Source organism: Psammomys obesus, unplaced genomic scaffold, assembly GCF_907164565.1.
Source record: "Psammomys obesus unplaced genomic scaffold, mPsaObe1.curated_primary_1811, whole genome shotgun sequence".
NCBI lineage: Eukaryota > Metazoa > Chordata > Mammalia > Rodentia > Muridae > Psammomys > Psammomys obesus.
The window spans coordinates 24,190,597-24,252,107 of NW_026593286.1; the positions used below are offsets into that span (position 1 = coordinate 24,190,597).

The window sequence follows — 61,511 nt, forward strand, 5'->3', positions numbered from 1 at the left end:
TTGTGGATTACAGCATGGTTATCCTGTATTTTACGGCTAATGTCCACTTATAAGTGAGTACATACCATGTGTGTCCTTCTGGACCTAGATTACCTCCCTCAGGATATTTTCTAGTTCCATTCACTTGCCTACAAATTGCATGTTGTCTTTGTTTTTAATAGCTGGGTAGTATTCCATTGTGCAAGTGTACCACATTTTCTTTATCCATTCTTTGGTTGAGGGGCATCTAGGTTGTTCGCAGTTTCCGGCCATTACAAATAAAGCTGCTACGAACATAGATGGAGAAAGTGCCCTTGCGGTATGGTAGAGAATCTTTTGGGTATCTGCCCAGGAATGGTATAGCTGAGTCTTGAGGTAGATCTATTCCAATTTTTCTGAGAAACCTCCAAATTGATTTTCACAGTGGCCGTCCAAGCTTGCTCTGTCACCAGCAATAAAGGAGCATTCTCCCCTTTTTCCACATCCTCAAGAGCATTTGTTGTTACTTAAGTTTAAGCCATTCTGAGATGTATAAGATAGAATCTCAGGACCAATTTGATTTGCATTTCCCTAATGACTAAGAATGTTGAGCATTTCTATAACTGCTTCTCATCCATTAGAGATTTCTCTGTTGAAAAATCTTGGTTTAGCTATGAACCTCAATTTTTAATTGGGTTATTTGGTTTGTTGGTGTTTAATTTCTTATGTTCTTTATATATTTTGGATGTTAGCCCTCTGTTGGGTGTAGGGTTGGTGAAGATCTTTTTCCATCCTGTAGGCTGACATTTTGTCCTATTGACATTGTCTTTTGCCTTGAAGAAGCTTTTCAGTTTCATGAGGTCCCATTTATTAATTGTTGATCTTTTGTGCAAAAGTTGTCTTTTGTACAAATGTAATGAGTCCAAACATATTCCTCACTTTCTCTTCAGTTAGGTTTATGTTGAGGTCTTTGATGTATTGGACTTGAGTTTTGTGCAAGGTGATAAATATGGATCTATTTGCATTTTTTTCTACCTGTAGACATCCAGTTAGACATGCACCATTTGTTAAAGATGCTGTCTTTTTTCCATCCAAAGAGTCATTAGGTCTTACTTCAAAGAACCTGTACCCCACAAAACTGAAAAAAGAAATCTGAACAAAATGAACAATTTTCTTTGATAGATACTACTTACCAATGTTAAATCAAGATCAGGTAAACAATTTAAATAGACCTATAACCCCTAAGAAAATAGAAGCAGTCATTAAAATCTCCCAATCCCAAAAATCTCAGGGCAGGATGGTTTCAGCACAAAATTCTACCAGACTTCCAAAGAAGAGCTAATACCAAAACTCCTCAAACTGTTCCACAACATAGAAACAGAAGGAGCATTACTCATTCTATGAGGCGATAGTCACCCTAATACCTAAACTACACAAAGACTCAACAAAGAAAAAGAATTTCTGACCAATCTTTCTTATGAACTTTGATTTAAAAAAAAAAAAAACTCAAAAAAAAAATACTCACAAACGGAATCCAAGAAGATATCAAAAATATCATCCACCAAGGTCAAGTAAGCTTCATTCCAGGAATGCAGAGGTGGTTCAATATGTGAAAATCCATCAATGCAATCTAACAAACGGAAAGAAAAAAGAAACACATGATCATCTCATTAGATGCCAAACAAGCATTTTAAAAAATCAAACACCCTTTTGTGGTAAAAAAAAAAAAAAAAAAAAAAAAAAAACTGGGACAAATCAGGAATACAAGGTGCATACCTAAACACAATAAAGGCAATATACAGAAAGCCAATAGCCAACATCAAATTAAAACAATCTACAGATTCAATGAAATTCCCATTAAAATTCCAACACAATTCTTTACAGACCTTGAACAAGCAATCCTCAACTTCACATAGAAAAATGAAATATCCAGGATAGCTAAAACAATTCTGTGCAATAAAAGTATTTCTGGGAGTATCACCATCACCATTCCCAATTGCAAGTTGTACTATAGAGCAACAGTTAAAAAAAAAAAAAAAGTATAGTACTGGCATAAAAATAGACAGGTTGCGCAATGGAAGCAAATTGATAGCACAGAAATAAATCTACACACTTATGGACACTTGATTTGTGACGACGAAGCCAAACCTTACAATGGAAAAAAAAAAAAAAAGTATTCATTCTTGAGCCATTTCTAGGAAGAACCAAGTACCAACATGAATCAAAACAAACTTTACCCAACAAGACCTTTGCTGTGCCCTCCAAAATGTTCTGTAGGCATAAATATAAAGCAAAGTTCGTAGTAGTTGTTGATAATTCTTTCCATCTTTTGCCTCTTTTATTTCCAAGATTTGTATTACAGTAAATGTTAGAAGGATATGTGGGAAAGTATGAATCTGTAGTCCACAAAGATTTCTAAACTTGATGAGGAGATTTCAGTAAGACCAACTGGTAAAGCTTCTCCACATTTTTATTGTTGCCTAATTTATTGTTACTAATTTCTCTGGATTTGCGATTCAATTAGAAATGAAGAGTTACAAGGATAAGGGTCTGTGAGAAGAGAAAGATGGGCATAGGTGGGCATAGCTACAAACATGACTGTTTTTTTGTTTTTTTTTTTTAAGCTACCATTCCCAGAGAAAAACATTTTTTTCCCAAAAGGTCATCCCATTATTGTCCAAGAGATGGGTGGAAATTGCACAGTCAATGAAGAATACATTGGACTATTTCTGCTCATAATGTGTCCCTGGTCTCTGAAGGCAATGGTTCCCATACACACAGAGCAATCATGGTCACAGTAGGTGCAACTAAGGTAGATAGGAGAGGGAGGAGACTGTTAATAAGGACACTGTTGACAAACGGCCATCTTTGATGAAGGAATGTGATCACGTGCATGCTAAGCCAACACTCAGAGGCAGAGCTTCTACAGTATGGGTCTGATGGCAGTGAGGACCCAGGGTATATTATCTTGCCCACTTTTGGAATATGAGACGCATTGGCTTTGGCTACGATGCCGGTGATGTAATAATAATTTGAACTGACAACTGGAAATTCTCCCCTCTGCGACAGAGGCGTGTTCTTACCTCCAACACCAAAGTAAAATCATTTCCATAACCTGAAAAGTATGAGTCACTCCCATTTTCTTCTCTTTTAACCTTGGAAAATATAGCCAGCCTGTGTTGCTAAATAAATAAATAAATAAATAAATAAATAATAACAATAAAAGAATACTGCAAGCAAGCCAAAGAAAACGGTTGTCAGGAAAACCAGATATTTAATAAAGTAAAAAAGAAGAAGAAAGAAAAAAAGAAAAAGAAAAAGGTCATTTCAATGCAGATTCAATTAGTTCCACATCCAAAGGTTTCCCATAGGTCCCCAACACAGACTTGTGAATAGTATTGAGTGTGATGAAGATGCCCTTTTTCTGAAGAACTGGGACAGGTCCCTGTGGTCCACAACACAGGCAGGAAAACTGATTTAGTGGCCTAATTCCATTCTCAAAATTTGAAACTCAAGTATTGCATGGGTGCCTTCTGGGTATTTTTCTGACATTTCACTGAGGCTAAATTGTTCTCTCTTTCACTTTCTGCAAATTGATATGTATGGCTGGGAGCACAAACACGTGTAAAGGTAATTTCACTACCCAAACTCTTAAACGAGTAGAGCCAAACTGAGGAGACAATTTGTAAGAAAGAGAAGTCAGATGTGGGTATAAACTAAAAGGAGATGTATCATGGCGTGACAAACAACCCAAAAAAAGTACCAAAGACAAATTAACAATCAACTGATGTCAGCAGACAACTTGGAGGGACAGGGCTATGATTTTCATTCATCATCACCTGCCCTCCTTCCTTAATAAATACCTAAAGGCTTTTTTATCTTAGTAAAATCTATTGCAAATACCGGTTCAGGGAACCCTGTTGTGTATTTCATCCCAAAACAGCTGCCTGGGCCACTCCTACTTATAAATGACTAAGCTGTCATGAAATTCAGAAGACTTAGATTGTGTCTGCTGTGTATCAGGGCCCATCAATCACTTATACTATCCAGCAAAGCAGTTCTTCCTACTTGCCCTAGCTAGTTTCAACTATTAATTTACCCATGGGGGGTCTCCACTGAGAGACGGCCCAGATCAGACTGGACTATGGCCACGTCTGTGAGAGACTCTCTTGATTGATGACTGATGCGAGGAGACCCGGTTCACTGTAGGCAATACCACGTGGAGTGGTTTGAAAGAAAATGGGTCCCCATTGGCGCATGGGTAGTAGCACTGTTACTAGGTATGACACTTGCTGGAGGAAGTGTCACTGAGGGCAGGCTTTGAGGTATCAGAAGCTCAAGCCAAGCCTGGTGGCTCACAGCCTCTTCCAGCCTACAAATCCAGGTGTGGAACTCTCAGCTCCCTTTCCAGTATGCTGCCATGCTTCCTGGCCACGATGATAACTGGCTAAACCTCTGAACTGTAAGGCAGCCACAAGTAAATGTTTTTCTTTATAAGAGTTTCCGTAGTCATGCTGTCTCTACAGCAACAGAATTCTAACGAAGACATTATGCCTATGTAGGTACATCTGCACTGTGTGAGAAAGCTAGCTGAGTGATCCAGAGAATGAGCTAGCATGAAGCCTTTCTCCGAGGTCTCTGTTACTCTTCTGCCTTAAGTTCTTCCCCTGACTTTCCTCAATAATGGACTGTGATCTGGAAGTGTAAGCCAAAATAAACCCTTGCAGGTTGTTTTTGGTCAGTGTTGTGTGTGAGGGCACAGTAACGAAACCACCAAAATGTCCACTTCATGATTTAGGGGAAGGTTTTTATTGTGGGGAAAGAGAGAGAAGCCAGAAGTATCTCGAAGTTCCCAGAGCAAAGGAGTGAAGGGGGGAGGGGATCAGACTGGTGGACATAGCCATGGCTGCAGAAACAAGAGTAGCAGAGAATAGCAAGCAAGAGAATAGTGAGATAGCAGGGGCAGGAGGGAAACATTGTCAGTATATAGAGAATGAAGTGGTATCTGGGAGCAGAGAATTATATCAACAGCCTGGGAACAAGCATAGTGGAGGAGAAGGTAAGAAGGGCCAGGATGCTAGCTAGGGTTTGAGATGTACAACAAGTATCAAGTATATGTGAATAGGGGGTGAAGAATCCTGGAGGCCAGCATGGGTTTTGATATGATGTTATGATGACAGATATATGTCAATATAAGCTTATATGTCCCTTCTCCCAGAGACAAGGGAAATAACTCCTTTTGGTGGGTGGGAACAGGGATCACAAGTTCCTGAGGGGTGCTGGCTTTTACCTGACCACCAGAAATCCTCCTACAGTCCAGCTGGATCTGAGGCTAAGACTCAACTTTGGACCAGGTCAGTGGGCCTGCCATTTTTTGGGGAGGAGTAAAGAACAGGGTACCCTTCAGACACGGCAAGTGTTTTATGACAGTTACAGCAAAGGAGACTAGAACACTACTGAACATCTCAATGGCTGAGGGCACAGGACAGGAGAGTGTGCCTTGCCTAGGCTAGCAAGGAACAGGTAGTGAGGAGCTCCATAGCTAAAGTCCTAAAATGAGAAAAACGTGGCATGCGATTTCATAGACCTGAGAAATTTACACAGCGGCCTCTAGGTAAAGGTGAGATTAGAAGGTTGGGAACCATTCTTGAGCCGTCCTTCATTTCCAGAAACGGTAACTAGGGCCAAATAAAGAATTTCTCTGTGCCTCTTGCATAAAAGGGAAGGATTCAAAGCAAGCAAGAAGAACTGCGGCTCTGGTATGGTTTTGTAACTGGGGCCTCACTCTGTATCCTCTTCAGATCCTCTGTCTTTATTGTCTCTGCAGAAAAAGTTCAGATTACGCACAGAGACTACAGTGCAGAAGGTCGGGATCTTATTACGGACAGAGCAAATGGGCCGCTCTCAAGTTGTAGAGACAGACAAGAGCCAGAGAGACCATTGTGTCAATCTACATTTAAGGCAGGCTTACAATATGTCTAAGGACTCCAGGCATGAACCTTCGGGGGTTATGATTTAGAATGCTTTGATATGGATAAATGTTCCTTAAAATCCACGTGTTAAAGTCTTGAGGCCCAGTGCAGTGCCTTGTGGGAGGCCTTTAGATCATTAGAAATGTGCCCTAGCAGACAATCAAGATATCCCAGGCTCTGGCTCTTCCTGTCTATGACTCCTGATTTATAACACGAACAGTTGGCTCTGCTGCCTGTTCCCACCATAAAAATTAAGTAATTTGCAAAGACAGTGGTAAAACTGGGATCTAAACCCATCTTTATTTCTGGAGCACTACATCTAAACTCTCAACCATGATTCCTTACCAGAAGAGGGTAAAAAATAAGCTTGAAATGCAGAGAGATGTAGCTGGGAAAACTTTCTGCAGGTAGGAAAGAATAGAAGATGCGTGCATAGGCAAATTCAGCAAGGAGAGAATGGAGTGCTGAGTGGACGGGACTGAGACCAAGGTGGAGGACAAATCTGCTATGAGAGGGTTAGCCTCAGAAAAAGAGGCGATTCATGAAAACAAACTCTCAGTACCAGGAACATGTAATCCTCTCGTGAGTTATTGGTCAAGAAAGCCTCAAATCAGCACAAGCTACTGTCATTCCTCTTGGTTGCCTGCCACAAGTCGATTGCAAAAACCATTTTGTTGAATACACCACACACTTTGGTTGTAGAACACACCAGTTAATAGCATGGACCAAGAAACACTCACAGCTGGCTAGATTTCATAGTGCTGAAGATGCTACACAGACTGCCAGTAAGAAAATACATAAATGGTCTTTTCCAGTGCTGGAAGAATGCCTACAGGCTCAGAGAACATCAAGGAAGAGGTAGCAGAAATGCTATGAAATACAATCATATTTTTATTTGTTGATATGACATGCTGTTGCACATATAAACTCAAGGCAGGTATGATTACGTATATAAGACCAAGCCAGGTAAAATTCCAGCACAGGTTGGGAGGAAGCCTTGAGCCTCCATTCCTGTGTGAGGAGCTATTGGCAGTTGACGGCTGCTTGGGAAAGGGAGTCCTTTTGCTTTGGGAGTGTAGCACCTGGTAAATTATGGATGGCCACAACTCCATGTGCAAATGTGTTTTACTAATTAAACTCAGGCAGTTGCTTAAAATTAAACAAATAAACACAAGAAAAGCCATACAATTGTGAAGGAGATATTTTGGGAAGTCCCAGGAGTAATAGAGTTCAGATATGATCAAAACACATTGAATACATGCATGAAATTTCAAAGAATAAATAAAAATCACGTTTTCACCATATTTATAAATATGTTATGTTTAAATATATACATATTAAATATGTATATATAAAATATGTGTGTACATATATATGTATATAAATATACATGTGTGTATATGTATGTTCATGTGTGTATATATATGTACACACACACACACACATATATATATATATATATATATATATATATATATATATATATATATGTCAACAGGAAGAAGACGAAAACCAGAGAGAAAGATGAAAATGAACTGGGAAATTTAGGAGGGGACTCCAAGAAACACAAGCATGTGGTTTTTTTCTCTGCTTCATCCTTGTATTTATGCTCTCAACAAATCATTAGGAAAGCTAATCAGTGCTGTATGTTGTACCCACATGATAAGTCATATGGCCTTTTGCTATCAAGATGTTTAAGACCTAAGATTAACAGAATTAAATGCAAAATCAGGTATTACTTTCAACAAGAAGAAGGTCTAGTTTTCAGAGCTCAGGTTCAGAGAAAGAGGCTATAAGGAGGCAAACTTGGAAGAGGATTCAGGAATTCTTTCCTATCATGGAGAGGACCTAAAACCCCTACACAGGGGTAGCCCATGACAGCTCAGTCTCCAAGTGGGTTCCCTAGAAAGGGGAACAGGGGCTGTCTCTGACATGAACTCAGTAGCTGACTCTTTGATCACCTCTCCCTGAGGGGGGGGGGGGTGCAACCTTACCAGGCCACAGAGGAAGACAATGCAGCCAGTCCTGAGGAGACCTGATAGACTAGGGTCAGATGGAAGGGGAGGAGGATCTCCCCTACCAGGGGACTAGGGGAGGGAGGGAGAGTGGGACTGGGAGGAGATGAGGGAGGGGGCTACAGCCAGGATACAAAGTGAATAAATTAAATAAATAATAAATAAATTTTTAAAAAGAAGTTTTGTGAGTTTCCACTTGCAGCTATTCTGATGTAATTATTCTATTGCCAGTCTTTTAGTACTAGAGATTTTAAGACTTCTGGCTAATTCCCTGTGTAAGCTAGATTGACCATGACCACATCAGTGGGTAGCTGATTTAATGAATCTCAAATAGCTACACATGGGACTGCTTTAATGATGGACAGAAGTCATTTACTCAGAGCACTTGGCACCCAGACAAGGTCCTGTGAGCACAAGCTGTGGTGATTAGGAAGGGGGCTATGGGCCAGTCTCCCCTTCTTGGCCTTTTCATGTGCCTGCCAATGACAATGAACGTTCTGGAAGGCTATGAGTGTTTGTATAAAGAGTGACAGCCAACCTCATGTTTCCCTCCCTAACAGCCTCCGGCTTGGCAGCAGAGAGACATTGTGGAGCTGCTGTCCCACAGTGGAAGTATGCGGAGTGCATTTGTTCTCCCTGAGGTCCAGAGAAAGCCACAGGACTCCTGCAAGACTTTTTCTGGCAAGTTCCTCTCCACCCTGCTATAAACATGCATGAGAGTATGGTTGAGAAATAAGCTACATCGAAGAAAGAAATCCTAGGAAAATTCAGGTGGAGTTAAATCTCACTTGACTGCCCAAGCCCAAAAGAAAAAAAAAAGTTAGGAATAGCCCTTCTTTGTAGTGTCTTAGTAAACTACCCAAAATACTGCCTAGAAGCATAGACTAGCTCAGGTTAAAATAATGACAAGGGACCAGAGAACTCTCCCTCCCTCCCTTCCTTCCTCCTTCCTTCCTTCCTTTCTTCCTTCTTTCCACCTTCCTTCCGTTCTTTCTCTCACTCGATCACTCTCTCTCTTCTCCCTTTCCTTCCTTCCTCCTCTCCCTCCGTCTCTTCAGTTCTCTTTCTTAGCTTTGATCTAGACCAGCAGTTCCTAGCCTTCCTAATGCTGAGACTCTTTAATACACTTCCTTATGTTGTGGTGACCCCCAACTATAACATTTCATTGCTACTTCATAAATGTAATCTTGCTACTGTTATGAATGGTGACATAAACATATGTGTTTCCCAACGGTCTTAGGCAAAGGCTGTGAATGGGTCATTCAACCCTCAGGTTGGATCAGCAACTGTGATTCGCCAATTGGAGACTGGAAATCAATAATTCGCAGAACTCCAGCCCGTCGTTTATAGCCATGGTTTTTAAATATTCAAAGTATATTCTTCCGTTGTCTTCTCTTTTTCTAGAATGAGAACATGACAAACTCTAGGCAGAATTAGATGACAATCCAGCCAAGTGTGCAATTCTTGACTGCAAGAGCTTTTCATAATGCAGAGTCAACCCAATGCCCCTAAGACAGAGTGCCTGACAGGAACTCAGAGAGCTTGTAGTAGAAATAAGCTTTGATGGTGATGACGTACAGGAATCAGCCCTTGAGAGGAGTAAGTTTTGTGTGACTCTTTGAGTTGCAGTCTTCTCCTTTGTTCAGCCACTCCAGCCTTGAAGGGGGGCTTTGCAGCTCAGCCCAGGCATTGTATTGAAAAAGTGGGAAGGCCCTTGCTGCAGCCTGGCCTGATGGCTATCACAGTCAGACCTGCAACACAAATGGCTGCAAGCTGATGTGGCACAGTGGTGACAAGCTGGCCTCCTCTCAGTTCTATGAACTTTATCTCTGGGTATGTATGGCCCTACTGAGGCACCATCTTTGACTTCTTACTATTGACCTTTATGCTTCATAGTTACTCAGCCTGGCATTTGATTCCTTGCTACTTATAGCAAGTAAAGAAGAAAAAATAAATGAAGTAGAAATAGCAAGGCTACTGGGAAAGCTAGAAATGTTTTTAGTGTTTCAAATCACTGAAAACCGCCACTGTAAGGCAAGTCCGTAAAATGACATGAAACACTGTAGACACTGGTGCCTCCTTGTCAGCCAGTGGGACAAGCTGATGGGCGTCTGGAACTGGGACACACTGAGGAAGAAGATGTATCACCTCACTACAGGCCCTAGTGTTGTGTGGCTGCGTGGGGATGGAAGCAAACACAGTTCACCTCATTAGGGGTTTCTGAGGGCCTAAGATGTGTAGCTCCGTGAGCAAAGGCACTTGCTGCCAGGCCTGACAACCGGAGTTCAACCTCCGGGGCTCACACAGTGATAAGAAGAAAACAAACTCCCTCGAGTTGTCCTCTAACCTCCACACACACCCCACAGATAAATGTAATTTAAAGAATTAAAATATATCTTAATACGTAATGATTTCTGACTGTGAGGAAGATGTCGGGTACAGGGACAGGACCGTGGTGGCTTCCTATCACTGGCTCACTCGTATGTACCATGCACATAGAGAGCAAGGGTCTGTCTGACCTCAGCCCGGAACACAGGTGCACATTCTCAACAACAAAGAGGGAAAGGCTCTCTTCTTGCTCCGAAAGACATGAGCTGGGGTGTTGATCAAGTAAAGAGGAGAGAAAGAAAAGCCGTCTAAATGTCGGAACATCTTTGACCAGCTTTCTGTGCCCGCAATCTTCTTAATCTCGCAGAGAACCCCTGAGCGCCTGTGTTTCATATAGCAGGCTCTCTGGCGCAGTTACCGATACAAAGAAACCCGTCAGCTCACTAATAACAGTCCTGACTCCTGACAAGGCAAGGAGCCAGTGTTTTCTGTTCACTGTCTCCGGGAAATTAAAACTGTACCACAGTGCGCTTGGAAAACGCCTTTTTTCATGTGTTTCCTCTGCTGCCAATGGCACTGCCAGTCAGTGGAATCAGCACCTTGGAGGAAACAGGAAATTGCTTGAATTGTACATAGACCCAACCAGATGTTACACCAACGGGACAGTGACAATGAAGTCAGACTTAGATGGCTGCTACATTATAGCTTTTTGAGCTGAGAAGGAGAAAAGTAAATAAAAGCTGTTGGCTGGGTGTTTGGGCTCACGAGTATGTATGTTTTGTGTGTGTGTGTGTGTGTGTGTGTGTGTGTGTGTGTGTATGCCTGTGTATGTATATGTGTTAGAGGACATGTTTCTGACAAAAGGAAATAAAATGGAGTCTCATGGTCTCTCTTCTCTCTCCCACAGTTCAATGACAGAATTAACAAAGTTCAAGGCGATGCACCATAGGCAACAAGAGTGAGTTCAACAAAGTCAGAGTCAAAGGGGGAATCGCAGGAACACAACTGTGTTGCCTTTATGCTAAGAGACGGTTACTACCAGTTCCCACGCCTAGGAGGAACTACACAGTTCCTCTGTGCATAGAGACCACTGCCCACCAAAGCAGCCCTCCCCTACGCACATCAAAGCTAGACGGGCTCAGAAGACGACCTCGTTCCTATCTCCCTGGGCAGCTGGTCACAGCCATGCTGCTCAATTCTCACCTGTGGACACATGAGGGGGGTGATGGCTTCCCCTACTAGTCTCTGCATGTCTGAGTTTGCCTGACCCACCTCAGGCTAGAACACAGATGCACCTCTGCCCACCACGGACACTGTGACAAGGGCAGCATACTGAGGGATGAACAGCACAGTGGATGACATCTACAATCCTGAACGGAACAAAGCTAACCTAAACAGAGAGGTGCATTTCTCTCTGTTTCCATGGTGTGCTTGAGGCCTCTTCGTAACCGCCACTCAGCCGTCACCCTCCCACGCGCCATGTCATTTGGAGGTCGCCTCCTGCAAACCAAGAAAAGGGGCAACAGGAGAGCAGTAAATGCTGCCAGCATTCAGACTTTGACCCTCCAGCGCCGTAGAAAAACTAACTTGGCGTTATTTGAGCTTCTTGGCTAAGGCACTCTGCAGCGGGAGCCAGAGCACAACATGAGTCATCCTCGCGGCCCGTGAGTGAATAGACACACACGGAGCTTGAAGCCATATCTCCGAATCACAATCGCAAAGCTGCAATGAGTTTTATTTAATCCATTAGCACAGGAAAGTTAACAGACAGGAGAATATATTCACAACATCCGAAGCCAGAGATGAATAACCGGAAACTGCCTGCCTAGAGATCTAGAAACCCTGTCAACTGTCACGCAAAAACAAACACAAAAGTGACTATCCATAGGTAAAGTCCAGTTGTCTGGCCTTGTGTATGAACAAGAGCCCAACGCTACTATCAACAACATAAAAGGAAAACCTGAGTGTTTCAACATCAATGGAGTTCGATACCATTCATTAATACGATAAATTTAGAATAGTAGTCAATAAATGCTGGGTAGGAGGTGAGGACAAACAATGATAGGTCCCAACAGAGACATGATAAACCAGTCCACTGGTTCTAGAAAGCAATCTAACAATATTGGGGAAATTAATACTGAGGAAATTAGTTTTGAGAATATCCTATGATCTAGCAGTCGGCTTCTGGTATAGACAGAATGGTTATACCTAAGCAATATATATATATATAGTCCATCTACATCTAATCTATATCTATCTATTAATCATACATATATATGGAAAGATATCTTTGTGGGTCAGAGTGCTCACTGCACAAACATGAGGGTGTGAATCCAGGACCTCAACACCCACATAAAAGGCAGATGGACAAACCCATAGTCCCAGGTTTGGGGTGGATGGAGACAGAAAACTCGCTGGAACTTGGCTGCCTCCAGTCAAGGAGAAAACCACCAGTCTCCAGGCTCAGGGAGACATACTGTCTCAGTGGAACAAGACAGACTGACGGAGGACACTACCCACGGGTCTGGCTTCCCGTCAGGTGTGCCTGTGTTCCCAGTATCAGCAGTGCTGAGGGGCTGGGAGCGCGGCATCTTGCACTGTCCACATGGTACATGCTCCTCTGTCAGGTCTTTCAGCCACCAACACACTCCTGTCAAGCTCTCAGACTTCCTCCGTTTTCGTGCTGCTCCCATCCTCCCGCCCACTATCATCCCTTCAAGCATGTCTGCTTGTGCTAAATGTTCTGCTGTGCTGAACGGAGCCATTCCTTCTGTAAGTCACCAGCCTATTTAGGTATCACTGAAATTTCTTTTTTTTTTAATTCTTTATTAATTACACATTATTCACTTTGTATCCCCCCTGTGGTTCCCTCCCTCCTCCCATCCCAATCCCTTTCTTCCTCCCTCTGCTGCATGCATGCCCCTCCCCAAGTCCACTGATAGGGGAGATCTTCTTTTCCTTCCTTCTGATCCTAGTCAATTAGGTCTCATCAGGAGTGGCTGCATTGTCTTCTGTGGCCTGGTAATGCTGCTCCCCCCTCGGGGGGAGGTAATTAAAGAGCAGGCCAACCAGTCCATGTTTGAGACAGTCCCTGTTCCTATTACAATGGAACCCACTTGGACACTGAACTGCCATGGGCTACATCTGTGCACGGGTCTTGGGTTGTCTCCATGCATGATCCTTGGTTGGAGTTTCAGTCTCAGGAAAGACCCCTGTGTTCAGGTTTTTTGGTTCTGTTGCTCTCCTTGTGGAGCTCCTGTCCTCAATCACTTATGTAAAGACTGAAATGCGTTATCGTGACACTGGGCTTGCAACGCCTTGCACTCCTTTTCCTTTCTCCTCTTATGAGGTGCACCTCTAAACCTCCATATTTTCAGCCTAATATTCACGAGGGACCTTTACTAACCCTCCTTAAATATGCTGAGTGAACTGAACTAAGGAATTTCTGGAAGATTGAAAGTTGTTTAAAAAAAAAAGAACCCTTGAATGTTTAAGTTAGTTTAAGGCTCAGTTTGGGTGTTGATTTCACAAGAGAGAACTGAGGCAGACATGAGAAAGAGGAGGTTCAAGAACAGTGTGAGGTCTGAGCTTGTGCTCTCAACCAAGAGAGAGGGGAATGAAATAACATCTTAGGTTTTTATTTTATTTTATTTAGTTCTCCCCCTTCCTTCTTCCCTCACTATCTCTCTTTCTCTCTTTGAGGGGTGTGTGTGTGTGTGTGTTTATGGAGGCCAGAGTTTATGGAGGGAGTTCTGATGGTTGCAAGCAGCCCAGTATGGGTGCTGGGAATCAAACTCTGCTTTTCCCTAAGAGCAGCCAGAGCTCTGAGCCCCACCCCGGTGCTTCTCTGCAGCCACCGACAGACATGAACTGAACTACTGTGTCCCAGGCAGGATTTAATTTCAAAGGAAAAAATTTTCAAATTGAAAGAGACCGTTAAGCCCTGAGTTGAGTCTCTACTCTATATCTTTCATTGTTTTTGTTTTGTTTTTTAAGGCTTCCAAATCTAGTATTAGAGTCTAATTTAGGCTAAGGAGCTAAATTTCCTAATTTCTTGATCTTGAGTTTTTGCGTAAATTCCCTGATGTTTCTGTCACTTGCCACTTGGTGCCTTGTCCACAGACTCCAGACCCTTAAAAAATAAAAATAACAAATTTTAAAAGATAAAAAGTCCCCAAAGTATTTAGCACGACCTAGTTTGTGCGGTGATGGTGTCGGGCGCGTGGTTTAGGGGCATTTGTTTGTCTATTTGTTTTGTCTATTAGTCAGGGTTTCTCTGTGTAGTCCTGGCTGTCTTAAAACTCTGTAGACCAGAGTGGCCTCGAACTCAAGAGATCTGTCTGCCTCTGCCTCCCTAGTGCACCACCACGCCTGGCTGGCCACATGGATTTCTTGGTTTCTTCATTCACTGTCACTTCTGGGTCTCTTTTTTTCCTTCTTTTAGAAACGTAATTAGAAGGTGGGAAACTTGGCCCAATTTCATGTTGTCAGCTGTAGTTAAAAGGCAAAGGTGTTTAGATTTGGAAGCGACACTTTCCTGGGCTTCGAACTCCTGGGATCTAAAACCGAATTTGCTTTCTTTAACAACGTGTTTATAAATGAGGGCGGGAAACGTGGGGACCCGTCGCGCTCCCCGCCCACCCGGGACGTCAGAAAGCGCGCTGTGCCTTTAAGAGCCTGAACCCGGGAGGCGGAGCTCCCGTCCGGCGTGCCCGCCGATTGGCCAGGCCTACCGGAAGTGGGCGGTGAACGCGCCGCGTCTGTTGCCGCCTGCGCTGCGCGGTGTGCGAGGCCGCCGCCGAGCCCCCTCGTCGGCTGTGACCCCCGCTCGCGGGCGTGGGACGTGGGTGGAAAACGGGCCCCCTTCCTCCCGCGGGGCTCCGAGCGGCGGCCGCGCTCCCGCGAGCCTGCCGAGCCGCTGCGGGCCGGGGTCCGCTCGGAGGGCGGGGGCTGCCGGAGCGCCCGGCGTCGCGGTCGCGTCCCGGCCCCGAGCCCCGGCGCCCCTTGAGGTCTCTCTTTCCCCTGTTGTGCAGGTTCGCTTGCGGCGTCATGGCTCAGAGGGCCTTTCCGAATCCTTACGCCGATTATAACAAGTCCCTGGCCGAAGGCTACTTCGACTCCTCCGGGAGGGTGAGTCGAGGCGGCGTCACCCACCCTCCTCCCCGTCCCCGCACGACCGCGCCTCAGCCGGGAGGGTGGGGGGGCCCGTCCGTCCCCTGCCGGGGACGCGCGAGTGGATCGGGCTTACATAAGCGTCTAAGGCAGGATGCACCCAGCCCTGAAGGTGTTAGGTAGGGAGTGAAGATCGTTGTCGACCTCGCCTGCAGTCGGAAGAGGTAACCTCGGGTAGGAAGGACGTGGCCTATAAAAAAAAAAGTGTCTTAGAAGTTTGGCGAGTGGGGTTGTTGGAAGGAATGCCTGGTCTCGAAAAACCCCAGCGGGAGAGCTGGAGGGTGTGCACTCACTACGTAGCCTAGGCTGGACTCCAGGGTAGCTCAGGCTAGCCCTGAAGTCACCATCCTCCTGCCCTCAGCCGCCCCAGCACTAGGACTAAAAAGCGTATTTGCCGCTGGGCCAGCAGATGCACATTTTTTAAAAAAATGTTATCACGTTTCTTTGAAACGTGTCATCCATGTCAAAAATAAATAAATAAATAAATAGGTGGTGATATGGTAGCCATGAAGAGTTCCTGAGAGCCACATAAATGGCTCTGCCCGCTCGCCCCTGCAAGCACCTTGGCCGTGCAATAGGAGGGGTGAATGATGGAGGTGCCGTGTGGGTGTGGAAAGGTACCAGAGTGTGTGTCCGGCTGGGACCGAGCCTCCTTGTCGCCCTCAGGGCCTGTGTTCTGCTTACCTCAGCAGATCTGAAGCTAAGGTGTGAGTCAGGCAGTCTGGTTGGAGGAAGGCGTGCCGCTGCATGCTTCCTTGGCTGAGGGAACCCTTGAAGAAGCGACCAATGACGGAGCTTTAGTCTGAGGCTTCAGGCTGCTCCTATGTCAGTGCTTCCACACAGTCACTGTTATTATTTGTACTTGTTGGTATTTATCCACTGCATGTGTGTGATGTGTGTGCGCATAGAGGCTACAGCCTTCCACCTCGTTGAGGCTGTGTGATGTACTCCAGGCTGGCCGACCCACAGTCTCTGGGTGACTCTGGTCTCCGCCTGCCGTTTTGCTGTAGGAGACCCAGGATCGATGCGCTTTGATAAGTGAATTGCTACATGCTGCTTTTTGTGTGTTGTGAGATCGAATTCTAGGCAGTCAAGTTTCACAGCTAATGCTCTTGTGCGCTGACATGTCTTGGCCCGTTTTCTCTAGGGTTTTTTGAACTGCTAAGCCAGAGCTCAGTTGGTAGCCCAGACTATCTGGCCTTTAACTCAAAGTAATCCTTCTGCCTCAGTCACCTGAGCACTATAGATGTGAGCCACTATATCCAGCTCTCAGAACGAATTCCTCTCTTGAGGCAGTGTCTCACTATGTGGCTCTGACTGGCCTGGGACTCAATGTGACATTCAGGGTGCCCTCAAACTCACAGTCCATCTACCTTTACCTCTTAAATACTGGGATTAAAGGTGTGTGCCACTCTACCAGGCCTAATTTTAATTCATTTCTAAACGACAAAAAAAAAAGGCACGAATGCAAACTCTAACCACAAATATCAAGGTGACATGATAGAACATACTTTGGGAATTCTACAAAGAAAATGGCATCCATTTTTTAAATCCCTTCGTGTTGAACCCTGGAGACCTGGCAGCCACCAGGTGTGAAGACAAGGGCACAGGAGCTGGTCTGCCTCCTGTTGTCCGCACGGACTCTTTATACTTTCAGTGATGTGGTTGGCTACAAGCAGTCCGTATTCTCCAGCAGGTCACCTTTGTAAATGTGTGTGAGTGTGCCTGACAGAAAGTGACTCCGATCCTGAGGGTGAGGCATTCTCCTTGGGGCCTCCTGACATCAGGCCGCACAGAGCAGCGAATTACACATGGTCTCTGTGCAGAAGATAGCTTTTGGTCATGTTGAGCTACTCCTTGACCTCGTTGAGACTTACAGACCTTTTATATTAACATTGGAGTCCATTATGTTTTACTAAATGTATCTCAAGTCTTGCTGAAGTCCTGACCCCTTTGCCAGAGACTGTTACTTACAGGCGAGTGTCTCTCAGGCTGCAGATTCTTAGTAGTACTCTGTACCGCATCAGCCACGGGCCTTAGCAGGGACGCTTCTCTGAGGCGAATCTTTGAAAACGATCAGCGTTGGTGCTTACGACACTGCCTCCTTCAGTCTTAGTGCCTCTGCACATGTGCCAGAACTTGCATGTGTGTCAGTTAGAGGATAATGTCCATCGCTCCCTGTGGGACAGGGCCTTTCTGGCAAGGAGCATGACAAGTAGGCGAGGACTGGCTGTCTATCTAGCCCCAGGAATCGGCCTGTTTTCTCCTCCTCAGCTCCGAGATTATAAGCACATGCCAGCATGCCCCAAGTTTTTATGCACTGGCTCCTCCAGAGGTCAGACTAAAGCTTTCATGCTTGTAAAAGCAGGTACTTTATTGTCAGAGCCATCTCCCTAACCTAATTTGGTTTTTGGTGGTGGAGGCGGTTGGTTGGTTTGGTTTGGTTTTTTGGGTTTTTTTTGTTGTTGTTGTTTGTTTGTTTTTGTTTTTGTTTTTGAGACAGGGTTTCTCTGTGTAGCCTTGGCTGTCCTGGGCTCACTTTGTAGACCAGGCTGGCCTCTAACTCATAGTGATCTGCCTGCCTCTGCCTCCCTGAGTGCTGGGATTAACAGGTGTGTGCCACCATGCCCAGCACCTAAGGTGATCTTAAAAATGAGATTACAGAGCCATTGAGATCGCCCCACAGAAAGCACTCAGCAGGCAAGCTGAGGACTCCAGCCGGAGAGCAGTGACTCCTGAAAGTTGACCCCCACCTCTACCCATGTGCCTGCCATGAATGCAGAGGTGGGAACATACGACTCTGGCGATGGCCGATTTGGATTTGGCATTACAGTCTTTTCATGACGGAGCACGTTTCTGCACTTGTCATGCTCCTCAGCCGTGTTTTGAAATTTTACCAGGTTTTGCAGCATCCCAGTCTGGGGTCATATCAAGTTCCTGAATATTGGATACATTGAAGCAACTTCTTAATACACTCAGTCATTGAGAGCATACAGTACTTCAGAACTACTTCCCAGTTGCCTTTATAAAAAGTATGCCTTGGTGAGGAGGCAGAAGACATGGCTGCAGTTAAGGACACTTGTTGCTCTTCATAGGATCTGAGTTCTAGCACCCACATGGCAGCTCACTGCTTACTGTCACTCCGGTTTCAGGAGATCAGACACCCCCTTTTGGCTTCCCAAGGCACCAGGTACACACATAGTCCACAGACACGTAAGTCATCAAAACACCCATTCATATGTAATAAAAGTAAATCTGAAAATAAAATGAAAAGAATATGCCTTTAGGAATATGACTTGTGAACTTCAGCTTGCCCATGGGTTCTGTAGGCCCTCACATTGAGTGTCACTAACCCCAGGGGCCCAGCCTTAGAGTACCCAGGTTCTTGTTACACAGCTTTGCTTGCTGAACAGTAAAATAGTTACTGCATACTTCCCTGAGTGGAAAACCCCTGTGGCACAGAATGGATGGCCTTTAGGAAACCATGGGGCAGGTGTTACTCTCTAACTCCAGGAAGGTAACTGCAGTATAAACAAGTTAGGACTTAAGCTGGGTGGTGGTAACTCATACCTTTAATCGCAGAACTTGGGAGGCAGAGTTCAAAAAGCAAGTTCCAGGACACCTAGGGCTACACAGAGAAGCCCTGTCTCGAAAAACAAAAAAGTAAAATGACTTTCTTTTCTTCTGAGACTAGATCTGACTGTAGCCTAGGCTAGCCTCAGAGTAGCTGACCTCCTGCACCAGCTTCCTAAGTGCTGGGATTGCAGGCATACACTGGCCATAACCTGGTTCATCGTAACATTTTAAAGTAAACATGTTGGCTTAAATAATAGTATAAGCTTCCTATGTGTTTTCTGGAAAACCTAAACCTTTAAGACTGCTTTAAGTTTTATATCAGAGTTTTTATTTCCGTGAATAGAAAGTATCATCATAAAGGTACTATTAATTCTGTTTTTGTGATTGACTTTTATTCTTTAAAAATATTTTTTTCTTGATTACTACAGCTGACTCCTGAGTTCTCACAGCGCTTGACCAACAAGATTCGAGAGCTCCTCCAGCAGATGGAGAGAGGCCTGAAGTCAGCAGACTCTCGGGATGGCAGTGGGTATACCGGCTGGACAGGTACAGAGCACCCGAATGAGCTAGCGTGCACACTGGTGAGAGCCAAAGCAGGGCCTTCCCAGGGCTGTGAGGTGTGGGCACTGGTGGGTGTGTCCTCCCCACTGCACAGTTACCTTCCACATGAGCATTGTTTCGGGCTGGACAGTGTGCTGAGGGTGTTCATGCCTGGCCTGGATGTGGTTACTGTGAAGAGAAAATTACTTTATCTCAGTACCAGGTCTGTGAATGAACCTCCTCTCCTGTCCTTGCTGGTTGATTTTCATGTCTGTCTACCAGACTCCACTGCTGATAGCCTGGAGGGCGGAGAGAACTAGCCACTGCTTTGGAGGAAGTGAGAGATCTCCGAGAGCTGAAGGACTGCAGTTAGTTTTCCCTGCTGCAGAGACAAGAGGGCACTGTGAGAATGTTGCAGGATGCAGTCGAGGGGCACAGGGCACAGGGCTTCCCACGCGCTCTGAATAGGTGGGAGGCTCCATGTTGACATGCTGAACTTAAGGGCTTTGCAGGTTTCATGCACCACAGTTGAGCTGCTCAGTGAGTTGTAAGCAGAAGCCAGAAATGTGCATTTTATAGACAAATGTGGGAGCGGATCTGTGGCGAGCCCTTCCCAGCCCTCGTTAGTGTAAGAAGGCACATTTCCTTACAAGGTCAGGGAAGACAGGTGATGCCTATAACATAATTGCAGGGAACATTAGGCTGACTTTTTTTTTTAGACGTGGTCTCACTATGAAGCCTGGCTTTCCTAGAACTCACCATGTATGTAGATTATTCTGGCCTCAAACTCACCGTGATCCACCTGCCTCTGCCTTCCAAGTGCTGAGATTAAAGGCATGTGCCGCCATACCTGGCCTAAAGGAAGATGACATTGGTTATACTTTTTATAGTTGACTTTTAAGGTTGTTACATATTTTAAAAGTTGAACACATTTAAAAATATTAAGAGGAGAATAAAATGAATGTGTTTTTTGGCAAGAAGGAAGTTATCAAAGTATCATTTATCACCTGTATCAGCTATAGTATAATTGATAGACTTGGACTTGTCTCATTAATAAAGAACTTTGCCATCTTTATTTAAATTAATAGAAGTAGAAAAACAACAGTATTCTTCCCTGCCAGGTTGCCCACGAAGGCCTAGGCTCAGGTCCTTTCCTAAGATACTTGAATTTTCTGTTGTTTTATCTTTGTGACCAGAGGAAGAGCCGGAGCTGACCTAAGATAACGTGGCTAGACTTAGTTCTAGGACCAACTACCAAAAAAAAGGATTTAAGTCCCTAAATTGCCTGTTCAGATGGGCTCATTTTATTATAAAGAACTTTGCTTGAGGATGGGGAGAGAGGGACTGATTGGTTTCAGGTGTGAATGACTAACTTGACAGTGTCAGGAAAAGTCCCCGTCACACACCCTGAATTGCTAGGGTTAGATGAGAAGCAAAACGTCACAGTTCCTTCAGAAGAGCTGTTTTTTCTGAAGTGAAATACACCTGGGTTAAGCTTTTTGACTGCAGTACATTTCTGGCATCATCATCTTCAACTGCTAGTGTCTGTCCTCAAGCAGCTGGAGAGTGCTGGCTCTGGAAGCAGCTCCTGTGGCAAGTGTGAGACAATTGGCACACTGAGCAGTTGAGGAAGTCTTCTGTTGCTGCTGTATTTCTGAGAAAGCATAAAATCTTGTAGATAAATTTGCTAAGGGCTTTTGAGGCAAGGTTCCTAATGTCCCCTCATCGAACGCTGTTAAAATGCCATTATTTCCACATAAACTAAACTGTCTCCTCCAGCGTTCTCATACATAATAGGTTGTCCTGTGCCAGTATTCAGTCTGGAAAATGGGAAGCTCTGAGGTGACTTAAGATATAACACTGATTTGGCCACAGGAAATGATAATCTGTGAGCCTTCAGTAACTACTGTCTATGACAACTGCTGTTTCATTGCTGAGCACTGCATCTATTGCTAATGAATATTAGTAATTAATATTCAATCACATAGTACAGCCTTACTTATTCATTGATCAATAACTTCCCCAAATAACCACACAGTGAGACTATGATTCACTCAAAATTAAGCACAGAGGTAAACATAATAACTAATCTATTATCCCCCTGTCAGTTTATCTTCCTCCATCCAAGGTCTCAGGTACTGTATTATTCTGTTCTCTGGAATCCATCCATTCTCCTCCTCTCCTGCACCTTCTTGTGTCCCCAATCCCTGGCCTGGCAACCTCAAAACTCCACCCCCTCTTCTGCCAAATCCCAGGCTTCATCATTTCTTATTAACCAATCAATTTTAAATTAGGTGGAGCAAGATTTATACAACTAGGACAGGTATATGTGAGAATTTGCTCATCTTGTCCCTACAAGATTTTGGGGGCCAGTAATTAGCATTAAAATGCATAGCACCAGACCAAGCCCCAGCAGTCCAGGAATAGCACAGTGGGAATACTTGGCGCTGTGTGTTCAAGCAGTGACTGTCTGATGCTGTGTACCCGTGTGTGTGATTTATGTGTGCCCAGATAACCTTTCTAAAAATCATGCCTTTTTTTCACTATTTATTTATTATATATCCTGATTGAAGACCCCTCCTTCTTCCCCATTAGCCCCTTACCCCTAGTCCAATGAAAAGGGGTGTTCTCCTCCTCTGCCATAGCCCATAGCTTATCAAGTCTCATCAGGACCGCCTGGATCCTCTTCCTTCCTTGCCAGGCCATGTCATCAGGGGCCAGTGATCAAAGAACAGGCAACCAAGTTTATGACAGAGGCAGCCCCTGCTCCCGTCACTCAGAGAGCCACATGGAGACTGAGCTGCCAATCAGCCAAATCTGAGGAGGGGTTCTAGGTCCTCTCTATACATGGTCCTCCGTTGGTGCATCAGTCTCTTTAGCTTTGTTGATCTCCTTCTGGGGCTCCTGTCCCCTATCCCCACCCCCTCTTCTTCCAAAACACTCCCTGCGCTCTGCCCAAAGTTTGGCTGTGAGTCTCAACATCTGCTTTGATCCCCTGTTGGGTGGATCCTTTCAGAGGACCCTCTATAGTAGGCTCCCATCCTGTTTGTTCTCTTCCACCCCTTCAGGTGTCTATCCTGTTTGCCATTCTGAATGAGATTTAAGCATCTTCCCTAGCGTCCTCCTTAGTGGTTAGCTTCTTTAGGTCTGTAGATGGCTGTCCTATACGATATGTCTAATATCCACTTATGAGTACATACCAGGTGTGTCTTTCTGCTTCTGGGTTACCTCACTCAGAATGATCTTTACTAGTTCCCACCATTTGCCTGCAAATTTCACAGTTTCCTTATTTTTAATAGCTGAGTAATATTCCATTGTGTAGATGTACGACAATTTCTGTATCCATTCCTTCGTTGAGGGACATCTGGGTTGTTTCCAGATTCTGGCTATTAATAATAAAGCTGCTGTGAACATAGTTAAGCAAATGTCCTTATTGAATAGTGGGGCATTTTTTGGGTATATGCTCAGGAGTGGTATAGCTGGATTTTGAGGTGCTAGTCGCAATTTTCTAGATAAGGTACTTTCTTTTGACTTTGCTCACTGTGAAATTTGGAATTTGGGACCTTACTTTTATAAAGACTATCTTATTGTTGCTCTTTGTGCTAACTTATCCACAAATTTAGGAAATGCTGTTTCATTCATTTAGTGAACATTTCTTGTCATGGACAGTGAAAGCTGTTACAAGTTGTAATTAGGTTACAGTGTGGCTGTGTGAGCCAAGGCTATGCTTACAGTTAATTAAAACTTTAAATTGATGTCTTATTCTCTGGTAGAAATGAAGCTGCTGGCCAGTGCCAGTTCAGATAGAATCAGGATTTGCAATAGAATTAGAGTCTTCAGTCTAAATACTATATGTTTCTCCTATGGAGAAGTCATGGAGGGACAGCTGAAGGCTGACGTCATAATCTTGGGTGTTTACAGCAGTCCAGGTTCCTCTTGCTGCCTTCTCATTCCTCAGCTACAAGTTCTGCTCTTGGTAAGGACGGCTGCTAACAGCCTACTGTTATTTCAATGTTCCGGCTGCTAGAAGGAAAAGGAGCAAAGGAAAAATGCATTCCGTTCCCTGAGAAAAAGACTTTACCCACTCAGTGTGGTGTCCAGTTCTGCTCAGTGTGACACGCTGACACATGTCAATTGGTGTCACTCAGGAAGGGTGGCTTCTGTAGTCCGTTAGCTGGAGTTTCGTGTTAAAGAGGAACATGGACTTTCAGATAAAACCTATTAGTATCTAGCTCTTATCTATAAACAAAACTTTCTTAAATATGTGTTGTACAGCCAGTTGGTGCTTTTTTTTTCTCTCATCTGCAAATTCTGTCTAGTGTACTTGAGTCAGGATTTTTATAAAAATGAACTTACTAAGGTCTTAAAATGTTTTTAAATCATGTAAGCGATATTATTGCCCCCTCTTCATTTCCAAAGGAACTGAAAAGAACTTTCTTCTTTCTAAAAACAAAGTCTTCATCTCGCATATAAAGCCTGTTACGGAGAAGTATTTCAGAATGCGACATCCTTAGTACTGTCTAGTGCTCAGTGTGTCCCCCTCCACGAGAGATTGCAGCTGCCGCTGCTGCTGCTGCTGCCGCCGCCATCTCTAACTGATGATCGGGTTCTCCACCCCCCTTTCTTCTCCTCCAAAGCCTTGTTCTTTCTTTTGTGGACTTTAAACGCCTTTGTTTGTTGTTCTGTACACACACCAGTCACACATCCCTAAACCCCACAGTCGTGCACATCTGTGCCCGTCACGATTCTGAAGATTTAAAGCTACCAAACCAGGCTGCCCAGATCCATGACGCCTTGTACATGCTGTGAACTTGCTCTGCTGACCTTGAAGCTGAAAGGGTTCAGCGAAGAGATGCAGCAGCAAGTGTTCAGTGCTACATGCAGACTTACATCCAAACATGGACCCCCATAGCGTTTTCCATCCCGTCAGCGAAACCTGAGACTCATGGGGCCAAGGGACTTGGACTTTCTGCCAGGGCATCTCTATGTGATCTTGCTTTGCAAGATAACCATCACAATTAGAAGCTTACCATCTGACCAAGGAAAACATCCAGCATCAGCCTCTGGCCTCCACACACACAGGTCTGCAGGAATGCAAACACATGCATTATGCACTACACAGAGACACACTAAAGACGCTGCAGTTGGCAGAGGAGCAAGGTTCTACAACAGGACCTTTCTTGGCTTTTATTTCTAAGTGGAGCTTGAGGATGTTTTACAGAACTGAGAATGTTAACTATGAGATGCCATCATTAGGCCTCAAACCCCTGGTGTTTACCCTTTCGCACATGCAATACAGAAGCAAAATTCCATGACCCTGGGAAGAAAAGAGTAGAGATCAAAGCATTGTTCCTATTAACATTTTTTTCTAACATATGCATGACAGGCGTGAGAAAGTGTGTGCATGGACATGCATGACCAATGAGGAGAGCATATAGAGTGTTAAGTGCTTTCCTTTAATCCACTGTTCTGTGCCTCAGAACAGCTCCATGGTACAGTCTAGCCAGGTATCCATGTCACAGTGAGAGATAGCAGCAGGACAAGGCTGTGTTCCTAGGTGGCTCAGCCAGCAGGTGATGACAACAGGCTTCTGTCCGGCAAGCCTGCTCCTGAGTCATGTCCTTTAACGTCTGTATGAGTTTGTGTGCGTGTTTTCCACCAACTGCTGCATTTGTGTCCATTGTGTTCATTTCGTAAGCGAAGATTTTCTTAATATCTCTGATGTGGAATAGTTTGAGCCATGGCAACCCAGTACTGCTCCTGTACAACGCTTTAGAATTACTATGACCCATCAGAGTTCTGTATTTTATGTTTTTGAAAAATTATGAAATGAATCTGGAAAATAGAGAAATACGCACTATTACCAAGGCAGCAGAGGGAAGGGTAATTAAGCCTGCAGGTAGGTTATTTAGGATTGGACATGAAGTAAATCCTGGAAGTTTTTCTCAGCGTTTGCAGCCAGAAAACTAAATTTGGCATTCTTTCATAGAAAATGTGTTTTCCTGCTTCCTAATCCTGTGGTTGCATTCAATGTAGATTCACAATAAAACATGAATTGGTCCAAGGAATATTTTTCTCATAATGGCTTATATTTGAGAATCCATGTTTTATTGTGAATCTGCACTGAGTGTGTTTTAGATGATGGACAAGAACTCACTTGGGAAGTTGTCGCCATCATCTAAAATCAGTTGGCAACTGTTAATAAGTGACATCCCAGATGAACAGCCTCAGTTATCTCACCAGAACCCTCCTCAATAATTTATTACCCTGTCAGGTAGTGTACAGTAGTTGGAGGTGTGGCATATGCCAGCTTTCAGCATTGGGTTGTTTGTTTGCCGTCTCCATCCCCTCCCAGCTGTGAGGGGTTTGTGCTCACAGCTGAGGAGCAAGGGCAGCACTTAGGTTACTTAGATGAGAAGACAGCAGGGGCGGAACCCTGCAACCAACGCTGTGGCCAGCTGGGCTCTGTGTGGACACTCCAGACGCTATAGTGCTAGCTGGGCAGCGCTGCCTTTTCTTCCAGAGAAGACGATGAAGATCCTAGTGTCTAGAGTTGAAAATCACAAAAGACTAGTATGGAGTTATTGTCATGAAGGGTGAGTGGGCCCTTCCCGAAGCGTGTTATAAGTAAGCCTTTAGTGGAAGCACTGCCTCTCTGACAGTTAACAGCAGAGAGTTAAGTAAACCCGAGGGAGGCTGATCTCTCTCTTGTCTCTAGAAAGCATGAGGAAAAGAGCTAGCCTCCATGTAATGTCACTTCTCCCCACTCCTCACTGTGCTGACTCCTCCGAGAAACGGTGATCAGCTTACACTTTAAAAGAGAGAAACCCATGTGCACAGTGGGCTCCAGGGGCTTCAACTCTGAAAGGCATGAATGAGCTAAGCTCCTGTTAGGCAACTCAGGAAGTTAATGAGGCTAAGATTGGCATGCACATCCTCTTCTCAAGTATTAGATAACGTTTTAAGTAAGAACAGCTACAGCGTGATCCCTAGAGTAATATTAACTTGGGCTCTAAATGCAGGTCATTAGTGTTTCAAGATGCTGTTCCTGTGATCTGCCAAATGTATAGCTGTTAGCTGCCACATTAGTATGTGGGTCTCAGTTACTGCTGTCACTAGATTTACTTGAAAGAGATCATTCTGGCCAGTTGTCTTCTCTTTGCAATTTGATCTCTCTTTATAAGAAGCTTCTGTACCAGCGACAGCATTTGATTCTCTAATTTGAGCCCTGAGCAGATGTCCCCTTCACCTTCATGAGATGCACCTGTCTCTCCATGCCAGAGCCATTGATATGGATGGGTCCCTTCTTACAACCCTGGATAGATAACTACACCTGGAGCATTGTCTGCTCTCTTTCTGAGCTATACACCAAAGCATGTAATGTCAGTGCCATTGTACTGTAGGTTATCTTACTAAGGCACAGGTGTGAAACAAGTATAGGGTTGAGCTGTCCACAGTGTGCTTAGGGGACACACAAAGGGCAGATGTTAGTGTTGGTGAGCAAACAAGAATAAGGGGAACTGAGGAATGACTCCGTTGAGTAAAGTGCTTGCCATTCAACGATGAGAAGCAGAGTTCAGATTCCCTAGCACCCAAGTAGATTCTGAGCCAGCGTTGCAGCTGCCTGGGATCCCAGCATTCTAAATGTGGACACAAGATAAAATCTCCAGAGCAACCTGAGTAGCTAGATTAGTTGTGGGTTCAATAAGAGGCCCTGGCTCAATGAATAAGGTTGAAAAAGACTCCTGACATCAGCCTTGGATATATATACACACACACACAGATCAACATGCAGAAACACACACATTCAAAGAAGAAATGGTAGAAAGGAGGTCAGATTGACCAAAGCAATGACCTTTACTGGCAACACCAAAAAGGCTATAGCTGGGCCTGTTATTCCCATTCTAGATAACTTCTGCTCAGCATAATGCCATGTCCATAGTCAGTGTTTAATAAAAATACTTGAAAAATGAATGTTTGAAGGGAACGTACCCGCATTACTGCTCTTTGCCACTACCTATGTAACCCAAAAGAATTACTTAAAACTGGGGGCAAGGTGAAATGAATGAGAAATCAGTTCAGCTCGTGTCTAATAGGCTGTGATTCAGTTTATCATGGCTCTTCTACTCTGGTCCAGTTAAGATAGTTCAGGAGATGGTAAAATTTGTCAGCTATTCCTGAACTTCTATCTCAACTGGACCAGAGTTAACACCCAGTGAGGTTCACTGCCTAATGGGATTGCAAACTGTTTAAGTTGGTGTATGCCAGGGACTGCTCTGTGTGAGCCACATGACTGCTTCTGTAGAGAAGCTGCTGCTGTTTGAGGTTTCAGAAGAGGGCTCAGGCTGATGAGGGTTTGCACAGCTTGGAAGGACAGAGGCTGTCCTCTACCCCAGCATGAAGAGCCCACAGTCTTAAAACTGTAATTTATCACCTGTTAGGCCAATCCAGTAAAAGGCTGACAGTGCTTCTGTATTTGATCTTTACGAAGCAGGAATCTGTTGGACACTGAGGGAGAGGAAGACTGTGTAATGTTTCCTTTGTTCTTAAATCCCAGTTCCACAGTTGCATGGTAGCTGTGGAACTAGCTAAAAGGAAAGAACACCTGTGTTGTTGTTGTTGTTGTTTTAATAAATTATTAATTTTATTTTATGTGCATCAGTGTGAAGGTGTCAGATCCCTTGGAACTGAAGTTAAAGACAGTTGTGAGCTGCCATGTGGGTGCTGAGAATTGAACCCGGGTCAGTAACATATAAAACATGAGTCATTGACACTTAAGATTGAGGAACAGTTCTGAAATTATAGTAGAAAACCCCAGCTTGATACAGAAAGGAAGGTGGTCATGAGTAATGGGAGTTCATTGGGGATTTTCACTTATATTCCCCAAGTCTGAAAGGAAAAAAAGAAAAACATAGTAATTAATGTGAACTTTTAAAACTTCAAAAAAGGAAGAGTTTGCACTTAGATTGGAATTCTTCCTCCCCTCTCCTTCAGTAATTATCTGACTTTCCAACATTCTTAGCTTATTCCTGCCATAGCACCTGTATCTGTGAGCAGCCCTGGCTGCAGGTTGCCGACAGGCTCTGCAGAGGTCTACTGCTGACTGGTTAGTGAATAAACACAGTAACCTCTAGCATCACATAGACATGTCTGGAAGGCCCTCCTGTCTGGGGAGTTTATCAGCTCCATATCCATTTGAGACACAGTGAGCTCTTGATTGGTCAAGAAGAATAGAACTAATGGCCCCTCAGAAATGCAAAAGCTTAATATTAATTACCTCCAGAAAACAGCTGCTGTACTTAAGCACTGCTAAGCATCTGGAGCTGAGTAAAGGAAATTGCAGATTTAGAAGTGGTCCTGAACAGTTGACCCTCCCTCCCCAGAGTGGCAGCTCTGGAAAGAAACAGCCAAGCAAACCAGGGTTGATGTGTCTTACACAAGTCTTTTGGGCCTTACAGTTTCTTCTTTTTTCTTAAAGTAAGTAAGTTACAGACATTTCAAAGCCACATTTATAGGGTGAGTATAAGGAGTCCCCAGACTTCCCCAGCTCCTTATGCAGACAAACACTTCCATGCTCCTTAAAGCAGTCATGTTAGAACATTTTTCCTCCATGGAAATGGTAGTTTGCTGTGACTGGCAGGCACAGGCCAGCTGTAGTTGTTGAGCAGTTTGAATGTAAGGGTGTCACTAAAGTTTGCTTCCTGTTTAATGAACTGCTATTGTAAATGAAAGTAGTGTTGGGCTATCTAACGTTATTATTAGTCCCGCTATCACAGATAAGACGCAGGCACCTGTTAGATTTTATAATTGCCTTATGTACCTTGGGCTGGCCAGATATTCTACGTACACTGTCTCAATAACCTCACCATCCATCTCCCAGCCCCCATCCAGTGCCATCCTTCTTAAGCATTCCTATCTGGGCTACTTCCATCCATAATCCCAAGGTACTTGCTTGTATTTTTCATCTTGGTGTTTTCTCCCTCCATGCTATCCTTGAAGACCTTCCTCCTGGCCCACATGGTTCCTTCTCCATGTTAACCCATCGTGTGGCATCCTCCTGCTTTCTCTCTTCCCCTGTTTCCTGTGATTCTTTTGAACCCAAAGCCCAGAAACCTTAGCCACGCCAACCTCATTCTGCCCTGCCTAGATTTTAGGCCTTTTAATCAACCAGCCAGGTATAATGTCTTAGGTAGGTTTACACAGGATGGGTGAATGTAACCAGATCTTGAGGACCAGTAATTAGAATCAAAATACAAGCATCAGACCATCCCCCAACAATGAACTTAACTTAGCTGTAGTTGTAGAGCAGAGGCTGGCATCAGACGCTGCAGGACCAGAGTGAGCGGAATGCTAATGTCACATGCCTTGGTTCCTCTGGCCTCGCAGACCACAAAGATTATGGCAAATCAGTTTGCTGCTTGTGACACACATTGAAAACCATTGCTGAATTCAAGTTACACAGAATTAAGATGTTTCCCAAATGCTTACTGATCACATTTTCCAATTACAAGACTCATAACTAAATGCTATCTAATTACATGTTGCTTTATTTACTTTTCTATGTATCCCCTTGTCCATTAAGATGGATTATATTCTCCTTTAAGATTCTACATGTTTTAGTCATGTGCATGAGCAAAACTGAAAAATAGTACAAGCCAAAGGCCTTAACTTGCATAGCCTAACAACACTGGTTTTCATGGAATAGACCAGCAAGATAAGAAATCAGTAATATTTAACCTTCCTTTTTTTTTTTTTAATTGCTGGGGAGAGGGTAGTTTTAAGACAGTTTCTCTGTGTAGCCTTGGCTGCCCTGGACTCGCTTTGTAAGCCAGGCTGGCCTTCACAGTAGTCAGCCTCCCTCTGCCTTCTAGAGTTCTGGGGTTAAAGGTGTACACCACCACACCCATCTTTAGCTTAAAATTTAAACTTATTGTTGGTCCAGTGACATGGTCTAGTGAGTAAAGACACTTGCCACCAAGCCTTAAAACTTGATTTCCATGCCCGAAACCTGTGTGGTTTCGGGAGCAAATAGATGCCCACAAGCCATCTACTGACTCAGACGTGTGTGCCATGGCACATACACACACTGAGACAAATAAAATGTAATTTTTTAAAAAGAAATCATAAGACTTAAAATTTTGTTTGTGAAAATGTTAGTTATCCGGGTTTGTGAAAAGAAGGCTTTTATGTTTTTAAATAAAATACTTCAAACAGGAATAAATAAATAAATAAATAAATGGAGCTTATTTTTAGAGTATGATCAAAACTTAAATTATATTTAAATATTTTCTGAAGTGGTACAAAAAAATAAAAGATAGAAAAGGGAAGTATATCTCTGTTTTTGTAGTCTTTGCTTAGCAAACAGTACAAAGAAATTTTATCCAGTGTTCAGGTGCAAATCGAAGATCACACTCAATTACAAATGGCTGCTGTCTTATTTTAATGATTTAAACATTTTTAACAATTTAAACATTGGCAGATGCAACTCTGTCCATCACTTGCCCAATTGTGATGTTATCACACAAGTATTTTTCTCCTGAAATTAGTGCCCTTTAAAGACTACTGATGTATTTAAAGATGTGTTTCTTCATGGACACAATGGTAATCGCCCCTTGAGATCCTCTGGTGTTGGCCTGCCCTGCCATGCTGGTGGTGCCCACAAAACTGTGGAACTGGGACATTGGAGAGCCATCATGGTATCTCCTGTCACTCGTCCTCCACCATGCCCTGTTAATTTTACCTCCTAGGCAGGTCCATTCTCACTGCATCTCTAGTCTACCCTGTGCCCTGTGTCTGCTTCACTCCTGTTCTTGTAGCATCCTCCTAACTACCCTCGGGCAGCCACTGTCCCAGCCCTTACCGGGTAGCCATAATGCTTGTAAAATATCTTTATGCTGTTATGCTGTTCTCCTGCTTAAAAGGATGCATTTCAAATGAAACCACCATCATCAACTGGCTAAACCTGAGACATAGCTTTACTACCTCTCTAGCTTTGGAACGAGCTCTATTCTCTAGCGCTGTCTTACCATCATGTGTAGTACACTTCAATAGCAATGGCTTTAGTAAGACAGACATTCTCTTTCTTGTGTTAGTAGACAGCATAGGGTCTGGGCAGTGGTATCTAGGGCACTAGACGGCCATCTCCTCCCATCACCAGCATCCTAATGGAGTTCCCAGTTTATGGTCTATAATCACACCACCAAGACCATGCCATCACTTTCACATCCCAGACAGGAAAAAGGTGGGAGGAGGTAGACATACTCACTGATAGAGCTTTTTCCCCTGAGGGGAAATGGGTGTGCATTTAGAGAACCAGTTCTATGTCACAAGAGGTAAATCTTCGTATTCTAGATGGGAATACTGACAGACATACAGACAGATGGTCTGAAATGGAAAGAATTAAAAAATACCATCGAGGCTTTCTCTTAGAAATTGGAGGCAGAGAGTCAAACAAGTAGTTGAAATCATTGAAGGGAGAGGGACTAGGAAGGGCGTGAGATTGTATGCTCAGCCCTGCAGTGCTATATGACTTCCAGTGAACAGCCGAGGTCAGACTTGGCAGTTTATCTTCAGGCCTGTCCTGTCTCTTGGTTTCCCACCTTGCCTGCTATCTTTGAGTCTTTGATATCTGTGCAGAGACTTGTGTGCAGGTGTGTGCGTGCAAACTATCAAGGCTGCGGAATTTGAGGATCAGGCTCAAGACATTCAGCCACAGGTTTTCTACATTTTCCCACTTTTTCTATATTGAATTTAAACATGTTGATGAGAAATGAAATTAAGTATTTTGTCTATTCTCCTGACACAAGCTGGATTTTAAGTAGGTCTGAGGAAATTGGCAGCAGAATTCAGTACTTAAAGCCCGTTCTATCCACGAGTGCTTTGGGCAGGAAGAAACCACACACTCCAGAAACAGACTGCATAAATGAAATATGACACCAGGGCCCAGGATAGAGACAGGGAAATGGAACCTGGGGCTGTTGGAATCCAAGAAGCTCCAGGCATAACTGTGCTCATCAGAAAAGAACCAACCGAAATACTCCCCGATTTTCATGAGGAACGCATCGGGTTTTAAAATTGTGAGGCATAATAGGTTTTGTTTGTTAGCTTAAGACAAAACGAATTGTTGATACGTGAGACAAAACTCCAAGAAGGAAAATAGTCACTGGGCTTGTGTTTAGTCACTTTTTATTTTCCCAGATCCAGGTTATGTCATTATCTGGCTTTGGCGCTAATCTCACTTAATTAGGGGGGTTGGGGCAGCAGTGGGAACAGGAGAGGAGGCAGAAGGGCAGCAGTGTAAGTGGATCACCAGCAGGCGCGTGATGTGGGTGGTGATGAAGCCCATTACGGAGCCAATTCTGGAAGAAGCTCTTGATGTTGATCATTTGTGAAAAGGAGATTTTTTTTTTCCTCCCCACATACGTGGTTCTGTACACTTGTCTATAAACCTTGAGCATCATTACATCTGCTCATCAACTTTTGGAATTACTAACACCATGCCGCTCTGAAAGAGCAAACAAGGTTATTAACTTTGGCAGGAAATGAAAAGTTGGCCTTAATACACATGTGAAATTGAATTGTCTGTAACACAAAGCTTGGGAGATTACCCATGCAAAATGAGAAAAGTATCTGAATTTAAAATTGTCCTCAGTACAGTGGAAAGTAATTTTGCAGACTCCGTTTTTACTACATTGAAATCCATGAAGAGATCGGCCCTATTAATTTAGATTTAAACATAGGCTCTGTGTCTTCTAAAAATGGCAAATGAGATGGAAAATGTACTTTATGGGGGGAAAAATGTTTGTGGAAATGCTTTAGGCAGACAGACTGCCTTCTCCACTCTGACTGCTTGTCACTGAGATGGCTTCAGAGGGAGCTCTGTCTCCTGCCACAGGCACCTGTAGTAAGGATTTACAGACCTCAGCTAACTGCATAGGCTTTAGGGGAGGACAGGGTGCAAGGCGAGTGGGGGCTCTGCCATTATTCTCCAAAATAGCTCAGGGTGGGTGTCCTTGACATGAAAAAATATTAGAAAATTTGAGTGTATTTTCTCAAATGGCCAATCCCTTCCTGTAAGGGAACCAGAGAGTAGGACTGGTGACACAAACTAGCTTTTCACACACAAAACAAAATACACCTTTTCTTTTGTTTAAAAAGAAGTTAGCTTTTTCATACCTTACTCTGAATTGCTTTACATCACCAAGATTGTACTTCTTGTTCGTTATTAACAAAAACGGTAGTAATAGTCAGTGTGTCTGTGCATATCTGTCTTGGTCAAATCTTAAAAAGTCTTTATTACTTAATAGAATTTTAACAGGGAGGATAATTGACTCCATCTGCCTTATTCTTAGAGCTGCCTCGCAGCAGGTCGAGCTGAGGCTTTTTGGAAAATCACCTGAACTTTTAGATGGTTTCACATGGCTTATGGGACCCAACCCAGATGAGTGGGTGACACACCAGAATCTCCATGTGCTCTCTATTTGCATTCCAGGCATTGCTGTGCTTTACCTCCATCTCTATGATGTGTTTGGGGACCCTGCCTACCTGCAGATGGCACATGGCTATGTAAAGCAAAGCCTAAACTGCTTGAGCAAGCGGTCCATCACCTTCCTGTGTGGCGACGCAGGCCCCCTGGCCGTGGCTGCTGTGCTGTATCACAAGATGAACAGTGAGAAGCAGGCAGAGGACTGCATCACACGGTAAACATGTGTGTTTGTGAGGAGTGTTGTTGCCTTGACCTTATTAGGATTCTGCCTATGTTAACAAAAGAACATTCTACTGAGTTTGCTTTTCTCTCAGCAGGTAAATCTTCCTCCCGCTTTTGGTCCGTTCTCATCTTCCTCTTATCGTTAAGGAATAGCCTTGTAATTCTTATCTTAATACAAGATAGATGATGCTGGCATGGTCCAGATCAAATATCAATTCCCTGGGACCAAAGCCTTGATTGTGGGATGACTAAGTCATGGTGCTCCCCAGAATCTGCATTTGAAAGGAAGTGGGTCCCTTCTTGTTTCTTGTAAGCGAGGGACCAAAAACCAAAAGTTACAATTATGCTACAGTGAAGGAATTATTCATATCTGCATTGCTTAATGAATGTGTAACTTGTTTAGGTATGCATACATACAGAAGTTCTCCATTCTCCCTAAATTTTGTCCGATACAATGCTACTTTCTCATTATAACAATTTTTTTCCTAATGAAAATTATAACTGCAGAAGGGAAGCGAAAGAATCTTTTGTTCTACCTGTGACATTATATGAATCAACATAATAAATCATTTTTTTGCGTTGACTGTTTAATACATAACTGTGCTTATATCTATCAAAAACCACAAATTATATAGTCCAACTTCAAATGAAAAGCCGCATTATCTAGTATGTATAGAAAAAAAACCTTCTGACAGAGAATTGTTTAACATAAAACGATATAAGCTTTCTCCATGCAGCCTAGCCCTCATAGTGCTGGAAGGTGCTGTACAGGCCTCTGGGAAATGCTGTTGTAGCCGTACTCAGCTGTGAACCCTACATGTTGTACCATTGAACTAGAGCAGGATGTGCCTGCTAGTGCAGTAGAGGCATGACTCTCCAGGGGATACCAACTGCCTGACCTGAGGCCCACTCACCAGGAGGGCATTCATGCCTGATCTGATAAGCCAGTCAAATGCCCTCTTGTGGAAGTTACTGCTGTTGTTTTGCTAAAAGGACATGGTGTGCCTGTGAAATTGCCTTCCAGATGTTTATGTTGACACCCACAGGTGTGTGCTGTTGTTAGCTGTAGTCAGAGCAGCTTCTCTTTGCACTGGACAGCAGTTACTATAGAGACTCATAACTGATCTGGGCCTGTAACCATGGACGGAGCAGCACATCACCCCTCCAGTCTGTCAGAGACTGTCACAAGGGCTGGAAAGAGCGTGAGAGTGTAAGAAGAGGCTGGCACCCTGCCCTGGGGGTGTGATGTGGCCATGGCTCTCTGAAACTCTCAGCGCTGTGGTTACATCCAGGAGACCCACACAGCATGGGTCTTACCAGCATTCCAGTGCAGAGGGGAAGGACTCGCATGCTGCACCAGCCCTGAGCACCTCCTCAGCGGTCAGCGCCTGCCAAGGGCAGGGGACAGCAACTGATAACAACCAACCCACACTCCTGGCCTAACCAAAAGGGTAACCTTCATTAGACTCATGAGTTCATAAAAAAGAAAATTATAATATGACTTTTAAAAAACTGTCCCCAAGCTTGACCAGAGTGGTAGATGATACAAAGTAATAATTTCTCCACAGGTCTAAGCACAGTTGAGTTCCTTCCACGGCAGCTTACTGAGGTATGACGAGCCAGTGCAAAACTGTTGGATGCTCACTTAAGGCTGAAGCACAGAAACTGCCTTGCCTAATTATTAGTTCTTGCATCGCTGGTTTAATGCCATTAAGCATTTGCGATTCCTGAGATAGTATTCCTCCCTATCACTCTGAATTACCATCAGGTACATTATAGTGGTTTCTGTGTGTCACACACAAGGTCACCTCTTCTCAAATACAGTGGCTAAGTGGTAATCTTCTTTGTTAAGAATTTTAATGGTAACGGTGGAATTCATTATTGGTTACACAGAATTAAATGCTCACAGTTGCCCGGCTGCACATAGTCCTCAGGAGCTCATGTGTCGGGGAAGTGCAGTGTTTTCTTTGCTGTCAATGTAGTCAGCCTTCGTTTCTCATCCTAAGGGTCTGTCCTAAGAAATGCTTTCTGGGAAATGGTACCATATGCCTCAATTGCCTTAAGATACTCAAATGAGTAAGCTGAGATTCGTTTATCATTTATTTGATACCTTGCTTATAAATACCTTTCATGATTCACAACTTTTAAAAGATCAAAAGCCATCAAGCTTGTCATGTTCAGCTAAAATACAGAATGTGAGATAGGTGTGGTGGCTCCCATCCATAATCCTAGTCCTTGGAAGGTTGAGGGAAGAAGATTTCTACAAGTTCAAGGCCACTCTGGACCACATACTAAGTTCTAGGCCAGCATGGTCCATGCAGTAAGATTGTCTCAAAACAAAAGTAAAGAAAGGTATGTGTGTGTGTCTGTGTCTGCATATGTGTACATGTGGTTACTTTTCTACTCCATATGTATGCAAATGTGGGTGTGGCGGGGAAATTCATTGTTGGTGGCCACAGCTTTCCCGAATCTGTATCTCATGAGCACTACTGGGAACTGCGGTCCTTGCCTCACCCTCTACATCTCCTCCTTCTTAGTGGCAAAAAAAAAAAAAAAAATTCTTTAGTTCAATTCCTAGAAATCCAGAATTATTTTATATCATCAGGGATTGAATCAGGGCACTTGCTTATTTTGCTTCTTAATGAACCATCTACCTGGTGTCACATCCCCTCGGGGTATCACACTCATTTCCTTGGGCAATGTCTTTGTTGTGTCCACTAGCCACACCATCCACTTACCTTTCCAGCATTTTGAGTTTGAAAGAGCAAACACGCCTTAAATATTAAAAATAATAATAATAACAATGTTTACATAAAGAAACAAGAATCCAAAGAAATCAGTTTTCCTTAGGTTTCAGTTCTTAACCTTGCCTTTGAGGGTCTTTAGCTTCCAGAAGTAGAGGGACCCTGTGAAACATTTTTTTTTTTCGGAATGGAGAGGGCTTGCACTTTTCTCATGGAGGATGGGGGTCTCTGGCTTACCATGGGGGGCCAGAGGAGTTGGGAGGGATGAATGAGAATCAGTGATGGCACTTGGTCCTGTTGTGTAGCAAATGGCCTGGTTGACAGTACCTCCTAGTGGTTTCTTCTGCCATCTAGCAAATACGCTGTAGGTCTGAGGAGCTGAGACTTCTTGTATGTTGTAGTGTAATGAATCAGAAAAGGACTATTATTTTTTTTAACCTTTATAAATCTTTTGACATTATGCAGAACAGAAAGCTCCATGAACACCTGGGGGAGGTGCAAGTAGATACCTAGCAGAGCAGCCTCGAGTGTCTTTATTCTTCGTCCAGTGACGTTCAGTGACTTGCTGGTCTCTTCTGTTGCTGTTAGTATCAGCCTATCCAAACAGATAAGCGGAGCTACAGAGATACACTTGTGGGTCTCAGAATTTCCAAAAAGACATAAAATAACCCTTATGACATAATGATGTTCAGGTATCCTGATTATTTTATCTTATGAATGTAGCATGTGAAGTGCAGGGCTTCCAGCCCCTGTAGTAGTCAGAACCAACTAGGAAGTGCTGACAGTCTGAATTCTGATGCAGAAAGGAAATGTCCCACGTCTCTTATTAGCCTAAACTCTGTTGTTGGGAGATGCCAGCTCTGCACACAGCGTCCGTAAGCTTCTAGACTGAATTCCATACCTGCTGCTATGACCAGCCCTAGGGCAAATGAGTGTGGTTTTATGTTAGTTGTGTATCGCCACCTAGTAGTAGTGTAGATGAGGACACTGGCATTTTTGTAATTCAGTAGTTCAACTCTGTTTTGGTAGCATCTTCACTGTGCTGAGTGTAGTAATCGATCACAATTATGCTTCCTAGGGCAGAAATAACACCGAAGTCTTCCTTTTGAGTCCTTCTGTCTCTCTGCAGAAGTAAGTCAAGTCTGGTTTTGTTTCCAGAGTCTGTAGGATCAATGTGTCTGTATTAAAGTCAGTCAGGTGTTCCGATCTGACCTTGAGACACATGATCTGGCTGCTGCAGTTGCTGAATTTGTATGTAGCCAACAGATCTGTTGTCTTGGCCCCAGTGTTGCTCAGATACAAGTTCTGTCATGAGGGGGAAAAGATGGTTTTCTTAGCAAATGTTTTTATGTTCTTTTGAAAATGAGCTGGCCAGGCTCCTCTGCCTGGGGCCATGTGGTGTGTCCTCCCAGATCTTCCCTCTCAGAGGTACCTCTGAGCTCTGAGGAGTCTACCGAGTGAAGTCTGAGTCTCTGAACTTACTTTAAAGGAGGAGACTTGTGCAGCCCAGGATACCTGGACACCTATCCTGCCTGCTCCTGCCAGGGCTGAGGGGTAGGGTGGGCCAGCTTGCTCAGCCTCTGTGAAGCCTCTTAGTCCCTGAAGAGCCTTGAGTTACTCAGCGCATGTCCTAGTAAAAAAAATTAGGCAGAAAAACCTACACAGCATCCTTTGTAGAGTCATTTTGGAAAACGATTTAGAGTAAATGTGCCAGTTATTTGTGCTACGCAAAGACCTGCATAAGTATATATTGGAAAACTACTGAATCGAAAATCATTGGATCAGAAGGCAGGTAAGACATCTTAAACAGAGCCCTCTGGAAATAGCTTACCCTTCAAGAAACAGTAATGCAATGTGTGTGTGTGTGTGTGTGTGTGTGTGTGTGTGTGTGTGTGTGTCACAAAAATACATATATATCCCATATAGCCTCACCAATGCCCAAATTTATAGTACTAACCTGATTCAGTACCCAAAAACTGATATGTCATTTTTCTTCTTTTAGTTTGTTACCACCAGGTTTGACCTTAACTATAAAGAGAGAGAGAGAGAGAGTGTGTGTGTGTAACCATTTGTGTTTTCTTTGAGTACAAGAAAAACCAGAGGTGAAGGATATAATTGAGAAGATGAACACTTGGCCATCATGCCCACGACACTGGGTTCATTTTGCCCAGCCACAATAAGATGGGGGAGGGGCAAGAAGTGAAAAGAAGACATTCCCTCTCCCCTTCCTCCCCCATGGCTCTATTAGCACTGAGCAGACCTTAAGCAACACTGCAGGAAGAACATCTGGCCGTGGTGACCCTGACCCTGAGACACCATTTCACTGCCATTTTGTTTCCCGTATTGTCAAGGGAATAAAGAGACTATGATCTGGCATTTATATATTTTTCTAATTTGAAGTGCATCAGTTGCTTGCACAGTACCGTTCTTTTTTAAGCCCCGTTTTTCTACCAAGTAGCAAGCATTTAAATATCCTTTACACCAGCAATGGAAGGCTTAGTAGCTAAGAGCAAGGCACCTGTTGCTTTTGTGTAGGACCTGGGTTCAATTCCCCGTGTCCATCTGGTGGCTCACAATCTCCATAACTCCAATTCCAAGGGACTCCATACCTTCTTCTGACATTTGCATGTACCAGGCACATGTATGGTAAACATGCATAATTCAAATGAAACACATATAAAACAAAATGAATAAATCTAATTAAAAATTTTGTTTAATTTTTAAAAACGAATCCTTGATGTGTTTCCTTAGCATTTGTTCTGTCAGCTTTTTGAGTCATAAAGTTATCTCATTCTGGTTATAGGAACAGGCCCTTTTTATTGCAGACACCAGCTGTGCCTCTCCCTCCCAGTAGGTGATAGAAGAAAAAAAAGGGGAGGGGGGGAATGTGAAAGGAGTCTTTTCTTTCTCACAAATGCTTGTCTTCCTAACTCCAGCCTCTTTGCCATATGCACTGATGTGCATCTGGCCTGCTGGAGCAGCAGTCATGGCTTTGTGGGCCTAGGCTTCCTGTGTTCTTGATCTGGGTAAATATTGTTGGCCTCCATGAGTTACGGCTATCTATATATGGCTGTGTATGTAACAGCTACACCCTGACTCCTATGTGTGTTAAAATAAAAGCATGGGCAGTGGCCTAGTTCTACCAAATGGGCAAATGTTTACTAGGAAGAAATCCACATGTGATAGTCTCAGAGACTGCTCTTCTAGCTCTGAGGAAGCTACACAGCCCTCTATATTAATTGTTAAAGAACAAGAAAGACTATACTCAGCCCACATCTCCAGCCCTGTCAGCTCAGTCCACCAAGAAAGCCATGTCCTCACATTCCTTTCTTCTTTTGTTAACAAGGTCTTGATATGGATTTTGGTAAGAGATTGTTGAGTCCCTGTGACATTGATTCCTGGTTACAGTATTTGTAATGTAACCATTCACCCCATTGGAGATGTAATGTTGCAAATGCTGTTCAGCCACTTGAGTGTGAAATCAAATTAGGAAGGCGTGCACACTATGCTGACAATCCAAAGATGAGCTTCTACCCTGAGAACAAATAAGGGAATTTTAGCATCAGGAGTCATTCTTAAAGAAGAAACAGAATGAAGATGGAATGTTATGCCGAGTATATTGTAAAATATCAAATAACATTTGATTTTCCAGAAAGTCCCTGAGCTTTTTATACTAATATCATTTTGTCAAAATTTAAAGTGTTTTAATAACTTAAATGGGATCATGTTACAGTTCATAAAGAATTTAGAAAAAATTAAGGTCCATTTTCAAACTCGATGTTACTAAAAATTCTAAAAGAGCAAGGACACTCCCCCTCCAAAAAAAAACAAAAAACAAAAAACAAAAACCCACACAAGTTGAGGATACCTAACCTGGGTTGTCTTCCAGGCGTGCCTCCCCTGGGGTCTGGTTTCCAGCAGTAAGTGTTCCGCCTACTTCTGGGCTAAGTGACACAGAGGTTAGGTAAACAGGGTTACCCCTCCCATACAGCCACAGTGCCTGTAGTCTCCGGGGGAAGGTTATCTCTCCCTCACTGTTTCGCAGCCTCTGGGTTCCCATTGTAGTTGTTTCTGCCTGAGGCTTGAGACAGAGAGAGGTCTTACCCTCTCTAGTCCTTTACTAAGGACCTTTCTTTCCTGTTCATCCCTGAGACCAAAGCCCTTCTGGGACCACCGTCAGCCTGCCAGTACCCACTTCTGTGTTATTGGCCATACTGAGCTCAGGCCAAGAGATTATTGGAAGGGGGAGAAACCTCCAGTGTCGTATTCCAGATTCTGCCCCACCTAGCCACTGCTGTTTCCTTTTCAAAGTACTCAAACTGCTGCCTGGTGTTTTCTCTCCAGATGGTTGGAGCCATGTTTATTGAGAAAGGGAAGGGTGGCGTTTACTTGATGCTGCTTACCTGGAAACAGAACCCATAAAAGCGTTTGAGACAGCTGCACTGCACCCATCAATAAGAAGCTAATGAATTAGAATGTGCAATTTGACAGGATACTGTTTTCTAACTTATAAAGAAGGAAACTAGTCTTGTGTGTGCTTGACAGGGAAGAGCTGTATGAAGGGTGCTGCAGACCATTGCTGGATTAAATTCATATTTATGCACACATGTATTTGTGCTTACATGCACGGAAATCTAGAAACACACATAGTAGCCAAGGATGTTCCTAAAAACAAAACCTGTTTGGCCTTCTGCCATTTGCGTGCGTTTCCCTGTGGCAGAGGAGGCTGCAGTGGAGAGGAGGAGGAGGCAGCAAGCACTTCGTTAAAGTGTCCATCAGTTCAGGCGAAATGCTGTGATGGCAGCAGTGGCTAGCTCCTCCCATCCCCACTGCTGAAGCACAAGTCTTAGAGCCTGCTTCTGTGAGAAGCTAGGGAGAATTCAGCAGCCTTAGCCTCACTTGTGCATTCTCCTTTTGTTTGGCCAGTTCCATTTTGAACTCAACATGGGGCTAGTCTTTAAACCATGATTTTAGATATGTGTGCTTATATGTCAGTGTCTATATTTTTAATGAACCATGTCATATGCCGGTGTCTGATCCCTGCCAGATGATCATAGGCGCATGTTTCTATTCCTAGGCTCATTCACCTGAGTAAGATTGACCCCCATTCACCAAATGAAATGCTCTATGGACGCATAGGCTACATCTTTGCTCTTCTTTTTGTCAATAAGAACTTTGGAGAGGAGAAGATTCCTCAGAGCCATATCCAGCAGGTAATAGTTTTGTGGGGTTTAGAAGCGTTCCATACTCTCTGTCTTTCCACGTAGGACATCCCATGTAGAAAGACCGTGCGTTCAACCTCTATAGGTGATGTAAAGACAGAGACAACAGCTTCACACTGGTCTGTGGGAAGCTCTGTCAGGAACAATGGAAGCCAGAAGGCTGTGCTGCTTGTTTGATAGGTCAGACACCCTTCCTATGTGAGATAGAGGCCAGGTCTCATCTCTCAGATGAAAGTATCTCCTTCGGTTCCTGGAGGAGTTTGTGCTTCTCTTTGAAAGACATGTAGATTCTTAAAAGTGCTAATAAAAAGAGTTGAGGGTTCTCCCCAACTGCCTCCTAGATAGAATAACACTCACACTTCTCAGAAGGGAACTGTGTTCTTCCTGGTGGAAGGTAGTGTCTGATTACCTACCAGTAATTAACAAAAAGATCCACCAAGAAGACTTTTTGTCTAACTGTCTTGTCATTTTGCTTGCCTTTCTTGTAGGTTTGTGAAGCAATCTTAACATCTGGAGAAAAACTGTCTAGAAAGAGAAACTTCACAGCAAAGTCTCCACTGATGTACGAGTGGTACCAGGAATATTACGTGGGGGCTGCGCATGGCCTGGCGGGGATTTATTACTACCTGATGCAGGTGAGGGATGCTTCAGGTGAGACTAGATGACCCACACGTGTAGGCTTGGGCGGGGAGCAGATCCTTCTGTCGGGCTGTGTCACACTCCGTGCAGTAGCCAGGGTGCACCTTTAAGTGTGACAGCATAAAGACAGCATGCGGGGGATGGTGCCAGGTTCTCGGGTGAGAGTGCAGTCCCTGAGCACCACTGGAGCAGGCCCTTGACCCCTCAGTCTACATGAAGTGCTCTTTGTTCTCTTGGGAAATACCTTGAGTCACAAGTGTCATTCCCTGCTGTAAAGAACAACACTTGACTATGAGACTTTGTGGCAAAAGAAAGTGGATTCTTGGTGACAGGGGAAGTGTGTGCCTCTCTCTTACAGAGCACAGTGTCACGTAAAGGATAGCGCTCCATTTGTGCGCCCACCACGTGTGCATGGGGGTACATGTCACCATCTGGCCAGAAGAACACAAAACTACAGTTTTCCTGCCCACAACCCATGCTTGCTTTGGAATAAAGTCAGTTTGGGAGCAGTGATCAGAGGCCAGCCTACATTTGTTTGTTTGTTTGTTCTATTTTCTGGTAGTTGTATAATTAGCATTTTTGACAATCAAGATTTAAATTTCTTTTTCTGGAATGCTTCCTTGGTGACTTTATTTCCAGAACTACATGTAGATTCTTTAAAAGATTTCATGAAAGGAAGGTTTGTATCTGCTGATCAAGTTAAAACCATACATGTCAGTGAGTGGGCAGGCAGCCTTGTTGACTCGTCATTAAATCTGAGAGTCAAGAGCTATCTACTATGACTCTTTGTTAGCTCTGACAATAAATCTGAAAACATGGTATTAATTTTTCAATTCCCATTTTGTTATCTGCTGGAAATGATGAAGTTTTTAGTAGTGAAAATCCATTCGTGAATGTGTCTAGATATCAACATAAAACTGAACAATATTATTTCTAGGCCATGTTGGATAACCCTGGAGTGATTCACTCTGCTTTGAATACTTTCTGCTGATTAAGTATTCTTTGTGTAAAGTTCTATTTTTGTACGTATTGAAGAATACAGAACCCTGAGAACACGGCATTCCCAGCACCATCCCCTGAGTGTGCACTCCTCCCCACATGCCCCATCCCCTGTGTCTTTTAGAGAGTGAGCAAAGCACTGAATTAAAAACTATCAAAAAGAGAATCGCAGAATTATATCCCAAGTGACATCCACCATGCCACATAAACCTGTATATCCCAGTATCAGAGTAATCCAGTGTACAGGTCATTTCCAGTTCGATGTTCAGCCACATGGCAGTTCGCAGCAGGTCTCGGGCCTCCCAGTCTCATGCCCTTTCCTGTTGCAGACAGCACCCAACATCTTCCTGTCTGAAAGCAGAAACTGAGCTTGGTTGTTCATTGTGTCTCTGCACTTGACAAACATGGATTGCACCCTTGTTTGCAAGCACTGACTTAGGAAAAGTGCTTTTGAATATGTCCATAACAGCAAACATTGGAAATAATACATACAGAATGCCTTAAGAGTTACTTAACTTCCATTACTTAGAAATCATAAAGCAGAAGATTAAAACTAGAATATCTAGCGGATGAAACAATTGGAAGAGATGTGAAGCCTTTCAATGACCTCACATTTCCTATTTTTTTGATTTTTATTTTTTCTTCACTTTGTATCCCAGCTGTAGCCTCCTCCTACATTCCCTCCCAATCCTACCCTCCCTCCCTCATCTCCTCCCATGCCCCTCTCCATGTCCACTGATAGGGGAGGTCCTCCTCCCCTTCCATCTGACCCTAGCCTATCAAGTCTCATCAGGACTGGCTACTTTGTCTTCCTCTGTGGCCTAGTAAGGCTGCTCCCCTGTAAGGTAGAGGTGATCAAAGAGCCAGACCCTGAGTTCGTGTCAGAGACAGCCCCTGTTCCCATTACTAGGGAACCCACTTGGGCACTGAGCTGCCATAGGCTACATTTGTACAGGGGTTCTAGTTTATCTCCATGCATGGTCCTTGGTTGGCGTATCAGTCTCAGAAAAGACCTCTGTGCCCAGATTTTTTGGTTCTGTTGCTCTCCTTGTGGAGTTCCTGTCCCCTCCAGGTCTTTGTGTCTCCCTCTTCTTTCATAAGATTCCCTGAACTCTACCCAAAGTTTAGCTATAAGTCTAAGCATCTGCCTAGATACCCTGTAGGGAAGAGCCTTTCAGAAGCCCTCTGTGGTAGGCTCCTGTCCTGTTTCCTGTTTTCTCCCTCTTCCAATGTCTGTCCCATTTGCCTTGCTGAGTGAGGATTGATCATCTTGCTCAGGGTCCTCCTTCTTGCTTAGTTTCTTTAGGTGTACAGATTTTAGTATGTTTATCCTATATTATATGTCTAATATCCACTTGTAAGTGAGTATATACCATGTGTGTCATTCTGCTTCTGGGATACCTCACTCAGGATGATCTTTTCTAGTTCCCACCATTTGCCTGCAAATTTCATAATTTCCTTGTTTTTAATTGCTGAGTAATATTCCATTGTGTAAATGTACCACAATTTCTGTATCCATTCCTTAACTGAGGGACACCTAGATTGTTTCCAGATTCTGGCTATTATGAATAAAGCTGCTATGAACATGGTTGAGCAAATGTCCTCATTGTATACTTGAGCTTCTTTTGGATATATACCTAGGAGTGGATAGCTGGATCTTGAGGAAGCTCACATTTCCTATTAAATGTGATTTTTTTTTTCTTTCTGGTTTTAAACTCATTTTGAATTCTAGGAATTCTTTTTCTTCAGTAGAATAATTCTGTTTCTCCTTTTAAGCCCAGCCTTCAGGTGAGCCAAGGAAAGTTACACAGTTTGGTGAAGCCCAGTGTAGACTTTGTCTGCCAGCTGAAGTTCCCTTCTGGCAATTATCCTCCATGTTTGGATGACACCAGAGACCTGCTTGTCCACTGGTGCCACGGTGCCCCTGGGGTCATCTACATGCTCATCCAAGCCTACAAGGTACCTCCTGTTTTCATGTGTAACAGAAATTTTTGAAAAACATAGCAAACTTTTTTTAAGGTAACACTATTCTCATAATCATTAAAGGATTGTGAACCAGCTGCTGAGTCTAAGATCATTCATTGTGCTAAATTGGTTAGCAGCCTTTCTCACAGGTCTACCCTCCATGGTGTTTGCCATCCCATAACACTAGAAGCTGCTTCACTGATAGAGTAACCAAGATAAATGTCTCAGAAGTGTAACTGAAAGCAATATCCTTATTCATTGCTGCTGGAATGTGAAATGACACAGCTGCCATGCAGACAGGTTGGTGGTCCCTAAAAGTCAAGCACTTCACTGTGATAGAATAGTTCCACCCTAGGCTTATGCCAATAGGGGATAGATAGACAGAAAGAATCTAGAGCAAGTCAAAGAGGTTTGTGCACATGACAATTCATAACAGCTCCATTTTAAGCTGTTCATCATATTTTAGATGAAAAATCCCTAAACATCTCTTATCTATCAACAGATGAGTATATGGATAAAATACTGGAATGAAACAGAATGAAATGCCAGTATATACTATAATACTCATGAACTTTGAAAACATGCTAAACAAAATAACTATAGACACCCAGAATGCAATGCAGAAGAGGAAATACACTTATATTTAGTGATGACTAATAGGATGTGTTAGAGTAGGCAAATTATATAGACAGAAAGTAGAAGGTATCAGGGTCAGGCCGTAGAGAACAGGGAATGAGTACCTATTGCTTAATGTGTAATAGTAAAAATGGAAGTGATGTTGGGTGCACAACTTCAAGACTATAATTGGCGCCACTGAGTTATATGCAGAACAAGGTAATCCCAGTGCTGCGGAGTTAGAGATAGGACGATCCCTAGGGCTCACTGGCCAGCTAGTATTGCCCAGAGTGAGTGAAAGACCCTATCGTGAAAAAAAAGTTGGAGAGCAGTTAGCAGAAACATCTGACTTGGACCTTTGACCTTCACAGGTACCCATACACATATCCACACATAAGAATATACATACACACAAAAATAAAATAATAGCTCCTAGATTCTTCCCCAGTATGTAAAGATAACTCTTAATGGTGAAGGGTGTCATAATTACTCAAGCAGCTAGTGTGTGCTCTTTGGAGAAGGAGTGATGATAAGAACAAGTGGCCAGTTCAGTACTGCTGTTCGGTCTCACACATACACGTAAAGCTTAGACCAAACATACAAGACCAGTTATTTTTTTAATAATTTATTTATTTAACGTGTGTTGCTGTTTTGTCTACATGTATGTTTGTGTGAGAGTGTTAAATCTTGGAGTTACAGACAGTTGTGAGCAGCAATGTTGGTGTTGGGAATTGAATCCGGGTCCTCTGGATGAGCAGTCAGTGTTCTCAACTGCTGAGCCATCTCTCCAGCCCTAAGCCAAGTTATTTTTAAAAATCAAAGCTAATTACATAGTTGCTTTTCTTTTGCTGTGATAAAACACTAACTCAAAGCTACTTGGAGTAGGGAAGGGTTTATGTGGCTTTTAGGTTAGTCCAACATGAAGGAAAGCCAAGGCAAAGCAGGAACCCGAGGTGGGAACTGAAGCAGAGTCTTGGAGGGATGCTGCTACTAATTCCTTTCCCCTGCCTAGCTCAGTCTACTTCCTTATATAACCCAGGACTACCTGCCAGGGAGTGGACTGGACCCTCCCACATGAGTCAGCAATCAAGGAAACACCCCACAGATATGCCCCCAGGCCAGTCTGATAGAGACAGTTCCTCAGTTGAGATCCCTCTTCCCAGGTGTGCCTAGGCTTGTGTCAAGTTGGAAAACCTAACTGTGCTACAAGTCAATGTTAAGAATTTGTCAGTAGCCGTAACATATTCTGTTGTTCCATTCCTTATTTCTTCCTTCCGTGCCTGGAGAATTTTCCTTTGTGCCCTGATGATACATATGTCCCTTGACTCTGTAGGTGTTCAAAGAGGAGCAGTACCTGCATGACGCCTACCGGTGTGCTGACGTGGTGTGGCAGTACGGGCTGCTGAAGAAGGGCTACGGGCTATGCCACGGTGCTGCAGGGAATGCCTACGCGTTCCTGGCACTCTACAACCTCACGCAAGATGTGAAGTACCTGTACAGGGCCTGCAAGGTAGGGGCCAGGCTGTACATGGAGAAGCTGCTCCTTGAGAGGTTGAAAGTGTCCATGAGTTTAGAGTTAACAAATGTGTTAACTTTTAAGAAAACCTTCAGGGACTATTCAGTTAAGGTAGCATTCCTTTAAAGTGTGCATTCTGCTGGGACATTTGTGGGAGTAAAAGCTGAAAGACAGACATCATTTTGTTCTCTGATACCCTTGGCAGCATGTGGCTCGCATGCTCACTAAACCCCTCCCAAGGCCTATACCTGCCTTCAAGCCACCCAAGTCTCAACATTAGCTCCTTATCTCTGACTTGGTATTTTGGAATTTTTCAAAGTAGTTTCATGAGTTCTCAGGATCTCTGAAGAAATAACTACAGTCGTTGAACTTGGTCTCTTTTTCAGTTTGCTGAGTGGTGTTTAGACTATGGAGAACACGGATGCAGGACACCAGACACCCCCTTCTCGCTCTTCGAAGGTATTTTTCACACACAACATACCTTCTGCTACTCTGCTTGGTGGTAATGCGTTTGAATTCCAGCCCTAACTACTCACTGGTTCTTATAGGCCACTCTTAAACATACACTTCCTTACTTCTATGTTTCAGGTCGGGTGGTGAGGTTGGGGGTACAGCTCGGGTGTTAGAGTGCTTCCTGAGTGTACATAAAGCCCCGAGTTCATCCTCCACACTGCGTTAACTGGGCATGTTGGCACACCTCCGCAGTCTCCGTTATAACTCAAGGGATGGAAACAGTAGAGGCAGCAGGATCAGCAGATCATCCCTAGCCAGTTAGCTAGTTTAAGGCCAGCCTGGACCGTATGAAACCCTGTATCCAAAACAAAACAAAAAGACTTAGCGAGCATGCTACCACAGACGATAGTAGTAGCTGTGATGGGACCACCATTTCTGAAGCCAGGCTGAGTCGTAGATACAGAGCCTCAGGGAGCTACGTGGCCACAGTGCTGTGGCCAAGAAACTCGCAGGTAGTGACAGGTAGTAAGTGGCTTGGACTTGTTTCCATTCTGTCTCCTCCCTTCCCCCTGAATAAACAAAGCCAAGAAGCTCTCTAGGGGCCTCTGATGTTGAATGCAGTGTATGAATTACAGGACGCTTCCCATGTCTTAGGATAAAGTTGGTGATGAAAAAAAAAAAATGAGCTTCTTTATGAAGTGGAGCCATTTGGTATAGTAAGTTGTGCTTCTTTCTCTTGCTTTAGGGATGGCTGGAACAATATATTTCCTGGCTGACCTGTTAGTCCCCACGAAGGCCAAGTTCCCTGCATTTGAACTCTGAAAGGAAAGCATGTCTCCTGTGCTTACAGAGTGCCTCTCTGTGTGTTCCTCTGGGCTAAGTGTCTCCGTTGCTTTTGAAGGAAGCAAAATGAAACTGTGTACTTGTTGTGGCCGGGCTTTTATTTAGCAGTCAGCGCCTTCCTTTTATTACTTGCTTTATTTAAAGGTGTATATGAAAGCCATCTTAACTATCTTCCAAAGAGAAGGATGCATGACAAGTACATTATTTTTTGTGGCCATTTACATGTATTTCCAGACTTGGGAGGACATCTCACTCTTATTTAAGTTCTTTCTAGAAACTCACTGGTAAGCCATCCCTGGTAACATGTTATCCCAGCTACTGAAGAGACTAAGGCAGGACGATCACAAGTTCAAGACCAACCTGGGCAACTCAGTGAGACTGTTTCTAAGTAAAGAGAAGAGAGAGATGTGGGATTAGCGGAGTGGCAGAACACTTTTCTAGCATGCAAAAAGCCCTGGGTTCTGTCCCCAGCTCACACATACACATAACACTACATATAGTGCAGATACATGATTATGTGTAGATTGCCATCACCTTCCATCGCTTCTGTTGAATCTTTTTCCTCCAACAGAGAGTAGTTTTATGACTTGGTTTTCTCAAGTGGTTGATTATTAAAGGGGACAAGAATGCAGTAAGCCATGCTTCTGGAAGAAAAACCGCAAGAATTACCAATTAGACTTGGGGCCTAAATGTTGTGTTTTAAATTCCTAGTTTTTTTATAAACCAGAAATACCAGTTTGAATGAGCCAAACAGGCACTGTATTCCAGCAATATTATCAAAACTTAAATTGATTGTGATGCACATTCTGATCTTGAAGCTAATTCACCAACAATAGCTCCTTGTTTTCTGTTATATGCCAGAAATGTTTATTTTAAAAGTGTTTGTCCTTCAGTGTTCATATGAGATCCAGAAGTAGATGTTCTGTGTGAATTTGCTGAGACAGGACTGCAGCCTGACCTTTGGCTGACCTTCAGATGTTTGGCCTAGATTTTCCTTGCTTTTCGCTGACTGCTTGAGTGCCACGTGTCATCCCTTCCTGTCAATTGATTTGAACATTGATCTTTTCGCTAAGTAGTACAGAATCTAATTCTGCTTACACAGCAGGTGGAAAGGGAGATGCTGTGAGTAATAGCTTCTGAGAGAACACAGAATTCTTACTCCTGGAAGCACCGGATGTTACAGCCTTCATGCTTGTAACACATGAGTCTTTGCACATCCCAGGAGCAACAGTCGTCAGATTCTGAGACCACGGAGCCAGGTTTGTTAGTACATGAAGGCTCCCTGGTGCTTCAAATTCCAAACAAATGCTTTTTGACGCCTCAGCTCCTCCCTCCCTCCACCATTATCACATACCTATCCAAATTCTAGGCAGTTGACTTGGGAACATTTTCCACCTTTAAAATAACAGGGTCTGAGAATATTTAATGTGCTATTTTATGGCTCTCTTGATCGTACTATTTTTGTTGGAAATTGAATCCCCTTGGAGTGTGTGCTGGTTGCTATGAGGAATAATCCCATTATTTTCTGTTTGGTACCAAGATAGCTAATATGGGAAATTCCCTAGCCCTTTAAAGGCTACCTACAGTAGGATTCAACTTGCAGCCCAGTGCTTAATTCTCAGGATTGGGTTGCTCCTTCTGTGACCCCTGTACATAGGGACTTGTGCATCTTCGCCCTCTGAAGTGCTGCTGGAAGCTGTGTGTAAAGTGCCTGGTGAAGGCTGTGCACTGACGGGGCCAGAATGTGTAAGTAAGACTCAAACACAGCAAAGCACATCTGTTTGTTGGGTGCCCAGCTTTGAAAGGAAAGCCCACTTGGTTAGCTGAATGGCTTACTGTATTCTGCCTGTACTTTCAGCTACTGTAGGTACTTATTAAAAGAAAAAGAACAAGTATTTTGATCAGTCAAGAGACTTGATCACAGTGCTTCCCCGGCATCCTGATCAGTGGAGCCCCAGAAGGAACTCAAAGAAGGAAGAATGTTTTGAGGACCATCCTTGTTGGTATCCGAGCAGCCTTCAACATACTGACATCCATTAACAGACCCATCGGCACCAACAGTTCGGCTTTCTGTCTTCACTGTAGCTTTTTAAAACTCCTTACACTGACAACATATTTATGCCACTGTTGACTGACGCGTAAAAGCTAGGAGAGTTTTCTGAGGGTTTTAAACTCGGGTAGAAACAAAGCTCACACCGATGCCTCCCCTCCGAGGTAGAGGCCGCAAGAAACACTTTGACTGCAGATTGTGTGGGAGCACCATTGTTGCTTTCATTCTTTGACGTTTTTCGCTTGGATGTTTTTCTTCTCGGTTTAAAAACCTTCCAGAGGTTGCTTCAGGAAGATTTGGTGGCATTGCTAATCTCTCTACAGAGACTGTGTAGTGAAATGTTGAGAGGCTGTCAGGCCCTTCTGTAAGATATCAACATTGCCATGACCGTTTCTGTAGATCCCACCAGGTGTTCATTTCATTCCAGCTGTCAGTCTTCCATCCTTAGAGTCATCTGGTTTCCTTTTCATCATTCCTGTCACATCCGTTTGACGGCAGAAGCCCCCCTGTAGGTAGAGTTAGATCAAAGGGGATCTAAGGGTATTTTTTCTCCTTTTTCCCATTTCCCTGAGTAACTATATTGTAGCACTCCACTCCTCTATCCTCAGGTCAGTTTGTATCTGTTTGGGCGGTGCCCTTACCTTCTGTCACCTAACTTTGAAATAAACTGTAAGCGGGAACGTTTATTTATAGACTCTTAGGCTCCTAGAACTCAGGTGTAGTCCTTGCTTACTCATTTTTAATTCCAATTCCTTTTCTGCTCCCTGAAAACAGTCAGAGCAGGTTTCTGAGTGTTCTGTACCACTGGGCTGTAGGGGAACTGTTTACAGCTGGTGAGCAGGAGTCAGTGTGGAGGACATCGAAGAATCATCCCAGGTTCATTGTCCCTTGCTGGGAACAGATGTGTATGTTATGAAAAGGATTTGTCTGGATGGTTTTCAATAAAATGCTATTAGGCCTGAGTATCGCCTACTGTTGTTTGTTTTAGTTTTTTCTCCATAACAGTAAATAGCTTTTCCTATATAAACTCACTCCCTGAGATTTGTGCTTAACTTTTCCTTCATTATTAGTTCCAATCCTTTCTGATAATGGATTTATAGAATAAAAAAATATTCTTACGTCTGATCGTGGTAGGATTAGGAAGGATCTCCAAGGCTTCAAACCATGCAGTAATTTCCCACGTCGTGTTTAATGAGTCTACCCAGTAGTCAATGACCAAGAGCCTCATTCCAGGAATTCCCCGTGCCCGTAATTGTAAAGGAACTTTGGATTGAGGTCACTGACTGAGGCATAGCCATAGGGAAAGGAAGTCTGCCCAGACACCTGGGAGACTTGGTACCAGCCCTTCTCCTGCCCAGCAAGGCAGCACATGAGAAGTCACCAGTGTCTTCATGGGCCACGTGGCTGCGTGTCTGAGCCACATGTTCGGAAGTGTCCTTCCTCTCTCCCCTCTGTTGACTCTTCACCCCAAGGAGAGGTGTGGCTCTTTCCCTCTCCTTCACATGAAATGAAGGTGTGTCTGTTGGCAGCAGGTCTGTAGATGCAGGGGTGAGGGGTGGAGGGACAGCCCTCCAGTGCTCCAGACCCACAGTGACCCTGTGCCCTGTTTACTTCTCCCTAGCAGAGTGAAAATACACCGTTGCCGCCGGATTGAAAAAGGATAATAAACATTGAAATGAGTTGGCTCTTTCTGCTTGCCCATAACTTGTTTGTTCCTATGAATTTTTTTTTAATATTCTTTGTCCTCCCATACTCTTTGATCATTAGAAAATGATTATTTATGTCATTTTCCTTTCCTATAGTAACCCCCATTGTGGATTTCCTCCCCCAGAGGCCTCATACCTCCTTTATGCTTATAAGCATCATGTAAACTTACCCTATAAATCTATCCCCAGAAAATGAGCTGCTTCGTTCTCTTTCTCATTCACACTCTGTCCTTTCTAGAGCTGTGGTCAGTTACAGCAGAACACTGGCTTTCTTAACAACAGATAACACCCTCCCTTCCTCTTCTCCACTATGGCCCTCCCCTAGTCCAGTGGAGGGTGGGACTGGGAGGAGATGAGGGAAGGGCCTACAGCCAGGATACAAAGTGAATAAATGGTAATAAATAATAAATCAATACAAAATAGAATGGGAAAAAAAAGAGAACACAGTGGCTTCACAGTTCTGTCGTGTGAACTGATAAACAGTTTTCCAGGAGCCAAGTAGTGCATCCTTAGGGACACACTTTACAGTTTCGTTAGTAATGAGAGGAAGCACAAACAGCAAGGCGAAACGTGGACTAATGAGGACAGAAATGGATCTTAGCGGGGCCGCTTCTCGTCATCAGCCAGTTGATTTCACATCTGCACGTTATGTCAACTTTCCATCAACATGCAGGTTACAGCCATGGTGACAGAACATCTGCAGCTAACGTCCCGCCACTGTGCAGATTAGGAGAGCCTTTGTGTGGCATTTAGTGGTTACGGGGGCGAGGAGCACTTCTGATTAATCAGTTTGTAAAGTACTGTCAAAATTGCCTGATTTCTCTGGCCGACCTGGCTGTGAAGGAAAGCATTTGTAATCTGGAAGTGTTGATGGGGGCTCGATGTGAGCTCCTGGCTAACACTGGCCCTTTTTTTGGAACTGGCATTTAGCAGTTGGCGTGCACGCTCTCGTAGACACTTTTCCCACTGTTGTTGGTACTGTCGTCTTGCGTCCTGCAGACCTGCCGGTTCTGGTGGTGCTATGAGCAGTGCTTAATCCTCATCGCTTGTATGCTCAGAACTTGTCTGTGTGTAGGTGGCGCACGCACACAACAGCTCTGCCCTGGCAGCTCGGTCTGCAGAACATAGGTAATTAGCCAAGCCAATTACAAAATGCGTTCTGATGTTTGCACTGGCGCCAACTCTTCCAACCCTTGTTTCATGAGGTCTAATGTAAGCCTGGCTCTCTTGTACTCTGTGGTTTCTTTGTATTTGTGGAAATGCTGACGTTAGATGCCTTCACAGGGCGAAGACGCGCAGCCAGCCCAGGGGCATTTTCCAGTGTTCCATTTGGACAGCCCTAGTGCTGGGCAGGGTGTAGGGAAAGCTGAAGACATAAAGCCACTTACTCCTCCCAGTTCTCTCATTTAGTCAACTTCTGGGAAATCCTTAGTGTTATCATTATTAAGTTAGGTTTTGCACAAGATCAAGCGTGGAGGGGGGGAGAGGTGGCTGCTGCAGGGAGACAGAGTCCGTTTTCTATAGGAGTATGGCCTCTGCTAAGTCAGGCTCCAGTGGAGGCCAGAGCCATGAGTATAGGTGCAGCACAAATTGGACTCAGTGGGCTACTTTTTAGAAATACAGAATAGAGGGGAGGAAAAGTAGGGGATAGATGAGCCAGGCAATAGGGAAGTGATGCTGAATGTGATCAAAATACATTGTACACATGAAGTTTTCAATAAAAATATTTAAGTTTAAATTCCTTTCCTTGAAGGGCACTTTCAGGAAGTACAAATACTTTAGAAGTAGCTCACAAATTCTCCCATGCCTTAGCCTTCATTGCACAGGACGATTGTTCAACCTGAATATATGAGGACTGCTGCTAGTGTGTGCTAGTTGAAGCATCCCATGAGGACTGGGAAGATACAACTAGTATGTTTTCTACTACTGCTGCTCACAAAAACCTCCTGAAATGAATGTAACGGTAAACAAGTGATTTCAGTGTGAAATGGAACCGTGGGACATCCTACCCTAGAGTAGGAAGGGAGATGAAATGAATTATGAGAGGGATTTGATCAATCCTGTGTTACAGAGGGCTCTTCGTCCAGTGCGCCTGCATGAGTTACATAATCCATCATGAATCTCAAGTAGAGAAAGAAGAGAAGTGGGCTGACCACACTCGAAGGGCATGGGCCTTCAGGAACAGCTGTAGTCTGTCTCTGTCATGGTTGTGTAGGGAGGAAGGTGAAGGATATGGTCTTATGACCAACATGTTTGGTAGTGGTGAGTGGTGAGAGCAAAGGACTTGATGAAAATACTCAATTTGAATGGGAAAACCAGGATTTTTTTTTTTAAAGTTAAAGTATCAACAAGAAAATACCCAGAGCAAAGTGTTAACATGAGTCATCTGGTTAGACTTCTCCGCACCTCATTCACGGTTCATAAGGAGCCAGACTTCAGCATCCTTAAAGATACTGCTAACACTGCTCAGTCACATTCCTTCCCCGAAGCCTGACTTCGCAGCATGCCTTCAGTAGTAAATGGATGTAGGTGCTGCTGGCCGCCTACCTTTTGACAGGGTTCCAGTGTGAGAATTTCATAAAGAGATGTGGTTTGGGGGGGCGGGAGGGTTCCAGAAGCCATTCAGCCAGAGCTGTGTAAGAACCTAATACCAAAGCTGATGTAGGAGAATTGGAAACCTAACTAGAAACATCGGGGTGGGAATGCTTTATTATCTCCTAAATCACAAGCCTGATAACAAGTGAGAAAGATCGTTAATATCCCTTTTTTCCTGTCAACATGAGCATGTTCTCTGGGCCTTCAGCAGTAAAAACTGATCCCAGTTTGAATGACTCGCAAGCAGTGTATTTTCTACTATTCATAATTTATATAAACCAACCATGTTGGGTTTTAATTTTTATAATCCTTCCTCTACCCAGTTAAAACTGGATGGCGACATCATAAGATGGTAAAATGACAAGTCCATCCCTTGTTCCTTGTCCCCTTGTGGGAAGTGATTTCCTAGTACACAGGACAGAAGAGCTCCTGAGAATTCCATAGTCCAAGAAGGTGGTGTGTACCAGGTAAACAAAAATGCTCCTCTCAGGACAGAACAGAAACAGGCTGTATGGGTAGCACTCAAGCTTCTGGAGGACTTTCTGGGAAGCTGCTTTGGGCTGTTTGTCCTGACAGTACAGGCAGGAAGCTGACGGACTTTAGAAGTCTGGCAGCCACTGGGGAAAGGGGGTGATTGTACAGCCCAAGAGCATGCCACACATCTGGGCATAGTGGTGCACACCTGTGATCCCAGCACTCAGAAGGTAGAGAGTATCAGGAGGTCGGGACATCCCCAGGTATGTGGTAAATCCAAGGCTGATCCAGCATTGTGTGGGAGTTTGTTTCAGAAAAATAAAAACAGAAAACCACTTACAATACAGAAGACAGACACCAGAGGGAGCAAGATATTACAAACGCCTGAAAAAGGAACCTAGCAAGCATGTCTAATTGAGAAATTAAAGCCACAGAGAAGTTATATTTCCCTAATCCAAGGTTTAAGCGTGCCCCACCCCACCTCATCCCATATAGCTGGGTTTAACACTGAGTGTATTCTCTCATAGGAAGACCCCATGCAAACATTGGGACAAGAGTAGATGCTTTGTTGTAATTCAACACACATGTGCCATGTGTAATAATCAGAGTAATGGACATGTCTGTCTCTTCAACTGTTCTTATGTGTTGATAATTTTATACTCTTCGGTCATTTTGAAGTATCTTAACTGTTGGTAACTGTCCTGGGCAAACCAGAAGTGATTCCTCCGCTCTGCTTTGCCCCGAGAGGTCTTCACCCCATTCTCCTTTCTTCCATGTTTCTCCCAGTTTCTAGCGAGCACTCTCTCAAATGCCTCAATCCTAATTCGTAGTTATGAGTCACATGAGAAACAGAAAAGCATGTCTCCAAGCTAAGAAAGTGTATGTGCAGAGCAACCCCAAAGAAATAAGAGATGGGAATTCCCTGGTTTTGGAATTAAGAAACCAATACAGTAGGGAAAATGAGAATTCTAGCAAACAGGCAGAAAACATAAAGGACACCATTTGGTGAATGAAAAACACAATAAAAAAAATAATAACTGAAATGACAGAAGAGCAGCAAAAGAGAGCCAGGCATTGTGGCGTACACCTTTAATCCCTGCGCTCAGGAGGCAGAGGCAGGCGGATCTCTGTGAAGTTGAGGCCAGCCTCAGCTAGTAAGGCATCAAAAGAGTTCAATAAAAGTGGAAGAATCATTGAGTTGAAATATAAATCTTTTGAAAGGGGAAAAATAATTGTAAGTAAAGGAGTGAAGAAGGCTCAAAGGCTGTGTGTGGTATCTGTAGGAGAGTCCCTATATGCACTATGGGAAATTCAGAACAATACAGAGGAGCAGAAAACATAAAGAAAAATGGCTTAAAATGTCCCAAGTCAGAGAAAGAAAACTAACATCCAGGCTGAACCAAACCAGTCTGTCCTCAGACATGTTATGAACAAATTGTCAAAAATCATAGGTAAAACTTTTGAAAACGGCAAGAGAAAGGTATGTTTTCATACACAAGGGAGGTTTACTGTGACTATAAAAACACTTCTCAGCAGCAGCCTGGCAGGCCACTGTGTGATTCAGCCAAAGTGCTAGACAAGGTGAAATAACAGGAAGCAGGAATACCTCCCAACCAAGAATGCTGCATCTAACAAAACTATCCTTCAAAACAGAGCTAGATTTTTCTAGATGAAGTGTAAGATAGTCCCATCACCGCCGGAAAAGTCTTCAAGTTGAAACAAAAGCACACTAAACAGAATGTAGAAACATTTAAGCACATAAAACTAACAGAAAAAATAAATGTGGAGACAAGAACAGGATGATTTGGTAAAAGTGGCCTAGAAATTGTTCTAATTATAGCATAAAAAAATACAATGCAAAACATTGATACACAATATAAAGGAGAATGGTTTCCAATAATAAAAGTGTGGGCGAAGTAAAAGTCCAGAACACTTCTGAGTTGACATTAAGTTGTTATCGGTTTAAATCATTATTACAGCAATAAGGTGCTTTAGATAATCATGATAAATACTAAAAAGCATATATACTTAGAGAAGACAGGCACAAGAAAATGAGAAAGAAATATCACCACATGAGTTAAAGAAGCACAAAAGGACACTGAGGAGAAGGGGGGAGCAGGAGACAGATAGCAGTTAACAAAAAGGCAAGATGTGCATGGATTTAACATGGCAACCAAAAGACCTAACATGGCTGAATAGAATTTAAGAAATAAAACCAGATCCAATGATGTGTTGTCTGTGAGAGATTTATATTTAAGGGCACACTAGAAATCCCCCCCCCAAATGAGAAGAAATGTATACTGTATGTAGATGGTAATCTTAAGCAGTTTCCATGTTTACTCTATCACACAACATTGACTGCAAACACTGGCAGGGTGGAGTGAGAAATGTACAATAAACTGATAGGTTTAGGTGTCCCACTGGAGATGATGGTGAGAGCATCAAGACAAAAAAAAAAAAAAATCAGATTGAAACAACAGAATCAAACCCATTAGATGCTGTAGAAGTGGGACTCAGAGGAATTTTATAATGCTGAGAAGGGAAAGGCTTAACTCTGAGGTACTGAACATACCTCGGTGAACTAGAAAAAGCCATCTAAAAAGCCAGAGTTGATACAGGTTCAGTCTTCAGACCAGATTACATGCTAGATAACAAAACACCCTGAGAACTTGAGACCTTACCAGCCACAATGAAATGAAAGTAAAAAATAGTGCCAGGAGGGAAGCTACAGAATTCAGAGCACACAGAAATTAACACAGTTTTGAATTTGTAGTACAGAGAAGAAATTAAAAGGAAAAGCACTTCTCTTCCCTGCCTCCAGCTTCCTCTGCTTGCAGGTACCCAACACTTTCTCTTGGTTTCTGTCTTTGCTTTACTGTAGGAACATTAAGCATTCGCAAACTCTATCACATCATCTCAAATACAGTCAACTGTATGCAGTGTTCACTTTAATTTTATATTCTTAAAGAAATATTTTTTATTTGTCACTGCAAGGTCAATTATTGAAATATTTGCAGATAATAACAGCACACTTAGCAAATTGGTTGTGATTCTGTTTTATCCAGGAATTTCTAAGACGTAGAGGGATCTTAGCTAAAATATGGCACTGCTCATTTTGGTGGGGTCTATGGTGAGCGTATTTACATACGTAAGTGCACACATACGTAGAAGCCAGAGGAAGACATAGTGTGTGTGCCTCTGTTGCTTTCCACCTTATTCGCTGACTGAGACAGGACATGTCACTAACCCTGAAATTCGCCGTTCTGCTAACAAGCTCCCAAGATCTGCCTGTCTCCGTCTCCCAATTCTGGGGTCACATTTATGTACAGCCATGCTTGGTTTTTTGGTAAGAGATAGGGATTTGAACTCAGGTCCTCATGCATGCATAGAAAGCACTGTTATCAAATGCTATACCTCTCCACACCCTATTCATTTTTTTAAATGAGGTTCTACAAAGACGGTCCAACCAGCCAGAAGCTGGGATCAAGTGTTTCATCAGAACCAAGACTGTGATGGAGGAAAAAACAAAACTATGGAATGGGTCTCTATTAAAAATATTTTATTCACTTTTTATTCCCCCCCATAAGCCCCTGCCTCCTCCCCTCCAATCCCACCCTCCCTCCCCCTTCTCCACACATGCCCCTCCCCAAGTCCACTGATAGGGGAGGAAGACCTCCCCTTCCTTCTGATCCTAGTCTATCAGGTCTCATCAGGACTGGCTGCATTGTCTTCCTCTGTGGCCTGGTAAGGCTGCTCCCCCCCTCAGTGGGAGGTGATCAAAGAGCAGGCCAATCAATTCATGTCAGAGACAGTCCCTGTTACCATTACTAGGGAACCCACTTGGACACTGAACTGTCATGGGCTACATCTGTGCAGGAGTTCTAGGTTATCTCCATCAATGGTCCTTGTTCAGAGTATCAATCTCAGAAAAAACCCCTGTGCCCAGATTTTTTGGTTCTGTTGCTCTTCTTGTGGAGCTCCTGTCCTCTCCAGGACTTACTATTTCCCACTTCTTTCATAAGATTCCCTGCACTCTGCCCAAAGGTTGGCCATAAGTCTTAGCATCTGCTTTGGGCAGCTTTGTTTGTAATAGCCAAAACCTGGAAACAACCCAGTGCCCCTTAACTGAGGAATGGATACAGAAAGTATGGTACGTCTACACAATGAAATATTACTAGCATTAAAAAACAAGGAAATCATGAAATTTGCAAGTAAATGGTGGGAACTGGAAAAGATCATCCTGAGTGAGGTGTCCCAGAAGCAGAAAGACACACAGGATATGTACTCACTCATAAATGGATATTAGACATATAATATAGGATAAACCTACTAAAATCTGTACACCTAAAGGAACTAATCAAGAAGGAGGACGCTGGCTAAAATGCTCAATCTCCATTCAGAAAGGCAAAGAGGATGGACATCAGAAGAAGAAGAAAACAGGAAACAAGACAAGAGCCTGCCACAGAGGGCCCCTAAAAATATTTTTTTAATAAAGTCCAAACAAACAAGTTAACATAAAAGCTAGTGATGTTCCATCTGTTATTATTGTATTGTGGCATCCCCATCTATGCTTCTGAGTCCATGAAAAATACCCTAAATGCAAGACCTCGCATCTTTGCACTTTCCTCCACAAACATGTGCTTGTAATTATGCAGACAGCAAGCACTGACAGAACACTTCCCAAAGGATCTCACTAGCTAAACCAGCCCCCTTGGAGGAGAGACCCTGCTGAGGCAGGCCTGCCAGCACTGCCACTAAGCCTCAGGGGAGGCGCGGAAATGTGGCTCAAGCTGAAGTGCGGCTTTGCCAGCTAGAAAAACAGACTTGGAAACTGCTCTCAGATATACCGTGTGCTAATTCAGAGTCGCACACTTGGCTTAACTTTGTTTTCTGTTGTGTGGTGGAGCTTTTCGTTGCTGAGCTAATAATCATCAAGTCACAAACACAGGTTTTGTCCAGCAGATGTCAGCAGAACTCAGTTCAATAATTTCTGCCGTTAATGAACTTGAAAAACCAACAGGAGATAATGGGAGGAAAATTAGTTGCAACAAGAATAGCATCCTTTTTTTTTTTTTTTTTTTTGGTTGGCATTTGAGGAAGTGGAATGGCATAAAAATCCACATAATTAGGCATGCTGGAAACACTGCGAGATCAACTATAACACAGTCATTTTTAGTGCTAATGTGTTCCACTTAAAAATTCAAGTGATTTTAAATGGATGTCGAGTTTTAAGGCAGAGTCCAAGTCATGACTGATGCAGAAAGTAACAGTCTCAGGATGTGGGCTCAGGTGTGGGTTATAGTGCCAGTTGAGGCTACTTGTGTGTGTGTGTGTGAGAGAGAGAGAGAGAGAAGAAGAAGAAGAAGAAGAAGAAGAAGAAGAAGAAGAAGAAGAAGAAGAAGAAGAAGAAGAAGAAGAAGAA

General features: G+C 43.6%; 1 protein-coding gene across 2 annotated transcripts; it reads left to right on the top strand.

Moving 5' to 3' along the window:
- The first annotated feature begins 15,032 nt into the window (after positions 1-15,032).
- On the top strand, positions 15,033-52,276 carry Lancl1 (LanC like glutathione S-transferase 1). 2 transcript variants are annotated; one of them, XR_008721195.1, is made up of 10 exons: positions 15,033-15,403; positions 19,450-19,567; positions 34,053-34,260; positions 42,090-42,225; positions 42,723-42,869; positions 45,649-45,831; positions 47,786-47,962; positions 48,355-48,427; positions 49,167-51,010; positions 51,123-52,276. XR_008721195.1 is itself a non-coding variant. In XM_055616650.1 (10 exons), exons 2-10 carry the CDS (start codon positions 15,323-15,325, stop codon positions 49,241-49,243), a joined length of 1,200 nt encoding a protein of 399 aa, XP_055472625.1. In that variant the 5' UTR covers positions 15,033-15,116; positions 15,307-15,322; the 3' UTR covers positions 49,244-52,276. The 2 variants fall into 2 exon arrangements, 1 of the variants encoding a protein (XP_055472625.1); XM_055616650.1 differs by having other exon boundaries at positions 15,033-15,116; positions 15,307-15,403; positions 49,167-52,276.
- The last annotated feature ends 9,235 nt before the right edge of the window (positions 52,277-61,511 follow it).

Coding starts and splice junctions, on each gene's coding strand:
- Lancl1 (XM_055616650.1), top strand. CDS start 15,323: ATGGCTCAGAGGGCCTTTCCGAATCCTTACGCCGATTATAACAAGTCC. Junction 34,261..42,089: donor GCAGAGGACTGCATCACACG/GTAAACATGTGT, acceptor TTCTATTCCTAG/GCTCATTCACCTGAGTAAGA. Junction 42,226..42,722: donor CTCAGAGCCATATCCAGCAG/GTAATAGTTTTG, acceptor CCTTTCTTGTAG/GTTTGTGAAGCAATCTTAAC.